Genomic DNA, 72,089 nt, shown 5'->3' with positions numbered 1-72,089 from the left:
GCGACCACTGATTCAGGCAATAAAGCTGCAGCATATTCTTAACTCAAATCGGCTTTGTGTTCTCTCTGCTTCTCGCTACTTAACATGGTGTCAGCGGGATTTCTCTCTTCGGAATAACCCATATACACTCAGTGGACACTTCCAACACATGATCGGCAAAACCTACGCAGTATAATACTCTAAACTCTAGTCTTACATACACCCTCGTCTCTGTACGAAAGAGACATCTATCGAACCACGTGGATTTAAACAAGCTTGGAATTTTGACAAAGCCTATTCATCAATAAACATGGCATATGCAATTCCGCCACCAGCAAAAATGGAAATGGATGGCGATTTGTGAGAAAACTGGGTGCTTTTCTAACTAACATGGGAGAACTACGCAGCCGCAACGGAAATTGGGAAAAAAACAGAAAATGTACAGGTAGGCACACTTCTTTCACTAATCGGCAAGGAATGTCTGCAAATATACAAAAACCTGTCAAAGTCGGCAGAGGAACAAGCAGACACAAAAAAATTTTGGAAAGACTGACAAGGTACTTTGAACCCAAACAGAACATCATATACCAACGGTATACATTTAATTCCTGTACACAAGAACAGGGCAAAAAATTTGACGCGTATTTGATCAAACTAAGACACTTAATCAAAACGTGCGACTACGTCGCCCTTGAGGATGAGCTACTGCGTGACCGAATAGTAACAGGCACCAGTAATAATTATGTTCAGGCCAGGCTCCTCAGTGAATATGGACTCACCCTAGATAGAGCGATAGATATTTGCAGGAGCACCAAACAGGCTGAACAACAGCTCGGCAAACTGAACAACCCAACAGAAACTATCCACTACACCAAGGGATATAAGAGAAAGCCACGAGAATTCATGAAGGACTGCAAATTCTGTGGACAGAGCCACGACAAAGAAAGTGTCAGGCTTATGGACTCACATGTGCTATCTGCTTAAAGCGCAACCATATTGCCAGAGTATGCCAATCACAGGCGCAACCCACCCCATCACAATGGCAAAATAAATCCTCAGCACAGCGAACTGCAAAGGTGCGCTACATGGAAACAGAGGCAGTCAGCAGTGACGAAAGCATTTATGCCCTGAGAAGTCTCACAGATTGCAAGCACTATCAGGCACACGTTTGCATATTCACCCCGGGAGACAGCACAAAAACCTTATGCAAATTCCAAATTGACACTGGGTCCAGCTGCAGTACCTTGGCCTTTGCTGACTACAAACGCTTTACTAAGGCACCGCTACAACTGTTTCTCACAAAGTTGAAGCTGTATGACAACTCTATACTTCAACCTTTAGGCTCAATAACACTCCACTGTGAAGTGAAGGGAATAAAAAAAGTCTCCTTCCAAGTTGTGGATAGCAACTCACCCTCATTACTTTCTGGATGGGCTAGCTCTGCACTGAAGCTCATAGCTTTTAAAACAGAATGTGTGCGACAGCTGAGCGAAGTAAAGGAGGCAAAACCAATGACAAAAGAAGAAACCTTCAGCAACTACAACGACATTTTCTCTGGACTGGGAAGGCTACCAGGTGAATATAAACTTGAAATTGACCCAAACATCAAGCCTATGCAAAATAGTCCTCGCCGAGTCCTTCTGCTACTTAAAGCGGAGTTAAAAAGAAAACTTGACGAAATGGTCAATGAGGGAATAATAGCCACAATGGTCACTGAGCCAACTTCATGGATCAACAGCCTAATAAAATGTGAATATGCATTGATCCATATCACCTGAATAAGGCGATCAGGTGCAACCATTACCCAATCCCAACAGTTGAGGAAATCGCAACAAAAATGAAGAACGCCAGACTCTTCTCAGTTGTAGATGCCAAAGATGGCTTCCTTCAGGTCGTTCTAGATGAGCCATCCTCATATTTAACGGCATGCTTTGGCAAGATACGGTGGCTTCGAATGTCATTTGGAATCAGCTCAGCCCCCAAAGAATGGCAGCGACGACTTGACTGTTGCTTCGAAGGACTCCATAACATACAAGTGATGGCAGACGATACTATACTCTACGGGTCCGTTGATAGCGATGCAGAAGCTGAAAAAAGCCATGACGCTACCCTTGTGGCACTTCTAGAAAGGAGTAAAACTCAACCCTAATAAGTTCAACTTCAAAAAAACCTGTTAGCTACATGGGACATACTTTCAGTGCACAAGGGTTGGCACCAGATCCGGATAAAGTCAAAGCAATATCAAAGATGCAACGCCCTACCGATATCCAAGGCATTCAGCGATTACGAGGAGTCGTAAACTACCTTGCCAAGTTTGCACCCAAACTCAGTACAGTATATGAACCACTGCGATGCTTACTGAACAAGGAATCTGTCTTTGACTGGCTGCCACAACACGAAACAGCATTTATTCAGATTAAATAGCTCATCACTGAAGCCCCTATTCTTCATTATTATGACCTCAATAAGGAGGTCTCACTTGAATGTGACAGCTCGGAAGTCGGTCTAGGGGCAGTCCTAACACAGGAAGGACATCCCATTGCATATGCATCCCGAGCACTCACAAAAACTGAGCGAAACTATGCCCAGATTGGTAAAGAGAAAATCAAAGTATTCTCCGATCATAAACCACTAGAGACAATACTCGCAAACCCCATTTATGTGAACTCAAAGAGACTCCAGTGCGGTTAAGGCTTCAAAAATACTCCTTAGACGTGAGATACAAGCCAGGACCCCAAATGTACATTAGCGATACCCTGTCTCGTGCGTCACTACCTACTCATGAAGTCACGACAGAAGATAACTGCACTATATTCCAACTGCCAGAACAGAAACTCATAAGAGACTTGGAAAACATCAATATGGAAAACAGCCTCTTTGTTACAGACCATCGCATCTTACAGATTCGAGAAGAGACCAGTCATGACACAACACTACAGACACTAATAAAGATTACAAAAAAGGGCCTGAGGAAAAAACGACACCCCACTAAACATTAGAGAATACTGGCCATACCACGACAAACTGTGTTCTGAAAATGGTCTAGCATACCGAGGCACATGGGTTATCATTCCAACCAAACTCAGACCCAAGATGATCACCAGAGCACACAGATCTAACCTAGGCATTCAGTACACACTGAACACAGCCCGCGACATAATGTTCTGGCCACAAATTCATGCAGAGATCACTGAGACAGTCCGAAGGTGTGAAACCTGTCACCTCACCCAACCTCAACAACAGCGACTACCTCTTTGAACTAAACGGTAAATATTTTGTGGTATTGGTTGACATATACTCTAATTTTGTGGAGGTCGGCCTGCTCCCAGACCTAAGTGGAAACTCCCTCGTCAAAGTGCTCAAATCCATCTTTGCTGCACATGGCGCACCAGCAGCAATGATAACTGACAATGCAACCAACTAAATGAGCAGTGATTTCCGTAGATTTTTGGAATCATGGGACATTTGATACATAACTTCTAGTCCTCACCACCATCAATCGAACGGACGGGCCGAAGCAGCAGTGAAATTGATGAAAGGCATTATAAAGAAATCGACAAAGGAAGGCACGGGCATGTGGAAAGCCATACTAGAATGGCGCAATGCTACAACGTCTGGTATGCACAGCTCACCAGCACAAAGATTCTTTTCCAGGCGCACTCGCTCCATGCTACCCTGCAAAACCACAGATTACACACCACAAGTGCAAGCAGAGGTACAAGATACCCTCATACAAAAAACGACAAACAGCGAAAACATATTATGATCGTCATACCAAGCCACTACCCAATCTCACCATAGGACAGCCTGTAAGGGTGAAATGCCACCCACAAATCCCTAACAGCAACTGGGAATTGGGCACAATCATTAGTAAAGTTGCTCCTCGCAGTTATGGGGTCAAAGTAAGCGGAAGATGTTATAGAAGAAACAGAATCCACATCCGCCAACCAACCACTCTCCCAACGGATATAGACTCCATACACAACATGCCTCCACACCACAGCATCTGAAACAAAGATTATCAGGCAAACCCAGGACTACAACGATCCCCAACATATGAGAAATAACTGCGTAGGTCTAAGCGGGTGATCAAACCCTCTGCACGATTGAGAGACTACACACTTTAGCACACACACACACACACACACACACACACACACACACACACACACACACACACACACACACACACACACACACCAACTATAATACACCACACATCTCGTTCAGTCAAACCAAGAACCAATGAGGAAGAAGGGGGATGTTATGGAGTACGTAGCTGTGTGGCATATAATAACGAATTAACTTGTTTTTTTTTTTAATTTTACAAAGTTGAAAAAACAAAGTTTTTTATGCTTCGTTAAATTACATTGAATGATGTCTTCGATGTTTTTTTATTAGGAATAAAAGGAGCTGAAATCTTCGAGTATCTGCAAAAGCCAACTGTTACATGATTATGTTAATTTTTTAAGAGTTCTCTGAAATTTTCATAGTTTTTCAAGAAAAATTGTGCTCGAATATTCTCTGAATTTTTTATGATTCCTAAAGAAATATTATTTGACTACCGAAAGAAATTTTCCTGAATTCTGTATGATTTTTAAGGAAGAATTATTCGAGCAAATTCTTTAGTTGAAGGTTTATTTAATTGGACCGTATGATAGGGGTCCCTGAAATATTGACTGAGGAGTATTTACGAAACATTGAATTAATTGTTGAGAAGAAGGAGGTTTCCTCAGTCTAGAAAGATCTCTCTTCCATTGAAACTTTAATTTTCTCAAGCTGTTAACTATACAGAACTGGTCGTTAACTAATGTAACTCCCAGGTGTGGCGGGAGTTTATTGATACGAAATAATCTTTGTGAGAGATTTTAGGAAGAGAGTTGCTTTTAAATAATAAACTAATTACTTTGAAAAAAAAGTTAATTAACATGAAAAGTTTCTGAATTCGAAATGACCTTGATAATGGTCTATAAGAAATGAGTTTTAAGAATCAATTAAATAACTTTAAATGTACACTGAATTTTAAAAATAATAATTACGAAATGAAAAACAAATTGGGATATCTCTGAATCTCATTGTGAAGGGTAAATTGATTCCAAACGAATTTTCTATGATCTTTTAGGAAGATTAATTTTAATAATGAACCAAATGTTTGGAATAATTTTTGGATTCCATTGTGAAAAATGGGTTGATTCGAAATTTATGATCTTTTGAGAAGATTGTTTTAAAATAATAAATGAATTACTTTGGAAAGAAGTTAACAAACATGAATTCGGAATTTTTAATGGTCTTTTGGGAAGGAAAAATGGATTTTAACGATGTACCAAAATACTTGAAATAATTTTTAAATTTTGGAATGAAATTTTAATGATCTTTTGTAAAGAAAGTTGTTTTGAAAAAAAAACATACTTTTTAAATGTACCCTGAAATTTGGGAAAAAGTTAATTATGAATGTAATAACTTGAAATGCGTTTGCATTGTGTAAACAAATTCTAATTGTGACTGAGGTGCTCTGAAATGATTTTTTAAGATGTTTTCTTATTTAAGAAAAAAATTGTTAACACCCTATTTCATTGATTCAATGTATACCAGGTTTCTGAATTGTTTATTTTGTTAATTTTTTTGCCCTAATTGAATATTCCAACTCATGAAGGCTGCATGCCCTTCTTTAATCAATTCTTTATATAATTAATAAATATTCCGTGGTGCATAGTTTTTATTGGTCGTTCGGCGGCAGACTCCTTGCTCTAACACAATTAAATGGGATTAGAACCTCTGAAGACCGAGGTTTAACTAAATCCATATAGGTCGGCATGATGGGGTCACGTAACCCCGACTTATTTAAAATACATTATACTGGTTGCTGAAGAGAGTGTAAGTCCAGTTACTGAAGAACTTGGAATACATATAGGTCAGCGTGGTGAGATCACATAACCCCGACTTATTTAAAATGCATTATACTGGTTGCTAAACAGAGCGTAAATCCAGTTACGGAAATAATGTTATGCAGACTAAATTAAAATATGTAAACTCATGTAGAATCCAGCTTAGCAAGTACGTATATGTCGGTGTGATAAACTCACGTAAAATCCAGCTTTGTTAAAAAATATTATACTGGTTGCTTAAGAGAGCATAAATCCAGTAACTGAAATCATGAGGTCACTGCCTCGATGGAGGGCGAGGATGATTACCCTCTCTGGTATTTGAAGTAGTATACCAGTCTACTAGGGGCCTGGCGGAAAGAAATAAATTGCTTCACTGAGTTCCTGACGGAATGTAGAGCATAGGGACATTGATCGCTGACGGCCAGTTGACGCACCATCTACGGAAAATTAGGGACTTCTGAATACTCATAAATTTCGGATTGCATAGGGAGGGATGTGGCACTATTTCTTTGTGCCACTGTTTCTAACACACTCTGCAGCATGGCCGAGTGGTTATTTGGCCATGAGCATAGAGATACAAAGAAACGTCTTCCAATAATTCCCTTTCCAAGAGCTTTCTGTCTCTTTCCTGCACGACCAACATGAAGTGAAGACGCATATTCTGTCTCTCCGTAAATGGAGGGGGAAGCACCCCCTTCCTCCCTCAAAACTAGTTTGAAAAGCTTATTGTCCAGTTTTAAATTGTAAAAGTTTTTTGTAATATATTGTATCTCTAATGTAAAATAAAATAGTTATGTTCCATATATATTACAATTGTGTCGCGTGTCGTCTTTCTTGTGTTTGCCATAAATGTCTTCATAAGTATCTTCAATGAAACAACGAAACGGTTCGGAAAATGAAGAAAATTCCAGTCAGAACGCAACCGGGGTGAAAAAAATCATCCAGAGAAAAAGGAGCCACAAAGCACATGCAATCCAACATCTCAAGTATGCTTTTCTTCTTATAGACCCTAATGACGGCCATCTTCATATCTTCCCGAGACCGCTTTAAGACATTTACTATAACACGTCTGTCGGTCACACCTCAGTGACCGGCGATTAGTGGTATAGCTGCGACTACAACCTCCTGCGAAACTGTGCGTATGAAAACACAACTAGCTCCGCGAGCCACCATTGATTCAGGCAATAAAGCTGCGGCATATTCTTAACTCAATACCCCCATTATCAACCCTGTTGTAATGGGATGTCTCCTAGCGGCTTCGGCTGCAGGGAGACAGGGTAGTACCAGTCAAGGATTCGTCACTTGACACTCAGCCCAACAGGTGAGGGGCCGGGAACCGGCCCAGCACCTGTTGGACTGAGGTACACCGCCTGGGTAATACCTAGGAGGTCCACCCTCCCAGGCCATGCCACCGGGCTTTCCGGTGGGGCAAGTTTATTGTTTGCTGCCTGAGGCGCCCCGACCGGGGAATGCCGACGGGGTTACTCAGGCAATTTTTAAAATTGCAGGAGTGCCCCTCCTTTAGGGGAGCCTGCGGGGTTCCCACTTTCCGGCCTTGTGCCACATTTTGCTGAGGTGGGCAGCAAATAAATATCTACCTTTTAAATACATGACGTCATTTTCACAGTCTTTCGACTGCCTGAAAATTTGGGCCTTCGTGATTTTCGTGTTTACAAAATTTTACTTTGTTGCGTTTTGTGAACGCCAGAATCACTAGGTTTTTGGCTAATTAATTCATGTTTTGTACAAACAAAGTGTTGTTTTTTAAATTTTATTCAATATCTTAGGACTTTACTAATTATCTTTGAAATAGACCCAGAAAACTAATATTTATCTTTTAAAGGATTTTTACAATGAATTTATTTAGCTTCAACATTTAGCTGAATTGGGTAGCTGGCCGTGAAAACATTTTCATAGCTTTTTTTTTTTTTTTTTTTCACGTGTACAAATATTTTTTTCCTTTTGGAAATTAAGTTTAGTCTCTAATCTTTCAAATACAATCCAAAGGTAGTTGGAAACCTACAGAAAAATTATGATAAATCGGCTTTCAAAACTAGGTCTCTCAGTTTTGTCTGTCCATTTTTGCCCGAACCTACTATTCAATTAGGCACCGCCAAAACTGGGGGGGGGGGCAGTTCAGTACTTTTTGACGGACCGTCTTTTTAAAAATCTACCAAAAATCAGGTAATTATCCGATCAATACGAAATTTTCAGCGATTATTAAGAGAAGAATAACAGTGTACTTATTTTTCATAAACGATATTTATATATATATTTTTTTGCTTACAGTGGGAACAAATATGCTTAAAATAATCATCTGAAACTGAACACAACATATTGTGTTGTTGTAAGGGACAAAATTATAGATTAAAAAAAAATTGTTTGCATACCTTATTTTGACGTCTGAATATCAGAACTTCGATTGTGTTTAATTATCCCGCTTTTGAGTTTTGAAGTGTGAAATTCGGTGAATATGTTAAGTAAAATAATTAATTTAAGTTAAGCAAAACAACAAAAAATTTTTTTTAAATATTTATACGAAAAAAGCCATTTTAAAATCTTTGATAAATAAATTAACAATTTTGTTTTAGCGAGCCGAATAATGCATGACCATTATTAAACAGGGCATGCTTTGAAGAATCGATACCAAAAAAAAAATCGATAAATATTGTACCCTTTGTGTTAAAAATAGCATCATTTTTTTCGATCCCGTTTGAAAACGTTTGCCGCCTTTCGACTACGGTGGACCAAACGCACTGAAATAATTTTTTTTTATTCTGCTTTAAATTGCCCCTCCCCCATTTTGGGGAGCCTGGCCCCCACACACATACACATTAAAAACCAAACTCATACAAATGGTCACCCATCTGGTACTGGCCAGCCTCAGCTTAATAATACATTGAAATTTTCGTCACTGAAAAATAAGTTTTTTTGGCCTGTTTGGTCTTCCATAGTTTGCTTCTTATCAAACGCAAACGTAAACAGTGTTGATCGACGCGAAATAACTGGTTACATATATGAATAAGTGGAATTATTTGAAATCCAGGTACTTATATTATAATATTTTTGCATATTCTCTTATAAAATCATCCTAAATCTTAGTTAGACAATAAATAAATAAATAAATTATTTCAAAAACCTTTTCTTTTTTTTTTTTTAAATATTTATGTACGTTTTTTGTGCAAGACAAAAAATGTCAATTGTTAACTTTTTGGGAAAATTTAACATTTAAAATTTAATTAAAAATAGTAGAAAAAGTTTTACATTATTCTGTTTTCTATATGATAAAATTCAGGATTTTATCTTTCTGGAAAAAAAAAAGTTACTCAAAAATAATGGATTTTAATAAATGTAATTTTGTTTTAAAAAACAACAACTTGATTTTGCGGCCATTTTTGGCGGTGCCTAACTATTCTGAAGTAAAAAAAGAAAAAAAGAAATGTAATTTTTTTCTCTGAATAATAGGGGTTACGATTTTTATGTGAATTTTTCCAAAATGTACACATGATGTGGTGACGTCATCAATTGATGTGCTTGATGCGAACCACGGCGAACGATTTTAAAAAAAAACCCTATTATTTACTACTGTAATTTAATAGGAATTTATTTTACATTCAAATAGTTTACTTAAAGATTAACTTATCATTATCGTTAGAAATAATTAAGTAAAATCTTTTTTCAGTGGGTGTAGAAAACATAACACAAAAATAAAATGTTACGTGACGTTTTTGTCATCTACGGAAGAGCAGAAGCGACAATAAAATACTTTGTTAGTTCACTATATATGTTATTTGTTTATTTAAGTATGAAGTGGTCAGAGGCACCAAACTGGTAAATGGGAAAATTATTACCAAGTAGCATTCAGGGGAGGGGGATGCTCTTTCGTATAAATAATTCAAATCGTTCCAAAGTATCGAAAACTTAAATAAACAAATAACATATATAGTGAACTACTAAAATAAAAGCAAACGTTTACGAAAAAAAGTTGAGATTTTAAAGTATCTAAAATTGGGGGGAAAAAGTTTTAAAAAAACTTTAAAATTAAACGTAAAACACAAGATAAAAGTTTATAAAAATAATTTAACAACTTTTAATAGATAATTTGGTTACTTTTTAGTAAACACTAACAGAATAATCGAGTTAAGCTGTGAAGTTTTAGAACGGCGAACGCAACTGCGGAAGTGAATGTTTTCCAATCAACCAGTTCATTTGGTTCAATCCCGGCTTCCGTATTTTATTTCATAAAACAAAACATACAAGAATATCGCAGTGCATGTACAAAAACTGGATTTTAACGCAATATTAATCTTGAATCCGTTTTAATCTGCCATAAAAAAGGTGGCAAGAGTCATGTTTATATTATAACTTTATATTTAAAAAAATCTTCACACAATAAATTAAAAATCTATGTTATAGAGGACATTTTGAAATAATGGAATTTTAATCTTTTAAATATCAGTTAATTTTTAAGAATTATTTTTCTTGACAATTCAACTGATTATAATATATATTAATTAGAAAAAAACGCTATTAAAAAAAAACATAATAATATTTAATTTACATATTTTTTTTAATTGTAACTACAAGGTAAGTTTTTGTTCAATACGTCTATTTAAACTTTAAAAAAATAAATATTTTTTACTTATTTGAACCCTTATGTTTCATAATAAATAGAAATTTCGATAGATTTTAATATATTTTGTTCAAATTTCGAAAAAATAAATAGGGGGGGGCCTAAAATAATATTTCCCCTCATATATTTTACAAAAACGTCATTTTATATGTAATTTCATTCTAAAATGGATAAGTATCGAAAATTTCACGAAAATCTGACCACTAGTTGATTTTTGGTAGATTTATTGAACACGAGTATGTTTTCACATTCAGAATGTCTACTACATGGGAACGTTATTTTAAAGCGTCAATTATGTAAACAAGATTTTCGTCTCGCAATTTCATTATTTTCTTTCGATGAAAAAAAAAAAAAAAAAAAAAAACTTATTACTAGTTTATGTTGAGCTTCTTTTGTTAAATGGTACAAAAGTTATATTGATAATATTAATTTATAATAAAGTTACATCATTTTACATATGGCGGGATAATTCTGAATAAGAAGTATAATATCTACCAACTAATTGGGCGACCTCCTGAAGGGATTATTGTAGACCAGATTATCAAAGTGTCGCTTTCTCATATACTTGTTGTTCAAGTATATCTCACTCAGTATGTCTGCACACACCCCTAAACAGTGATGCCTTGGAAATAATGAAACTATCTCTTCCTTTGAGGCATGGAGAAATAACCTTGTCTGTCTCTTGATAGTACCTATTTACAATGCCTCCCCACGGGACAGAGTTAGACACCAGGGTCGTTTTTTAGTGTGGAGAAAAGGTACAAAAATAAAAATTGTCTCAGTCGTGAAGGATTTCTCCTCCACTGAAAGAGAACAAGAAATGGAAGTGCCGCATCTGAAGAACAGATACTACACTTTAGTAACTACGCCTCATTTCTTGAAAGGAACTGGGAAAAAAAAAGTCATGCACTTATCCACACCAGGGCTTCACAAATGATAATATGGACATACCTGATGTCAACAAACTCACTGCTATCCAAAAAAATGATATTGATGATGTTGAGATAGGTGGCAAATTACTGCCCCAGCATATCACGGGGTGCCATTGTTAAGAACTCAACATCATTAACAGATGTTTGGCAAACCGTAAGACAACATTCTAGCTTCCAGACTAGTGGCTCTCACTTCCTGGACTTTGATTCCATAAAGCTTGAACCAGACGAATACCCAGAAGGTTTTTTTCAGAGACTTGCAGCTTTCATTGATGACTTCTTACTAAACACCATCCCATAGAAGACAAAGAAGTCGTCCTTACATTAGAGAATCGAATATTCCTCACTTGGTTGTACCTACTTCATTCAGCCTTCCCTAAATTAGTCAAGCAACGTTATGGGACAGAGTTGAGATCATACACATTGCCATCAATCAAGCCCAAGATCTCCCTGGCATTGGATCCTCTACTTGAGCAGTTAGGAAATGAGGCGTCTGTGAGCTGGACATTTTCTATTCCATTTTGATATACTAGGAAGCCACAACCGAAGAAGACTTGTCCACTGTGTAGTCAAACTAAGAGGTCCAACACAAACCATTTATTGAGTGAATGCATCTACCTTCCTGAATCAGACCGTAGATATATGACCAAGGCCTACCAGATCCTTCACATCTTCGACAATGAGGAACACGATTGTCCAGAAACCTTAAGCAATTTACATATAGACAATGAAAATATGACAACCTCACGGCGAGTGAAAACTGAATAATCCCCCTACATCCACATGTTTTCAAATCATTATCCGGTACGGATCGTTGTGGACAGTGGTGCCACCAGGAATATGATTCGACACTCAATAGTCAAGACGCTAAAATAGAAAAAAAATCTTCCCAGTCTGCCAAGCAGGCAGACAGATCCTCCCCCCCCCCTCAATGTGGTTGGAGAGACCAGACTTAGTCTTGAGAGGGGGGGAGGACAGAATGTGTTTCTTTGAAGGCCTAGTTATTGAGGATCTTGATACTGAGATACTTGGCGGTGTCCCATTGATGTGCAGTAATGATCTGTCAGTGAGATTGGCTAGGTTTGAGATATGAATTGGCGACACACAATTCAGGTATGGCTCCAGGCTCCACTACATCTCTTCTCGACACAAGATTGGTCAAGATGTCCAGCAAGAACTCCTCAAGTTGGACCCAACTGGTTCGCATTTACTTTAGTATATGGATCTTATAGAAGAGCAGCATCGTAGACACAAGGCCAACCATGTTTACAGTGAGAAGTCTAAAGCTCCCAACCGCTCATGTAGGCCTTATATGAAGGTGAATTTTGGAGAGATTGGCACCTTCACAAATGACGTATCAAAAAATAAAGGATGTGAGCGATACTTCTCCATCCCAGCAAGATGAGTGGATGTACATTCGAAAATTTGCCGCCTCCCAATTAAGGGCTTAAAGGTTCATAAAGATGACTGCTTCAGGGTTCCTTCTCATCCAGGTAACAGCCCAAGGATTAGTCTTGAATATCCAGATGACAATGACGCGGATGATAGCAACCTGGCCTTGCATACCAAGCCCGCTATCTCTGAAACAATTAGCAGTGTAGCCAGTGACAATGGGTTACTACTAAGCAGTCAACCAACCAGCCAACCTCCTATTATGATTAGGAGAAGATTTCAGTCAACTCCTCCCACAAGACAGACACAACACACTCCATCTCATTGACGGTCTACAGACAAAGGCATGCTCGTCCCCTCAGATGCAAAACCATCCTACCTATGTTACTAACCTTTTAAGAGTCCTTATCTCGAGAAAAGAGAACAGAAGAAAATTAAAAAAATGCGTAACGCCAATAATAAGTAAGGATCGCATATCAGTCAAGGGAGATAACTTGGCATGACAGGCAAATTTCCAAAAAAACACTTCTTTTTTTGTTTGTTTAATTTACAATATATTATTTATTGATCTTTTATCTTCAAAGACAAAATTTTAAAAAGATAACAGGTTTAATAGTAAATTATGCAATGCTTGTTTGTTTTTTAAAATCGGCTTTCTTTAAAAAAAGATTTGAAGAAAACCAACAAAGTTTTTCTTCCTTCGAGTATAAAAAATTGATATAAATTCAAAAAAATCACTAACCAACTATTTTTTTAATAGCATTTGCGGATGGGTCAAAAACTAAACCATTTACTGACAATTTCTCAGTATCTAGACTTTGATTACATTTATTTGTTAAAAATATTTGTAGAAGTGAGAAATTATCAGTAAATGGTTTAATTATTTTTTTCGTTTTTTACCCATCCGCAAATACTATTAAAAAAAAAAAAAAAAGTCGATAAAAGTCGTCATTTAAAAAGAAATTTAAAAACAAATGTCTGTAAATGTGAGACATTATTAATAAATGTTTAGTAACTTTTTTCTTTTAATATTCATAAAGAGTAAAACTTTTTTTCAAAATAAATAAATAAATAATGTGACAAAAAATCGTTTAGTTACTACGACAACGTCAGTAAATAAAAAAAATGTTACGTGCGCTTGCGTAGGTGTATCAGAATTTTTGCAGGAATTTTTGACACCCCTAACACGAAACTGCGAATAAAATATAAAAATCTCGTAATTTCTCTGTTAAAAGTGGGTTATTTATTTTCTTTATGGATTATATTTCCAAAATAAACTATTAAAGTTGTTTTAAAAGTAATAGAAATATTTTTTTTTAAAAACAGTAATGAATTTTCCGAACTCAATATTTTTCAATTTTTAAACTTTAAAAATCTATCAAAATTTTTCTATTTATTCTATTTTTACGATATTTTCAGGGTCAATGTGAAATTTTATGTTCTTTCCAATAAACCGAATATAATATTTTAGACAAACGTTTTTTTTTAATTCACGACCTCCACCCCCCATTTTCAAGTTTCTATTAAAAAGTAAATAATTAATTTACTCACCGAAAAGTAAATAATTAATTTACTCACAAATTGAAGAGAAAAAGTCAATAAATAATATATTCAAATTTAAAACAAAAAACAAGTAGTGTTTTTTAGAATTTTACCTGTAAAGTTTGAAGTTTAAAACTTTTTTTTAACCATGTTATTTGTTTTTTCTTTTGTTTTGTTTTTTAATGGAACCTTGGTCCTTGCTCCTTTAATTGAAAAAAAATTAGGGCTTGAATTACATTTTTCGAGTAGTTATAAGCTTGGAAAGACAGGGGGTCGAATAATTCACGCCTCTCATTTTGAAATGTCTATTAAAAAAGTAAATAATTAATTTATGTACCAAAGTCTTATATATCACAAATTGAAGAGAAAAGGCCAATAAATAATATATTCAAAAAACCTTTTTTTTTCAAAAAAACACGTTGTTTTTTTTTGTTTTGTTTTTTTAATGAAACCTTGGTCCTTGCTCCTTTAATTGAAAAATAAATAGGGCTTGAATTACATTTTTCGAGGAGTTATAAGCTTGGAAAGATGGGATGGAATTATTCACTATTTTCACGAAATTTCTGACACACCTCGCTTGCGTCAGGAAGGGAGCAACAGTCAACACTTGTTTTTTATGCTGGTCGCCATGGAACTCATCGCCCAAGGAGTACCTACGATCGTTTTATTAAATTCTATTTTTATTTTCTTTAATAAATAATTGTCTACCTTATCGATTTGCGTAATTTTTTTTAATATATAATCATCTTTAAAATACGAGGAATACGTAGATACCATTGTTTTCATCGGAAATTCAGTTTTACGATTTCCGAAATTTTGTCTTAATAGTGTAGAAGCGCCACTTTTTTTTTTTTTTTTTTACTTAATGAGACTGGTGAACTAAATTTAATGCAGATTATGCTTGTATTCTTCCTAAACCCATACTTAAAATCTTAAAATCTTAAAATCAATTAAATTAAAATAAGTTTGCTTTTTAATTCTCAATATCACTATTGTCGAAATTGCTCTTTTTTGTACTTTTTTAAAAGATTTCTGCGAAGCTGCTTTCTAGTCGCCATTTTGAAATTTGCCTGCAGAACATGTTTTGCTCCGCACAACGCAATATTCAAAAATCCTTCAACTGTGTGCTTATTTAAAAACAAAAACAAAAAAATAATGGATCAAAGTAAGTAAAATGATATTTGAATTGCTTTACGCTTTTGTAAATTTATTTTTATTAATTTTCCAAACATGCATTATTTTATTCCCTGTTCGATTTTACGAGAGAAATGTCCTAAATTTGAACATAAACAGCAAACGTAGACACAAAAAGGTTTGCATCTTTCATATAGAGCTTTATAAAATCCATCAATATTAAATGTCACTGTATTTTCACAGGATCTTTTATAGTGTATACGAATACCCTCAGCCATTTGAATACAAATTCAAACTCCATACTAGGGTTTTTATTACTAGATAGATTCGAATATATATATATATATATATATATATATATATATATATATATATATATATATATATATATAACAAATAAATGTTATCAAAGGCAAGTTAAGTTACTTTTCTACCTAACTGGATATATTTTTAGTGTTTTTTAAAATTTTATTTTACATGTTTATTCGTTTCGAGTACATGCAGTGTTTACCGATGTATTGGAAAATTTAAACTTGCGCCTCCTAGCTCTCTGCTGCTCTAGCAGTGTCAGAAATTTCGTGAAAATAGTGAATAATTCCACCCCATCTTTCCAAGCTTATAACTCCTCGAAAAATGTAATTCAAGCCCTAATTTTTTTTTTCAATTAAAGGAGTAAGGACCAAGGTTTTATTTAAAAACAAAACAAAACAATGTGTTTTTTTTTTTTTTAAAAGGTTTTAAACTTCGGACTTTACAGGTAAATTTCTAAAAAACTGATTTTTTTTTTGTTTTAAATTTGAATATATTATTTATTGACCTTTTCTCTTCAATTTGTGATATATAAACCTATTAAACATAAATTAATTATTTACTTTTTAATAGACATTTCAAAATGAGAGGCGTAAATTATTCGACCCCCTATCTTTCTAAGCTTATAACTCCTCGAAAAATGTAATTCAAGCCCTAATTTTTTTTTCAATTAAAGGAGCAAGGACCAAGGTTTCATTAAAAAAAAAAAAAAAAAGACAAAAAGAAAAAATGTGTTCTTATAAAATAAGGTTTTAAACTTCGGACTTTACAGGTAAATTTCTAAAAAACTGATTTTTTTTTTTGTTTTAAATTTGAATATATTATTTATTGACCTTTTCTCTTCAATTTGTGATATATAAACCTATTAAACATAAATTAATTATTTACTTTTTAATAGACATTTCAAAATGGGGGGGGGGCGTGAAAATGGGGGGGGCGTGAAAATGGGGGGGCGTGAATTTAAAAAAAACGTTTGTCTAAAATATTATATTCGGTTTATTGGAAAGAACATAAAATTTCACATTGACCCTGAAAATATCGTAAAAATAGAATCAATAGAAAAATTTTGATAGATTTTTAAAATTTAAAAATATTGAGTTTAAAAATTGAAAAATATTGAGTTCGGAAAATTCATTACTGTTTTAAAAAAAAATAAAAATATTTTTATTACTTTTAAAACAACTGTAATAGTTTATTTTGGAAGTATAATCCATAAAGAAAATAAATAACCCACTTTTAACAGAGAAATTACGAGATTTTTATATTGTATTCGCAGTTTCGTGTTAGGGGTGTCAAAAATTCCTACAAAAATTCTGATACTGCTACTGCTGCTCGCTGCTGAACACAGTAAGTTTGAGAAAATGAATTAAAAATAAAAAATATACAAAATACTGTTAGAAACTCGCTTAATATGTGTTACCGTGATATAGGCTGACATATATTCAGTGGGTTTTTACGGTTTTCTGTATGTTTTTTTTAACTCATGCTCAAGAGAGAGTCAGGCGCCATTTAAAATTTCAAAATATATCGGTAAACAGTGTATGTTTTTAGAGTTGAATAAACATGTTACATTGAATAAAAACACTTAAAAATATACAGTTAGGTGGAAAAGTAATTTATATTGCCTTTGGTAACATTTATTTGTTAGATATTTGTTTTTGACAACATTTTCGAATCTATGTGTATAGTAATACAAACCTCCACACGATAATACAGAATTTGCATCCAATATATATATATATATATATATATATATATATATATATATATATATATATATATATATATATATATATACATTCATGCAGAGGAGTTTACTAATCAAGGAGAAGTAAATACGAAAACAAAATATAAATATAGTAATTTATATTTTAATCCCAACCAAATGAAAAACTCAATACAGTCACTGAGGGTAGTAGAGCTTAAGATTAATAATAACAGCTTTGCAAAGTTTGTATAACTCTACTTTGCAAATCTGTTCTTATATAAATACTTTGATTATTTATATATATATATATATATATATATATATATACATACACTTTGATTATTTATATATATATATATATATAAATATACTTTGATTATTTATATATATAGTATTATATATATATATATATAGTTTGATTATATATATATACACTTTGATTATTTATAAATATATATATATAGTTTAATTATATATATACACTTTGATTATAAATATATATATATACTTTGATGATATATATATGTATACTTTGATGATATATATATATATATATATACTTTGATTATATATATATATACTTTGATTATTTATGTATATATATATACTTTAATTATTTATGTATATATATATACTTTGATTATATCTATACTTTGATTATTTATATATATACTTTGATTATATATATACTTTGATTATTTATATATATATACTTTGATTATTTATATATATATACTTTGATTATATATATATATATACTTTGATTATTTATATATATACTTTGATTATATATATATATACTTTGATTATTTATATATATATACTTTGATTATTTATATATATACTTTGATTATATATATATATACTTTGATTATTTATATATATATACTTTGATTATATATATATACTTTGATTATTTATATATATATATATACTTTGATTATTTATATATATACACTTTGATTATTTATATATATATATATACTTTGATTATATATATATATATATATACTTTGATTATATATATATATACTTTGATTATATATATATGCATATATACTTTGATTATATATATATACTTTGATTATATATATATATATACTTTGATTATATATATATGCATACATACTTTGATTATATATATATATATACTTTGATTATGTATATACTTTGATTATATATATATACTTTGATTATATATATATACTTTATATATATATATATACTTTGATTATATATATATACTTTGATTATATATATATATACTTTGATTTTATATATATAAATACTTTGATTATATATATATAATTTGTATATATACATTGATTATATATATAATTTGTATATATACTTTGATTATATATATACTTTGATTATATATATATATATTTATATATATATATATATATATATATAGTTTTTACATGGGGGTCACGACTTATAAAGGCCTGAAGGCCACTCAGGGATAAGGGTTATTGCACATACAGTAATCAATGAGATAGTATTGTAGTAATCATTAGTATTTGGGGTTTTGATAGAGTGTCTTACTTAAGGGGGCGGTTTGTCAGGAGTTTATGTCTGACTTGAAGACGTCCAAGTTATAATCAGGTGGGAAACAGGCAAGCGGCAGAGAGTTCCACTGGCATGCAGTTCTAAGAAAGAAGCTTTGCTCATGGAATCTACGTTTGGATTTAGACACAGGTAAAGAGTTGGGAAAATTGTTGACAGTAGTTTCAGCCAGACGGGTGTTTCTCATGAAAGATTGGTGAGGGGGGGACGAGGGATTGGAGCTCAGATGAGCACCTGCCATGGAAATAGCGATAAAACAAAGACCGGCTCGCAACATCTCTTCTGTGGGAGAGAGGTTGCAGGGAAGGGAAAAGGGCATCCACCACTAAACCACAAAGTCTATTTTGTACTCTGTCGAGGCAGGATAGGCTTTTTTTAGCAGCTCCTGCCCAGATGTGGCAGCAGTACTCCATCCTTGGACGTACTTGGCTTTTATACAGATAGAGAATTGCATCAGTAGTGAGATATCTTCTGGAGCGGTAGAAAGATCCCACCATTTTCCCAGCGTCCCTTGCAGCAGATTTGATGTGCGTGTTCCATTTCAGATCAAGAGTAAAGGTCAAAGCCAGAAGCTTGTCAAAACATAGAGCCTCTCCAAGATGAGAGCCATCTATTTTAATTGATGCCAGATGGGGATAAGAGTGTTGATGATGTAAAGATAGAAACTTGGTTTTGAATGCATTAAAAGTAACCAGCCATCTCTTCCCCCATTGTACCACATGCTCAAGATCAGAGGAGAGAGAATTAGAGAGAACTTTGTCATTTACGGCCTTTGATGTGTTGCCATGGTCGTGTCATCAGCATAGAAGTCAACGAATGATTTAAATATGTGTTTTGGGAGATCATTGATGTAGATCAGGAAGAGAGTTGGGCCCAGGTTTGACCCTTGGGGGACTCCAGCATTAATATTGTGGGTTTCTGATTTCTGCCCATCAACCACTACTCTTATGAACCTATCAGAGAGAAATGATTTAATGATTGAGAAAACATTTCCAGTAATACCATAGCTGGAAATCTTGTGAAGTAGGCCCTTATGCCATACCTTATCGAAGGCCTTTGATATGTCAAGAGCAATTGCCCTGGAAAGGAAGCCTTTGTCAAGAGATTCACTAATCCTATGTGATATAACCATTAGCACATCTGCTGCAGATCTTGCAGAGCGGAAACCATATTGCATGTCACTAAGAAGGTTGTTTCTGTTGAGGTGGTTGACTACTTCTTTATTTAATATGGATTCCAACAACTTACTCATGACACACAGGAGACTTATTGGTCTGTACTGAGATGGAGATGACTTTTCACCTGAATTCTTAAATACAGGGCATACTGATGAGGTTTTCTAGGGTGTTGGAAAGCACTTCTCCTTAAGGCAACACTTAAACAGCTTTGTAAGTATTGGGGCAAGTTCTGGTTGTAGCTTTTTCAGCACTATAACTGAAATGCCATCAAGACCAGTTGCTTTACTGGAATCAAGGATCATGATTAGCTTGGCGACCTCTCGCACAGATATTTGTATGTTGCATAGCGTGTTATCTGTTATAGGAGGAAATACAGGGAGTTGATTGTCATTGTTGCATAGGGTAGAATTAGCTACAAAGTTCTTGGCAAATAGTCTGGCCTTGTCTGATGCTGACGAGATGACCTCAGGTCCATTGATGGTAGTTAGGATAGAACGCACACTTCTGTTCAGGATCCTGTTTGCTATTTGCCAAAACTGGTGGGAACCAAGCTGCTGCTCAGCTACTTTGGATTTAACAGACTGAGCATATAGTTCTCTTGCATGTTTTATTAGTCTTTTACAGTGGTTGCTGGCAGTCCTGAAAGCAGCTTTAGTCTCAGTGCATCTATTATGTTGGTAGCTATGGAAAAAGTGATTTCTGTGTGCGATGGCAGCAGCACATTCAGGGGAGAACCATGGCTGGCTGTTAGGTTTTTGTTGGAATTTTTTCGATGGTATGAATCCGTCTATGCCTATAATTAACCATTCGGTCAGGTCTGATACTATAGAGGACATATCCTTTTTAAACATGGAATGCAGAGGTAGGTCAGATATGAATGTACGGAAGCTATCTCAGTCAGCTATAGAGTATCGATATACAGTACGGTGGAGAGGTACGTCTGAAGACTTATTACATTTCATTTTTATCTTAACTGCTACAACAGAGTGGTCTGAGGATCCCAGAGGAGATTGAATGGAACATGAACACAGCTCAGGGGAAGTTCTGAGGAAAAGGTCTAGAAGGCTTGCATATTGACCGGGTGTATCGGGCACACGGGTGGGTTTGTGAACAATCTGAGTGAGGTCATAGGCAATAGCAAAATCATGACAAAACCTCCCCATGTCATCGGTTTTATTTGAGTGGGTCAGCCATTCCACATTATGGACATTGAAGTCACCGCAAATGTGAATGTTAGCCAAAGGATGAGCAGACAGGATGTGGTCAATTTTCTCAGATATGCTCTTGAAGATAGTAACCCCACTGTTGTGGGGGCGATAGAGGGCAAATATAAATGCAGTGGTGTAAACTAGTGCAACCCAAAAGCACATATAAGGTAAATTAGGGTCTTCTCTGGAGATATCCCTACCATAGGGAAAGGCATCTTTGATGTAGGCGATCTTGGGGGTAAGATTTAGATGTTAAGTTGGAGTATCCTTTAATTATGAATTCTTCTAGAGAAGTGGCTGGCCCTATGCCAGTTTCACTTAGAAATAATATGTCCAGTTTCGTCTCCTGTAATTGGTTTCAACCTCTGGAAGGTTGGAACGTAGACCCCTGATGTTGGAGAAGGAGACTTGGTAGTACGGGTCAACGTTGGTGGATAGGGTTCTAGGTTTATTCGTGTATATATATATTTTGATTATATATATATATATATGTATATATATATATATACATTGATTATATATACATACATTGATTATATATACATACATTGATTATATATATATACATTGATTATATATATACATTGATTATATATATATACATTGATTATATATATACATTGATTATATATATATACATTGATTATATATATACATTGATTATATATATATATACATTGATTACATATATATATGCATTGATTATATATATATGCATTGATTATATATATATATACATTGATTATATATATATATATATATATATACATTGAATATATATATATATAAATATTTTGATTATATATATATATTTTGATTATATATATATTTATTTGATTATATATATGTTTTGAATATATATATATATTTTGATTATATATATATTTTGATTTTATATATATATTTTGATTATATATATATTTTGATTTTATATGTATATATATTGATTATATATATATATATATTGATTATATATATATATATATTGATTATATATATATATTGATTATATATATATGTATTTTGATTATGTATATATATTTTTTGATTATATGTATATATATTTTTTGATTATATATATATATTTTTTGATTATATATATATATATATTTTTTTTTTGATTATTTATATATATATATATATATATTTTGATTATGTATATATATATATTTTGATTATATATATATTTTGATTATATATATATATTTTGATTATATATATATATTTTGATTATATATATATATTTTGATTATATATATATATATTGATTATATATATATATTTTGATTATATATATATATTTTGATTATATATATATATATTGATTATATATATATATATATATTGATTATATATATATTTTGATTATATATATATACATATATATTTTGATTATAAATATATATTTTGATTATATATATATATATCTTGATTATATATATATATATTTTGATTATATATATATATATATTTTGATTATATATATATATTTTTATTATATATATATATATATTTTGATTATATATATATTTTTTTTATTATATATATATATATATATTTTGATTATATATATATATATATATTTTTATTATATATATATATATATTTTGATTATATATATATATATTTTGATTATATATATATATATTTTGATTATATATATATATATATTTTGATTATATATATATATATATATATATATTTTTATTATATATATATATATATATTTTTATTATATATATATATATTTTGATTATATATATATATATTTTGATTATATATATATATTTTGATTATATATATATATTTTGATTATATATATATATATATTTTGATTATATGTATATATATATTTTGATTATATATATATATTTTGATTATATATATATATATATATATATATATATATTTTGATTATATATATATATATATTTTGATTATATATATATATATATTTTGATTATATATATATATTTTGATTATATATATATATATATATATATATATATTTTGATTATATGTATATATATATATATATATTGATTATATATATATATATATTGATTATATATATATATATATTGATTATATATATATATATATATTGATTATATATATATATATATATTGATTATATATATATATATATATTGATTATATATATATATATTTTGATTATATATATATATTTTGATTATATATATATATATTTTGATTATATATATATATATTGATTATATATATATATATTGATTATATATATATATATATATATTTTTTTTTTGATTATATATATATATATATTGATTATATATATATAAATATATATATTTTGATTATATATATATATATATTGATTATATATATATAAATATATATTTTTTGATTATATATATATATATATTGATTATATATATATAAATATATTTTTTTTGATTATATATATATATATATATATTGATTATATATATATATATATATATTTTGATTATATATATATATATATTGATTATATATATATATATATATATATTGATTATATATATATATATTGATTATATATATATATATATATATATATATATATTTTGATTATATATATATATATATTGATTATATATATATATATATATATATATTGATTATATATATATATATTGATTATATATATATATATATATATATATATATATATATATTTTGATTATATATATATATATTTTGATTATATATATATATATATATATATATATTTGGATTATATATATATATTTTGATTATATATATATATATATATATATTTTGATTATATATATATATATATTTTGATTATATATATATATATATTTTGATTATATATATATATATATATATATATTTGGATTATATATATATATATATTTTGATTATATATATATATATATTTTGATTATATATATATATATATTTTGATTATATATATATATATATTTTGATTATATATATATATATATTTTGATTATATATATATATATATTTTGATTATATATATATATATATTTTGATTATATATATATATATATATTTTGATTATATATATATATATATATTTTGATTATATATATATATATATATTTTGATTATATATATATATATATTTTGATTATATATATATATATTGATTATATATATATATTTTGATTATATATATATATTTTGATTATATATATATATATTTTGATTATATATATATATTTTGATTATATATATATATTTTGATTATATATATATATTTTGATTATATATATATATTTCGATTATATATATATATTTCGATTATATATATATATTTTGATTATATATATATATATATTTTGATTATATATATATATTTTTTTCATTATATATATATATATATATATTTTGATTATATATATATATTTTTTTTTGATTATATATATATATATATATATTGATTATATATATCTATATTTTGATTATATATATATATATTTTGATTATATATATATATATATATATATATATATATTGATTATATATATATATATATATTTTGATTATATATATATATATTTTGATTATATATATATATATATATTTTGATTATATATATATATATTTTGATTATATATATATATATATTTTGATTATATATATATATATATATTTTGATTATATATATATATATTTTGATTATATATATATATATTTTGATTATATATATATATATTTTGATTATATATATATATATTTTGATTATATATATATATATTTTGATTATATATATATATATATTTTGATTATATATATATATATATATATATTTTGATTATATATATATATATATTTTGATTATATATATATATATTTTGATTATATATATATATATATTTTGATTATATATATATATATATTTTGATTATATATATATATATTTTGATTATATATATATATTTTGATTATATATATATATATATATATATATATATATATATTTTGATTATATATATATATATATTTTGATTAGCTATATATATTTTGATTATATATATATTTTGATTATATATATATATATATATATATATATATATTGATTATATATATATATATTGATTATATATATATATTTTGATTATATATATATATTTTGATTATATATATATATATTTTGATTATATATATATATATATATATTGATTATATATATATATATATATTGATTATATATATATATATATTGATTATATATATATATATTTTGATTATATATATATATATTGATTATATATATATATATATATATTATATATATAGATATTTTGATTATTTATATATATTTTGATTATATATATATATATATATATATATATATATTTTGATTATATATATATATTTTGATTATATATATATATATATTTTGATTATATATATATATTTTGATTATATATATATATATATATTTTGATTATATATATATATATATTTTGATTATATATATATATATATTTTGATTATATATATATATTTTGATTATATATATATATTTTGATTATATATATATATTTTGATTATATATATATATTTTGATTATATATATATATATTTTGATTATATATATATATATTTTGATTATATATAAATATATTTTGATTATATATATTTTTTGATTATATATATATATATTTTGATTATATATATATTTTGATTATATATATATATATTTTGATTATATATATATATATATATATTTTGATTATATATATATATTGATTATATATATATATATTTTGATTATATATATATATATTTTGATTATATATATATATATATTGATTATATATATATATATATTTTGATTATATATATATATATATATATATATTATGATTATATATATATATTTTGATTATATATATATATTTTGATTATATATATATATTTTGATTATATATATATATTTTGATTATATATATATATATATTTTGATTATATATATATATATATTGATTATATATATATATATATTGATTATATATATATATTTTGACTATATATATATATATATTTTGATTATTTATATATATATTTTGATTATAGATATATGATTATATATATATATGATTATATATATATGATTATATATATATGATTATATATATATGATTATATATGTATGAGTATATATATATATGATTATATATATATATATATATATATTTTTATTATATATATATGATTGTATATATATATGATGATATATATGATTATATATATATATGATTATTTATATATATATATGATTATATATATATATGATTTTATATATATGATTATATATATGATTATATATATATATATTATTATATATATATGATTACATATATAAATATATGATTATATATATTGATTATATATAAATATAGGATTATATATATTGATTATATATATATATATATATATATATTGATTATATATATATATATATATTGATTATATATATATATTGATTATATATATATATATATTGATTATATATATATATATTGATTATATATATATATATTGATTATATATATATATATATTGATTATATATATATATATTGATTATATATATATATATTGATTATATATATATATTGATTATATATATATATTGATTATATATATATATATATTGATTATATATATATATATTTTGATTATATATATATATATTTTTATTATATATATATATTTTTTTTGATTATATATTTTGGTTATATATATATATATATTTTAATTATATATATATTGATTATATATATACATATATATTTTGATTATATATATATACATATATATTTTGATTATATATATATACATATATATTTTGATTATATATCTACATATATATTTTGATTATATATCTACATATATATTTTGATTATATATATACAGATATATGTTGATTATATATATATATATATATATATATTTTGATTATATATATATATATTTTGATTATATATATATATTTTGATTATATATATATTTTGATTATATATATATATTTTGATTATATATATATATATTTTGATTATATATATATATTTAGATTATATATATATATATTTTGATTATATATATACATTTTGATTATATATATATTTTCATTATATATATATATTTTGATTTTATATATTTTTTTATTATATATATATACTTTGAGTATATATATACTTTGAGTATATATATATATATATATACTTTGATTATATATATATTTATATATATATATACTTTGATTATATATATATTTATATATATATACTTTGATTATATATATATTTATATATATATATACTTTGATTATATATATATTTATATATATATACTTTGATTATATGTATATTTATATATATATACTTTGATTATATGTATATTTATATATATATACTTTGATTATATATATATATACTTTGATTATATATATATATTTATATATATATACTTTGATTATATATTTATATATATATACTTTTATTATATATATATTTATATATATACTTCGATTATATATATATTTATATATATGCTTTGATTTATATATATATTTATATATATATACTTTGATTATATATATATATATATATATACTTTGATTATATATGTATATTTATATATATACTTTGATTATGTATATAATATATATATACTTTGATTATATATATTTATATATATATATACTTTGATTATATATATATTTATATATATATACTTTGATTATATATATATTTATATATATATACTTTGATGATATATATATATTTATATATATACTTTGATTATATATATATATTTATATATATATACTTTGTATTATATATATATATATATTTATATATATATACTTTGATTATATATATATATTTATATATATATCTACTTTGATTATATATATATATATATATACTTTGATTATATATATATATATACTTTGATTATATATATATATATACTTTGATTATATATATATATACTTTGATTATATATATATATACTTTGATTATATATATATACTTTGATTATACATATATACTTTGATTATATATATATACTTTGATTATATATATATATACTTTTATTATATATATATATACTTTGATTATATATATATACTTTCATTATATATATACTTTGATTATATATATATATATACTTTGATTATATATATACTTTTATTATATATACTTTGATTATATATATATACTTTTATTATATATATACTTTGATTATATATATACTTTGATTATATATATATACTTTGATTATATATATATATACTTTGATTATATATATATACTTTGATTATATATATATACTTTGATTATATATATATACTTTCATTATATATATACTTTGATTATATATATATATATACTTTGATTATATATATATACTGTGATTATATATATATATATATATATACTTTGAGTATATATATACTTTGAGTATATATATACTTTGATTATATGTATATGTACTTGTATTATATATATATATACTTTGATTATATATATATATACTTTGATTATATATATATATATATACTTTGATTGCATATATATATATACTTTGATTGCATATATATATATAGTTTGATTATATATATATATACATACTTTGTTTGATTATATATATATATAGACACACACACACACTGATTATATATATATACATATACACATACACGTTGATATATATGTATGTATATATATATATACATATATATTTATATCCTGTTTGATTTAATTTATATATATACTGTTTGTATTTTATATATATATACACACACACTTTGATTGTATTTTTATAAAGATATACTAGCAGTTCAGCCCGGCTTCGCTGAAGCGCTATATACTGTTTATGACTGGCCCTATACACTTTTTGTAAGATTTCAAATGTTTAGACCAAAATTTGGCTGAGTAATTTTGTAGAGACCGCAGAGGTCAATTTTTTAAAACTTTGACCCATTACCATTTAAATTTTTTCTCAAATCAAAATAAAATGTTTTATCCATGTCCAAGCTACCTACATATAAAATTTCAAGTCTTTAGACCTAAAATTGATGGAGGAATTTGGTAGAATCTGCAACCATCAGCTCTTTCAACTTGGACTTTTTAGTAACCAAATTTTTGCCCCAAAACTGATTAAAATGCTTGCAGCATATCTGAATGCCCCTAATGTAAAATTTCAAATGTGTAGACCCAAAATTGACTGAATAGTTTGCTAGAGACAGCAAAGGTAAAATCTTTTGAACTTCCACCGCTTGGCAGCTCAAGTTTTCGACCCAAGCTGATTAAAAAGTTTGCCCTATCTCGAATACCCTTTATGTAAAATTTCAAATGTTTAGAACAGAAATTGGCTGAGTAATTTTGAAGTTTGACCACAGAGGTCAAATTTTTAAAAACTTTGACACCAATTTTGACCCCTTAACGTTTATTTTTGGGGCTCAAATCAAATTTAAAAGTTTGGTGCATATCCAAGTAACCTACATTTAAAATATCAAGTGTGTAGACCCAAAATTGGTAGAGTTTTCAAAGGTCAAATCGTTGAACTTTGACCCCTTGACAGCCCAGTTTCTGGCGGAAAACCAATTAAAAAGATTTTCTCAAATCTCAATACTCCTTATGTCATATCTCGAGTCTCTAGCCCGAAAATTGACAGTTATTTATGAGAGGAATGTACACAGACTCACAGACAGTTTCGCTTTTATAGATATATAGATATATACTTTGTTTGATTGTATATTTATATATATAAACATGAAAATTAGAGAAAAGAAGACACCAAAGTTAAAGTGGAAAAATATTTAATACATGCCACTCACTACACTTACCGTTTTTTTATGCTTTTCGGAAAAAACTTGAAATAACAAGATTTAAGAACTTGGACAAACTATTGAATATTAAACAAGAGACTGTTATCTCCTGAAAACATTTTGAAATATATGCACTTAAGAAACTATAAACTGACGATTATACATAATTTCTTGACTGTAACTACCCAAAAAGATAAAAACCCTTCCCATGATCTGGCTTACCTCATATGAAATGAGGAATAATCAAGGTTGTTTCGGCTATTTCAACTGTATAGATGAACATATTAGTAAATACTGTTGTATATCTTTTGAACTTATAGAATTACTAGTCCTGCTAAATACTGTCAGAAAATCTCCAACACCAAAGATAGTGGATAAATCAGAGTTGGGTCTGGTACAAAAGTTGGAACATTTTCCAAGATCGCGACCCCCAGCTCTGTTAGGAGTCAAAAAAACACAAGACTATAAATCAAAACCCATGCATTTGAACTCCAGTATTGGTAACAAAATAATGTTCACTTGAAGTGTCCGTCATCAGAACTGGTAACTGTCATACATGTGCAATCATTTACATCAGCAGCAGTAGCAGCAGGTATAAGTTCAGATTATTATGTCAATATGTTTGCCAAGTTCAAAACGAATCCACCCCTCCTCAAGTCAAATAAGTTGTTTAACTTATTTTTCTCACAGTACTTAAAAAAAGTTATGAAGAAAATAAACACAATTCTGGTTTAGATAAATTTAAAGATAAAGACACAACATAGCAATTGCAAGATGTTTTTAATTTTAACAAAATCGAATTAGTCACCATTCAATTACATTTGCTTATTTGTTTGGTAAATATATTATAGGTTATAAAAGTATTTCTTGCAAATTATGAAAATACACTTTTAAAAAAATTAAATTTATTATTTATAATGATTTCGATATATAATTTTTAACTATTTTTTAATGTGCAAGAGAATATACATAGCATAAATAAATCTGAAATAATTTTTAGATTCAATTTAAATTACATTTTTATATTTTACTTTGTAAAGTTTATAAAAGTGCTCTTTGAAAAAAATATTCTGTTATCTAATATTGTCAATTTCAATATAGCATTTTATTTATAAAATGAAATCAAGTCACTATCCAATCAAGTGGCATTCTTACCATTGGTGTAACACGACTCATGTCCCATTTTTTTCCTCAAATTTTTGTTTCCTTAAACTGCAAGAGGGCCAGATAGTGGATAAATCAGAGTATAACGGTTGCAAAATTTTCCAAAATCGTGACCCTCTCCCAGCTCTGTTAGGAGTCAGAAAACACAAGACTATAAATCACAACCCGTGCGTTTGAATTCTAGCAAAATAATGTTCGTTTGAAGTGTCCTTCTTTAGAAAACTGCTGCCATAATGGAACAATTCCTTAAATAACCAGTAACTGTTATTCATATGCAATCATTTACATCAGCAGCAGCTGATATAAGTTTGAATTAAAACGTCACTAGGTTTGCACAGTCCAAAACGAATCCGACCGTCCTCCAACCTACTCAAATCAAGTGAGTTGTTTAATTTATTTTTGTCACAATACCTAGAATAATACATGTAAATTGGGTGACAAAAAAGTTACTGACATAATTATTGGTCTTTTTTTAATTAATTTTGTCAGCACACTTACATATGTATGTACTTTTGTGAGATATTTTAAGTGTGCAATTTAAAAGAAAAAATGATAGTACATTTCAATGTTGGATAGATAAAATTTTTAACCTTAAAATGTTTTAAATATTTGGTGTGTGTGATGATGATGATGTGTAAGTGATCTAGCAATAAAGGGTAAAATGTTTTTTTTTTTTTTTTTTACATTTTCACCCCAAACAAGGCACATTGCCACTTCGATGTAGGGGGCTACTATCAGCGACATAAGCTACAGGGGTACTATGTGGGGAGTTGGGCAGCAAGATATCGGTTCATGTTACACTTGAACTTCTGCATGTCAGTACAGTTGGGGAAGCAGGAACCCGGACGGAAATTCCAAAGTCTAGCGGTTGTGGGGAAGAAACTACTGGAGTAGAAGGCTCTCTTACATCTAGGGATCTCAACTGTGAAGGGGTGGGATTTTGCTGTTTGTCGGGGGTACAAGTACTTGCAGTTTGTCGGAACATTCACCGTTAAAGTACTTGTAGAACAGGCAGAGGGATGCTACATTTCGTCGATGGGACAGAAGCTTAAGCTTAGATGACAGTTCAGGACCTATCAGGTTGGTAACTCTCTTTTGAACCTTGTCTAGGAGTGAGAGACTAGTAGCAGATGCACCAGCCCAAATATGACAACAATACTCCATACATGGGCGAATGGTGGCCTTATAGAGGTACAGGATACTTTTGGGTGTTATTAGCTTTCTAACACGGTAGAGAGAACCTACCTTTTTCGCAGTGGTCCTGGCAATGTTCTCAATGTAATTGTTCCAACTCATGTTTCCTGGGAACGTTAAACTGAGGAGTTTAAACGATGTACTTTCAGATAAAGAGTCTTTGGCCATTGCTGTTGGTGGTAGAGGAGGTTTCTTGTAATTATTGAAGGAAACAAGTTTAGTCTTCGCAGCATTGAATGTGACCATCCATTTTTGTCCCCATTCCACTACAGATTGGAGGTCGTCCTTTAGTGTTTCTGCCATTTCTTTAGATATGTGTTCATTTGTTTTCCTGTCGTGTCTGTTATAGAGCGTAATGTCATCAGCATATATACCATCTCACAGAAAATTTTGTCAGGGAGGTCATTTATGAATATTAGCAATAATAGAGGTCCAAGGATAGACCCCTGAGGCACTCCTACATTTATACCATATTGTTTAGATGTACGACCATCAAGGACAACCTGGATTTTTCTCTTATCTAAGAAGGATTTAATTATGTCATGTACTCTTCCAGTGATACTGTGTGATCTGATTTTCCTGAGAAGACCTTCATGCCATACCCTGTCAAAAGCCTTAGATATATCTAGAGCTACCACTCTACTCTTCCCTGCTTTGTCAAGTGAATGGTATATATGCTCAGAGATTACAGTTAGGATGTCGGCCATGGAACGGGCTTGCTTAAATCCATATTGTTGGTCGGTCAGAAGTTTAGCATCTGTAAGGTGATGGACTAGAACTTGATTAATTATGGGCTCAAATATTTTGGCGAAAAGTGGGAGGAGGCTAATAGGGCAGTAATTTACTGGGTCAGTTATTTCACTAGAATTCTTGAAAACTGGTACCACAGAAGCAGTTTTCCAGCAGGCAGGAAAGCAAGATTCATTAAGACATTTGTTGCAAAATTTGGAGAGAACCAGAGCTACTTCAGTGGAGCACCTTTTTAATAGCACAGCTGGGATGAGATCAGGCCACATGCTTTTGAATTGTCAAGATTTTTTATGATAGCATGCACCTGAAAAAGGCTAATTTTCAGATCGTCTAGTGTGGCATCTGTCCGCAAAGGAAAGTCAGGGAGGGGGTGGTTGGCAGTGTCCAGTGTGCAGTTGGAGGAAAACCGACTGGCAAGCATGTTAGCCTTCTCGGTTGCTAAGCAAACAACCTCGTGATTGTTGGATAGTGGGGGAAATGTTGATTATTTACTACACTGTTGTAGATTTTCAAGAAGTTACGGGTTCCTAATTTCTCTGCTTTGATGCGTTTTTTTATGGTTTCAGTAAATTCTCTCTACCCTTATATGGGTGTGTTAGTACCTTTTAATATAAAGGATTTGTTATTGCATTGAAAATAATGTTAATTTTTATTAATAAATAAATACGGTTGGAATTTTTAAAGTACAGATATATCTATGCTGTAATAAAGTAGATATTGTTTTATTTATTTTATTTAATTATAGGGGTGTATAAGAAGATTCATGTGTTAAACGTGTATATGTGTGTGTATGTTTCTACACATGTAGATGTATAAATGGATGGAAGGTTTGTTATGTGTAGATATATATATATATATATGTATGTGGGTGTGTGTATGTTTTGGTGCTATTTTTTAGTAAAGCATTTTATATAAATTTCCCCGCAATATTCTAATATGTCCTCATTATATTTTTTTAACAACAAAAGTCTTAACTCTTATTACCCTCATGTATATATATATATAAAGTAGTCACTGTATTTCCTTGTTAAATATAATCTCCTAAACCTATTTAATCCCTCCCCCTCCTAATCCTGAAATGAATATTTGGTATAAAAGTTTTGTATCTTGAGCGTATTTTTCAAGTGATATCCTTGGCGATATCCATGATCTCGATTGAGAGAAAAGGTTTTTTCCTTTTTATAAAAGTAGAACCTGTAGACCTGTTATTCAAGATTCAAACTGCAATAACATTTAAACTTATTCATATTCCTGAAAAACAAATTTATTAAATGATTTTTTAGGGAATTCGAATTATTTAAGTATAACAAGATATAGAAATAATTGGATTAAGTAAACAATTTAAAAGAAATAAAAGTGCATTTATTTACCTTATTATTTACATAGGAACTTCAGCAAAAACGATTTGAATCAGTATTCGTGTTCAGTATAAAAAATAAGTCTGTTGTGCTTGAAAGAAGGTGAAATAAATATTTCTTTATTTTTTTCCTAGTGTATATTTTACTTCCTTTCTCATGAAAACATATATAATCACTCAGCAAATTTTAGGCACTGAAAAGCCTGCAGTTCATTTCACATCTTTTTGTTAAGTAGACATACTGGCATCTTCACTGGATTCAAAACAACTTACAGCGAGATGTGAAAATTGAACATTTTAGAATCAAAAGAGATAGCGCCAGTGTACCCAACTTTCCTTTTACAGTCTAGCATAGAAAAAATTATCCACATTTGATTTTAAATATATTTTTTATTTAATCATTGACCAAAAAATGGCATAGACTTTAAAAAAGAAATGTATTTTTAAATTATTAACAATAAAATTGTTTATTCATAAGCTTTTAAAGAAAATCTTGAAAATTTTTTATTCACGAATCTTGAAAAATCCGATTATTTAAAAATTAGGGAAATCTTTTTTTAAATTTCACAATGATTAAATTTCAAAAACTGTCAAATGTTAATAATAAATAATTTCTTATAAAACCTAAATAATTTTAATATAGTTTCCAATTTTTTTTTGGAAAAATTGTGAAAGATTGTATAAATAATAGATATTTTATTTCATCATTAAATTACATTTGAATTTGTAAAAAAAACAAAAACAAAGATGGCAATCCCTGCAAAAAAAAACTTCTGATAAGATCACATTGTGGGAAGGCAAAATATGTGAATTTTTCATATTATTTTATTTCAGTTTATATACGGATAAGATTTTTAAAATAAGTTTGTAAAAAAGTTAACAAAATTTATCAATTATCTGATTTTTGGGAGAATTTTAAAAATTGCATTGTTTTCATTGTTTATGTAAAAATATGTAGAAATAAAATTGGGTTCCATTTTTCACGTTTTTAACTTTGGGGGAATTTTTTGAAAGAGAGTAAAAACAAATGAGATCTTTTTATAGTTGATCGATTTGAATTTGTTTTATCCTTGGGAAAAATAATTCTATTAATGCATTTATTCCAAATATCTAATTCATTTTAAAATTTGTAAAATATTGTATCAATAAATGTAGGTACGTGCAAGTTAATGATGAAAATTGATAGGATCCATTGTTATGCAAACCAAAAACATATCTTTTAAATAAGTTTTCGATTATTTTTTGATTGTGTTTGAAAGATTAAAGTTTACTTTATCTCTAAAAGGAAAAATGCATTTTACACGTGATACAATAGTTATGTTTTCACAGCAGCTTCAAAAACTCAGCCAAATTTGAAAGTCAAATAAATTAATTGGGTAAATTTTTACTTTCTTTTCAAGCTCTTTCAACTTTAAAATGACAACTTCTTGGGTTTCTTGAAAACTAATATCACATTTAAGTCCAGTCAAGTAATTTTACATTGGTTTCTTTTTAATGTAAAACCAAATGAATTTTAATGGCTGTAAGTGCTATTTTGTTTTTGGCTGAGATTGTCATATGCCTTCCAAGCATCGGTATAAGATGATGGACCCTGGCAGAATAAATGTATTTGTTCTTGTGCATGTATGTTACCACACTGAGAAGTTGAATGCCTACCAGACACTATCCTACACTAATATGGTGTACAAGAACCTTAAGTGTCAGAACAACCTGGCATGTGGATACTTTTCCCTAAATCGGAACAAAAGAACTCCGTCATGTCCAATCATACGTGTTTGAATAATGACTTGCTGCCAATATATATATATATATATATATATATATATATATATATATATATATATTAAGTATAAATGGCAAATAATAAAAACCTGAAGAAATTGCTCAATACTGTTGTAGAGCGCAAATATGCGTTTTATTTTTTATTACCGTTTTTTTTTCTGTTTAGTTACATTATTGTTTCAGCTACGCGACTGTTTTTTGGCCGTTATGTAGCCTCCTTAGATTTTACAGAAAGGTTTCTGTAAAGTCTCAGGAGGCTACATAACGGCCAAAAAACGGTCGCGTAGCTGAAACAATAATGTAACTAAACAGAAAAAAAAACGGTAATAAAAAATATAACGCATATCAGATCATTTTCTTATTCGTAGGAGAAATCACATTTTGTATTCCCATATGAAAATCATTATGGAGAGGAAAATCATGTATCAATTTCTTTACTAACTCAGAGTTTGAGGAATAAAGAACTTTGATAGGTCATTTGAATGTCTATTTATCTCATATAGAGTTCGACTGTTAGCCCCTGGTAGTGGGCCCCTTGATTTCTGAGAACTTCGATTGAAATAAAACAAAATAATAATGTTATTATTTAGAAAGCCATTCTTAACATGAGGAAGGGAGGGTGTCTTGTAACTACTCTGTACTTCCACCTAACAATTTAATGAACAAAAATATCATAAATGACAACATATCATTTCATACCAAAAACAATGTTTTTATATCCAGAAAGCTATTTGTCTGTTCCAGGTTTATATGTGATATGCATTTTCAGTAGACTCAAAAACTTACAAATGCCGTCATTTTAAAAATGATTGTTTAGATGGAAATCAAGTAAAAAACAAAAAATACCATTACTTGTAAAAATTCCTTGAAATATAAATATTAGTTTCTTGGGATTATTTCAAAGGTAATAAGTCCAAAGATACTGATTTAAAAAAAAAAAAAAACTTTTTAATAAAAAAAAAATTACTTAATTATCCCTGCAAACGAAATTTTGTCAACAGAAAATGACCTTTGCTCCATCATAGCAAATGATAACTGATGTGCAGAATTTCTCAAACTATCAAAAATTCAATTTTATTTTTCAATTCATGGAGAAATTGAAACATTATTATATCTTAATTTCTGTATTTTTGAAGATTATAAAACGTATTCATTAATTTAAGTATTTCTATGTTGAAATAAAAAGAAGTGCTTGAGAGAATATTTTTCAATTAAGATTTTATTTTTATCTATCTATAATAACCATTATTTTTTATCTATCTATAATAACCATTATTTTTTATCTATCTATAATAAACATTATTTTTTATCTATCTATAATAAACATTATTTTTTATCTATCTATAATAACCATTATTTTTTATCTATCTATAATAACCATTATTTTTTATCTATCTATAATAAACATTTTTATCTATGTATAATAACCATTATTTTTATCTATGTATAATAACCATTATTTTTTATCTATCTATAATAAACATTATTTTTTATCTATAGTAAACATTTTTTATCTATCTATAATAAACATTATTTTTTATCTATCTATAATAAACATTATTTTTTATCTATCTATAATAAACATTATTTTTTATCTATCTATAATAACCATTATTTTTTTTATCTATCTATAATAAACATTATTTTTTATCTATCTATAATAAACATTATTTTTTATCTATAGTAAACATTTTTTATCTATCTATAATAACCATTATTTTTTATCTATCTATAATAACCATTATTTTTTATCTATCTATAATAACCATTATTTTTTATCTATCTATAATAAACATTATTTTTTATCTATCTATAATAAACATTATTTTTTATCTATCTATAATAAACATTATTTTTTATCTATAGTAAACATTTTTTATCTACCTATAATAACCATTATTTTTTATCTATCTATAATAACCATTATTTTTATCTATCTATGATAACCATTATTTTTTATCTATCTATAATAAACATTATTTTTTATCTATCTATAATAAACATTATTTTTTATCTATCTATAATAAACATTATTTTTTATCTATCTATAATAACCATTATTTTTTATCTATCTATAATAACCATTATTTTTTATCTATCTATAATAACCATTATTTTTTATCTATATATAATAAACATTATTTTTATCTATCTATAATAAACATTATTTTTTATCTATCTATAATAAACATTATTTTTTATCTATCTATAATAAACATTATTTTTTATCTATCTATAATAAACATTATTTTTTATCTATCTATAATAAACATTATTTTTTATCTATATATAATAAACATTTTTATCTATGTATAATAACCATTATTTTTATCTATGTATAATAACCATTATTTTTATCTATGTATAATAAACATTATTTTTATCTATGTATAATAAACATTTTTATCTATGTATAATGAACATTATTTTTATCTATCTATAATAAACATTATTTTTATCTGATGACTTGATGTATTCTTAAAGGTGTTGTAATGAGAAATTGAATTCAAAAAAGATAAAATTGCATTTTTAATGTTAAAAAACTTATAAAAAATTTATTAGATGCACGTGATAAACAAATCTACTTCTCTCCTACTAACACTGCCACACCCCAATGTTATGGGTTTTTTTTTTGGCTTCTGCGGATGGATATGCTGACAACAATTGTCACTGTTAAATTTGGGGGAATTATTCCCCCCCCCCAAACAAAAAGAAGTTTTCTACTCCAAAAACTGTTCTTTACATGGGGATGTTGGAAGTGCCTATTCTGAACGCCACTTAACATAAGGAGTTTGGGATGTCTATTCTGAATGCCGTTCTTAACACGGCAATACTTAAAGAAGTAAATTGAAGTGAAAAAAGTCGTAATTGTTTTGTTTTACAAGTTAAAAAATAACAACATAAAACTGGAATTTACTTTAATAATTTATTCATTAATAATTTATTCACTAAAAAACAATAATGTAAAAATTATTTATTACATAGAAATTCTGTCTGTTTTTGTTTTTTTTTACAATGTTGTCCATCGACACATCGTCGAATTAATCATTAATAGAAATTATTCCATTTTTAAAAATTATTTTTTCTTATTGATCCTCATTCTATCTACTCCACAAAATCGTGCTAACAACTCGGTAGAACTCTGGGTCGCAGTAACCTATTACCAGTTCAATCATCTCTGTTCGATCATAACAATAGCCTTGGGCTTAAAGAATAGATTAGAGATAATTGCAGTAACAGTTTTGTCAGCTGATACTTTGTAAGTAAAAGACCAGTTGTTAACTGATGTCTGAATGTCAGGCGAGTAATCTTGTTTGCCCCCACCAGTTCTTTACGATCTTAATACATCGTTCTTCCATAGCAAGGAGAGGAGAACAAGAGGATTTAAGTTCTAATTTTGATAATCTTTAAGAAGAGAGAAACAGCTGAAAAGCTTTCCACTTCCTATAAATGTTTTTGAATTATTGCTATAGAGGGTTCTTGTACACCATATTAGTGTAGTGTTCACATACTTGAAGAGACTTTAAGCTATAGTGAGACTCCAACTCCAGGTTCATCTGCAGAATATCTTTGATCCTCTGTTTTGCAAAAATGTTTTTGCTATCCATGTTCTGCGATAGAAACTGGGATAACAGAATCTTGGCGTAAGTGGCTACACGCAAGTTCATAGGAACAGATCCTTCACAATTGTTGAGGATTGTGAGGAGACACTTAAACATCCGTCTATTTCAAAACAGCACAAAGTACACAGCAAACCTATATGCCTCGTTGGAAATATCACAAAAAAGTACATATCCCCTGTCACAAGAGCCCTTTTAAAGAAAACAGAGGTCATTCAATCTTGAGAGATCCCTGGCAAGCTCTTTCCAATCGCAGACTGGAGAGGATTGTCCCAACCTGAACCATTCTTCCATATGGATCTGATTAACACACGGCTGGGAATAATAACTGGCAGAGAGAGAGAGACATAGGATCAAAAATTTTAGCTGCCTTTGAAAGAATACTTTTTTTTTTGATACATCAAGATGACACTTTACAGGGATGCGTACAACTCTTCTAAATGTGGGGAGTACTTTTTTGGATTCCTCCTCATGCACACTCAGGGTACCATACTTCTTCATCCTGGTGCAGAGCATCAAACAGTGGGAGTTGCATAACTGAGTGACAAAGCTCCCTTCCAGAAGCGTTCTCTAACAAGGGAATATAAATTGGTGAGTTCAGTTGGGTCTGCCACGGATGCTGCATGTTGTCCACATGAAAGTGGTCCTCCATCCTCTGCCATTCTGCGGCAAGCATCCTGCAGGCATTTAACCACATGCAATTTTAAGATGCATCCCAAGACAAATGGGTTACAGGTAAACTCAAATATCAGAGTGGTATACCAGAAGCAGAATAAACAATCTCCTTGCCCTAGAAAGAAGTAAATCCGGTTTCTGTCTGCCTTCAGCTTAAGCTGAATAATGAGAAAGGCTTGAGAAGTGTCTGCTAGCAACATGTAGTTGTTGGCATTTAGTGCCAACAGTAATTTTAAAATGAAAAAATGTCTCACAAAAAATTAACCCCAAAATATGCCACGTCATTTCGTGACAACCCACATCTTCAAACTATACTTGAAGATTTTAGGCTGATGTTAGTTGTCACAGTTAGGTCCCACTTAAAAATTGGTGAATGTAGTATCTCTACACATCAAACTACATGTCAAACTACATGTCAAACTACATGTCAAACTTCTGAAAGGAGAAAAAATATCTTCAATTATACTATCCTCATGTTTTTGATGAAACACCTTTAAATATTCATGTATATATAAAAGGCAAATGCATTTTTGTTTGTCCAAGAAGGCTTTTTTCACTGGGGTTCTTTGGGGGGGTTATTATATCCTAGAACTGTTTATATATCCCCGAGATCATAATATGTATGATTTGTGAAATGACGTCGTGTCTAGATTTATTTTGATCAACTTTTATAAAAGTCGTGCTATTTCACTGTGTTGCGTGTTTGTTTGGCTTTTTAGTATAAGAAAGTGAAACTAAATTGAAACGAGGCACTCCCTTGGCTTTCCCGCTGGGGACGTCCAGAAAGCAAATCAATGCGGTGAAAACCGTCATATCAGACAATTGCTTCTCATTTGGCCACCACCATTTTTTATGGAGAGCTGGTTTTTCCCTACCCAACATCCTGAGGAAACAAAACCCAAAAAACTGCCTCGCAGCCAAACTTAATTGCGGGATTGATGTTTGACCTCATTAAAATTTCACTTTTTAATCATTAAATTTCGTCCATTCTCAATCCCCTACCTTTGTGGTGTTGAGGTAAATCATCATGCTTTTTTTTTTTCGCTTTCGCCTCAAGGATTCGGGTTCAAGCCTACCTCCTTCCACAAAAGTTTTTTTTTTAAATACCAGGTCAATGCCATTTTAACATCGTTCATTTTTTGTTTTCATCACGTTTGCTGTTTTTTGTTTTGTTTTGATTTTTCTGATTCTTTTAGAAGTTCTAACATTGCTTTTTTTAATATTTAACCAGGGTTATTACTTCACTTTGTTGTGATTTACCCCACCCCACACACCCACACACAACTCTAAATACCCGGGCAATGCTGTGCACCCTCACTAGTTATATATATTTTTAAGTCAAGTTCTCCATCACTCCATCCAAAACACACAAAAAAGTTGCAGGGTTAGGTGAAACTCATGCTAATCTTATGTGATGTAAAGCACTTCATTTGGTCCTGATCATAATCGGAAAATATATCCTAGTTGGATATCCCCAGAGCCTCCAAGAAAAACATCTGTTCTAGTCCTTTTTGTACAGAACTGTCAGAAAAGCACTTTGCCAAGAGATCAAGTTATGTCAATTGGGCTTTCAGAACGAAACATAACTAGAAGACATCAACCTGGGGAGTATGTTCCTTCTCAGAATTAAACCAGTGGTGAGTAACTTCATAGGGGGGGGGGGCTTATCCTCTGGAAAATAGGAGTCTACTGCTCCAAACGGGACTAACTCAGATCAGATCAGAAAAGCCCAACTCTTAAAACATGGGATCAGCTTTAATGAGCTCAACTGTTAGATCAAGTCTAATTCAATAATGCTCTTGATCCATATCAAGCTGACCAGCCAAAAAACATTAGAAGCACCCAACAAAGACTTTACGTTGGGCAATCGAACCAACAAATCTACACCATCTGCTACCAATACAAGAGATGTTAAAGTCTTTCGTGAATGCAAGTCAATTCTGAATCCATGATTACACTCACCAAGAAAGGTTGAGACTTCAAACATTTTATACCAATGGTATCAATTGAACACAAGCCTCTCCGTATGTCTACTGACAAGTATGACCAGCCACTACAAGTGTCTAATAGGCAATTAACAGACATAGTTCTTGTTTCACAGAAGGTTATCAATAAGATGGGAGGCAAAGTGCTTGAATAACTGGTTGAAGTTAAATTGTTCACATTTACAGGAAAGAAATCATTACTGCAATCCTACAAACAGATTTTTTGCCTTTGTTGAACGTGGGTGTAGCAGAGATACTGCTCTTAATTTCTAATCTCTTGTTTCACCAGGAGTATATATATATATATATATATATATATATATATATATATATAAATCAATAGTTTTACCTGCTTATTCATTTATGCCTGTTCAATTATTGGGGAAATTTCCTGAAGAGAATCTTTGCCATTGTACGATTTACAGAAAAGTCGCAGGAGAAAGAATTTCCGAGTTCCTCCAACAGCGATGCTGCCCTGGAAACAAAGCCCCCCAAATTTTTTCTTTCTTTGGACATAGGTATTACGTATTATTTTTATGAGGCTTAATTATTTTAGTATTTATGTCATGTGGTGAAGCAACAACTCTGAGGATAACAGTCCACAAAAAATGTAATAATCAAGGATAACAATCCACAAAAAAATTAATAATCAAGGATATCCTTAAATATTTGGTCAAAGATTTTATCAAGGTTCAAATACTCTCTCTATAATATAGACATGTGTGCTGATAATTGCAATTTGTACAAGCTAGATGGTTTTATTAGTCTCATGGCTCTGTTTGAGAGGAAACACTTTGAGAAGTTCAACCTCTCAACAGCATGATGAAGTGTATCTTGCTGATTCTACTTCATTATCATTGGTCAAACGTATAAGATGTAGAATCCAAATCTTTATCTTTTCCATGTCATACTTTTGAAATTTAAATTTCAACCTTGGATCTAGCAAAGTAGACACAAGTTTTTAGCATTTAGAAATCTTGTTTCATTCATTGATTCATTGAATTGTTCAACAGTCGTAAGGATTCCACTAAAGTCAGAAATATGAGAATTAGATTGGACAGCTTTTGAAAGAAATAACTCAAAATCTATAATTGTAGGTATTATCATCGATATGGTTGAAGTTCTGTGACTTACATCTTTAGTGATTTCTTCAAATGTACTCAATAACTTGACAATTTTTTGAACAAGTCCCCGATTGGTAAGTTGTTAAGGTAGAACGCAAGTCAATTCTGAATCCATGATTACACTCACCAAGAAAGGCTGAGAGTTCAAACATTTTATACCAATGGTATCAATTGAACACAAGCCTCTCAGTATGTCTACTGACAAGTATGACCAGCCACTACAAGTGTCTAATAGGCAATTAACAGACATAGTTCTTGTTTCACAGAAGGTTATCAATAAGATGGGAGGCTAAGTGCGTGAATAACTGGTTGAAGTTAAATTGTTCGCGTTCATATGAAAGAACTGAGTAAATCTCTTCTAAAAAAATTCTGGTGCGAATCATTTATGGAATATATGCGAATCATTTATGGAATATATGCGAATCATTTATGGAATATATGCGAATCATTTATGGAATATATGCGAATCATTTATGGAATATATGCAAATCATGGAATATATGCGAATCATTTATGGAATATATGCGAATCATTTATGGAATTATGGAATATATGCGAATCATTTATGGAATATATGCGAATCATTTATGGAATATATGTGAATCATTTATGGAATATATGCGAATCATTCTGCTTCACATATATTCCATAAAACGTTGTTTCTAATTAATGTTTACCAGGTAAAAAAATATTCTGTTATTCTGAAAAACAGCTGGTTATTTGCTTATTTTAAAACTCAAAAACATTGATCAGAAGGAAGTTTTTCTGGGCATTAAACATAAAGCAGAACAGTTTGCATAAACCAGAAATAAATCATTTGTAAACAATCACAGCATTACCTTTAACAAAGCCAATACAAAAATAAAATAATGATGTTAAAAGAATAAAAAAACAATATTATTTATGTAGTGAACTTTTTGGAAACCCATTTCTTAACATGTGACGGAGAAGGTATTTTTCTAACTAATCTGAACTTTCACCTAAACAATACAAAACGTGATTTGTGCCTCAAGCATTGAAGAACAACTGAAGTTTTTCTCTGTGTTTGACTGGGGAAGGAGGTGAGAGAACCACCTCACATGGAAGAATGTGATCAGTGTCAAGCAAATAATTCAACAGAATCGCAAAGAAATACCAATTGCATAAATAACTCTATCGTTGATACATGCAGCTCTCATTTTTATTAAAGTTAAATTAATGTTGAACATGTAGGTTTAATTAATTACATCGCCATAATAAAAAAGTGAAAAACACTGCATAAAATTATAACATTTTTTTTAGGATACTATTTAAGAAGTACATGGCATAGCATTCTACTATGCATGCAATATTCTAGGTCTGTATATTTTAACAGTTTTTGTGATGTGTGATTTTGACATTAGTATATGTTTGACATTTGGTACTTTATTTCCGACACCAAAATTGAACATATCATTTTTATCGACTTATAATGAAGTAAGTTACAGTTGGAATTGTTAAAAAAAAAGTAGACATAATCATTATGTATAGAATTATATTGAATGTACATATGTACTGTCATTTAATTCAGATTTATTTGATGAAACTTAAAAAATTGTCTATCAATGCAATTTTTATAAATGATGCAAGGCTCAGTTTACATAGCTCAGAAATGAAAGCCGAAATTTAATTAGAAATAATTGTACTTTTACTTCTTATTGTTTTTGTATGTAAAATTAGTAACAAACAATAGGAAGGTAAAAGGTTGGCTCAGCATGTAATTTCCACTTTTTTTGTGCTTCTTCACCCTCAGCATATTAGTGTATCCTGCTAATTCTGCTTCATTATCGGTGGAAAGTAGATGTAGTATCCAATTCTAAATATATTTTTTTTGTCAATCTTTTAAATTTAATATTTGAATCATGGGTCTAGGAAAGTAGACATACACAAGTTTTTATCATTTAGATGAAATGAAAATCTTGTTTTGATTGATAAATTGAATTTTTCAACAATGGTAAGAATGGTTTCCACTAAAGTCAGAAATACTAGAAGTAAATTAGACAGTTTTTGACAGAAATAACCTCAGAGCTAAATTTGTATCATTAATATGGTTGATGTTCTGTGACTTGTTTATATCATTAATATGGTTGATGTTCTGTGACTTGTTTATATCATTAATATGGTTGATGTTCTGTGACTTGTTTATATCATTAATATGGTTGATGTTCTGTGACTTGTTTATATCATTAATATGGTTGATGTTCTGTGACTTGTTTCTGGTTATTTTTTTAAGTAGGCTCAGGACCTGAATATTTTTTGAACAAGACCCTATTTGTGAGTTGTTAAGGTAGAAATCTTATGAACAGCGCACATTACAAGAGCTTTACATTGTTCTTAATTTATTTTCAGCATATATGTTGAATTCCACCATATGGTCACATCTTGAATGAGTTCATTTTTTTTTTAATTATAGGCAGCGATTAATGAGAGAAACTGTATTTTTGTTAGATGTATGTATATATGTGTAACGGTTGTCTTCACAGCCTGAGTTACAATGTATGATAGTTATTCTAAATCACATTCCATTACAACAGCAACCATATTTGTTCCTGAGTCCCACCAGAGTAAGAAAATTTTATTTAAGATTTTATACTCATCCAAAACATTGTGCAATCCTTCACTTACTATTGCACCTGTGTATGTACCAGGGAATCGAAACACTCTAAGCACAGCTCTGCACTGTTCAAAGGCAAATATTCAAAGGGAACATTATTTGTTGTAGCCAAATATCCATGAATATCAATGAAATGCTGGCAATTTCAGCAAGAGACAGTTGAATTTTTTTATTTGCTTTTAGAAATATATCGGAAATTATTTTGTAGTAAAGTATTTTTTAATGGAATGCTGTAATTTGAACAAAGTTTACAATGAAACTATTAAATCCAATGTCAGATGTTACCGAATATGGTTCAATATCAACAGCATTTCTCTCATCAGATAACCTGTGGTCACTAATATCTTAAACTTCTTTTTGACCAATATTGATTCTATAGTAGTTTCCTGTTTTACTAGAGGCTCGTAGTTGTTGCCACTTGTTCTTGGAATGTCTGCTCCTGAATATTCATCATACTTCCTTTTCTTAACTGCAACTTTTGTTTATTAGTAATTTATTTTTTAATTCCATTTTCACCCCAAGCAAGGCACAGTGCGACTTTGATATAGAGGGTTGCTATCAGGGCTATAAGTTGCAGGGTTACTATGTAGGGAGTTGAGCGGGAAGATGTCTGTTCACATTACATTAGCATTACAAGCGTATGCTGTATTTTCGCGGACATTGGCAATATTACATACTAATGTGCTTCAACAAGTCATATCTTTTTTATTTGTGGGTCAATTTTTTAAAGAATTACATTGATGGAAAAAGAATAAAATAAGCATTCTAATTAGTTTAATTTTTTTTCTTTTATGCGTTCAATATTTTTATGCTCCAAGTTAAAAATGAAAAAACGGTAAAAAATGATGGCAGCAAAAAGGGAAACTGTTTTTTCAATGTTTACATTTCATACGTTACGTTTGGATACATATGCGTGGGGTCAAATTTAATTGGATATGGCTGAAATTTTGCAGGCTATATTAGCATAGAAGTCCATCTCTATTGGACTTTTATTTAAATTTTTATGATCGCAGGAAGCAAAGTTACAACTGAGCAAAGTTGACGAAGAATGTTTCAAAATTGATAAGATAAATCGGTATATATCATCCATTTTCATATAGATAATAGTTTCAGAATTATTTTCATGTATAATATGTAAATATTTGATAATTAATAATTGTGCGGAAATTTCTTTAAAATGTTATCTTTTATAGAAATTCAAATCTGCTTGGGGAAAATGGTTTGCTATGCGCTCAGATAACTAAAGAATAATACAAACTTTTTTCTGTTTCAAAACTAAAACAGAAAAATCAGTTTCATTTTTTTATTCTGAATTTGTCAATTTAAAAAAATTATTTTCAAGTTTTTCAAATTTGATTTCCAAACAATACTATTTTGTTGTTTTTAACGCTTTTAGTACACATGTACTAAGAGTGTTAAAAACAACAAAATGTACTATGCGTTTCTGTTATTGTATTTATAACTTCTTGTTCTTAAGGTAGAATTGTGTGTTTTAGTGGTAAAAAAACAAATATATAACAAATAAAAGGTACTTATGCACTTATGCTACCATGCTGAAATAATAACATTATTTAGAAATCCATTCTTAGCATGGGGAAGAATGGGTGTTTTGTTAACTATTCTGTACTTTCACCTAACAATTAAATAAAATATATCATGAAACTTCAATTTATCTTTAACTCATTGTCAAGACCATTTTTTCGAATCTGTAAGACAAACCTGTTTTTTATAACTGAGGATATCAAATAATAATAATAATAATAATAATTAGGTGGTTCAATAAAGAATTTCATTGTGATGCATTTTGTAAATTTTTACCTTGTTTCCACCGTAACATTTATCTTTAAAATGACAACCTTTTAAGGTGTTCGAGTATGCTGAAAACGAATATCGCATTTAAATTTCCGCAAATAAGTAGCTTTCTGAATATTAAGCAATGCCATTTCTTATGTTATTGCTGGTGGCCATCTTAGTATGTGCATTTGCGCATAGTTTCTCAGGGTTATGTTTGCACACTCACACGTACCAAAATGGTCACCAGCGATAACATAAGAAATGATATTGCTTAATATCCAGAAAACTACTTATTTGCAGAAAATTTAAATGCGATATTCGTTTTCAGCATGCCCTAAAACCTATAAAAGTAATCATTTTAAATGTTAAGTTGGAAACAAGGTAAAAAAATTAGTTTTATTTCTTTGTTTCCATAGTTGAATTTTCAGTAAAACAACAGAATAGAAATGACAAAAATTACCATCAACTAGTGAATATATAGTTGTTGCTTATCAGGATTCCTGGTATCCTGGTACTGTGAAAGCTACATCAAGGATTCATATAGAGTACGATTTATGGTTGCATCTCAGAAAATAAGGGCATATTTTGGGCCAGATAGAGAGAATTTACAAAAATGAAAATTAGACTGGTCCCAAAATGTATAAGTTCTGGTCGACTATGGGAATTTTCATCTTTTACAGAAATCCAAAATCTATATGAAAAATTTTCTTCGATTTATTTCTGAGATTAATTCATATCAACTCAATTTTTTTTTATTTTGAGGGAAGTAATAAATACCGACTATGAATGCTTTTTAGACATTTAATGACTACACTCCAGACTTAGCTCTCCTTTGGTGAGGAGGCAGGAAAATGCCTATTCTCATTAAAGCTGTATTCAAACACCACTATGATACTTAATTCTGTTCATGAATAGACACCCACTGTATGATACCATGGGCCAGTTTTAAAAAAATTGAAATTTGTACATCTTAATTTATAATTCATGGCTTACAGTAAAGAGATACATCAGATTTGACTGCATAATTAGAAAGAGCACACAATTTTATATAAGAATGCCAAGTTTCATGAGAATAGCATGAAAAATAAATAAATGGTGGCAAAATTACCGAATTTCTTGAAATGTTGAAGACTGTAATTTAGCTCACTTTTTCTAAAGAAAAATGTCACTGGAAAAGCATAAATTTTGGCACTTAAAATTCTCATAACTTTTGAACTACTGATGGTATTTGCATTTTTTTACATAGCTCTTTTCATACAAGTTGAAAAAAAAATAACAATTATCTAAAAATAAAAAAAATCAACTTGTAATGCTAATTACACCTGAACTTCTGCATGTCAGTACAATTGGGAAAGTAGGAACCCGGAAGGAAGTTCTAAAATCTAGCAGTTCTGGGGAAGAAACTATTAGAGTAGAAGGGCTTATTACATCTAGATATCTCCACTGGGTAGGGGTGAGATTTTGCTGCTTGTCGGGTTTGTCTAGGGTATTAATGTTGAGAGGGGTACAAGGGCTTATAATTTGTCGGAGCATCCACCATTAAAATACTTATAAAACAGGCAGAGAGATACAACATTTTGTCGATGGGTCAGAAGCTGAAGCTTAGATGCCAGTTCAGAACCTATCAGGTTGATGACTCTTTTGAACCCTGTCCAGGAGTGAAAAACTAGTAGCAAATGCACCAGCTCAAATGTGACGACAATACTCCATACATGGGTGAATAGTGCCCTTGTGAAGATATAGGATACTTTCAAATGTAAGTAACTTTCTAGCACAGTAGAAAGAGCACACTTTCCTCACAGCAGCCCTGGCAATGCTCTCAATGTATCTGTTCCAGGTTATGTTCCCTGTAGACGTTAAGCCAAGGAGTTTGAAAGATTGGAGGTCTTCCTCTAATGCTTCTGACATTCCCTTAGATATGTGTTCATTCGTTTTCTCTTTATACCTGTTATAGAGTGTGGTGTCATCAGCAAATATACCCATCTCACAGACAATTTTATCAGTGAAGTCATTAATACTAGGAATAATAAAGATCCAAGGATCGACCCCTGAAGTATACCTTTATTAATATCATATTGTGTATGTAAAACAACCTGGATTCTTTTATTTAAGAAGGATTTAATTATGTTAGATATTCATCCAGTAATACCGTATGATCTAATTTTCCTGAGAAAACCATTGTGTCAAACCCTGCCAAAAGCCTTAGATATATCTAGGGCTACCACTCTACCTTCCCCTGCTTTGCCCAACGTATGGTCATATACATTAAGAGATTACAGTTATGATATCACAGTATTAATGCTGGCATCCTTACTTTTAAGATACCTCTGCCATATTGGCACTCAGTAGAGCTTTGCGCTGCTGGGCGGAATGATCTTTTTTTTTTCAGCCATCCTGAACATGCACTTCACTTGTCACTGGTATTTAACAATGTGAACTCAGGAGAGGTGTGGTTGGAGTTTGCGTGCCCACTGCCACAAAAATTTTGCATGCTGGCACCCCTTCATGGGTATCTAGTCTGTCAAAGACTAAAGGCCCCCACCCCCTTTCAGGGGTCCATCCTGGGCCCAACTCTCTTCCTGATCTACATTAATGATCTTCCAAATCACATCCTTACTTCATTCGTAGACATTTATGCTGATGACACTCCCATCTATGGTAGAACATCAAAGACCATAAATGACCAAGTTCTCTTGGATTCTCTCTCCTCTGATCTTGAGCAAGTGAAACAATGGGGAAAGAGGTAGCTAGTTACTTTTAATGTATCTAAAACCAAGCTTTTATCTTGACATCATCAACACTCCAGTCCTCATCTGGCATCAATTTAAATGAAGGCTCTCGTCTTGGGAAGGCCTCATGTTTTGACAAGCTTCTGGGCTTGACCTTTACTCTTGATCTAAAATGGAACACATACATCAAATCCGTTCCCAAGGCAGCTGGAAAAATGGTGGGATTCTTCTATCGATTTAGTAGATATTTCACTGCTAATGCAACTCTCTATCTATATTAGAGCCAGATACGTCCAAGGATGGTGTACTGTTGCCATATCTGGGCAGGAGCTGCTAGAAAGGACTTGTCCTGCCTTGGAAGATTTCAAAATAGGCTTCATAGATGTTTTCTCTTTCCTGCAACCTCTTTCTCACAGAAGAGATGTTGCAAGTTTGTCTTTGCTTTCTCATTATTTTCATGGCAAGTGCTCGACTGAGCTCCAATCTATGGTTCCTTCTCGCCAAACTTTAACAGGAAATACTCATTCAATTTCAAGACCTGACAGTACGTTAAAATTCATTTTATTGTAAAATTACAATCGATTGTCCTGAGAGTATTACATTTTAGTTTAGTGTCATATATCAATATGTATAAAGTCGCCTAAAATATTTACATAATAAAAGCCTATTTTAATTAAAATATTAGCATAATCAAAGCCTAATTTAATTAAAATATTAGCATAATAAAAGCTTAATTTAAAATATTAGCCTAATAAAAGCCTAATTTACTCATGAAAATATTAGCATAATAATATAATATAATGATAAAAGCCTAATTTAATTAAAATATTAGCATGATAAAAGCTTAATTTAAAATATTAGCCTAATAGAAGCCTAATTTACTCATGAAAATATTAGCATAATAATATAATATAATAATAAAAGCCTAACTTAATTAAAATATTAGCATAATAAAAGCCTAATTTATTAAAATATTAGCATAATAATAAAAGCCTAATTTAATTAAAATATTAGCATAATAAAAGCCTAATTTAATTGAAATATTAGCATAATAAAAGCCTAATTTAATTAAAATATTAGCATAATAAAAGCCTAATTTAATTAAGATATTAGCCTAATAAAAGCCTAATTTACTCATGAAAATATTAGCATAATAATATAATATAATAATAAAAGCCTAATTTACTCATGAAAAAACTGCTATTGTCTATTGGAGCCAGTTTCACACTAATAAAATAAAAATTACAATGTTTAAATATTTAAACAAAATAGCAATATTTTCGTCGATATAGATTGTTTTCTTGACTAATATATCTTATTTTTTTACAGGATAAACACCAATGGATTTTATAATTTATACGAAATAAGAATGCTGTTTTGGTAAATGAAAATAAAATGACATTTCAGAAAATGTAACTGTACAATAATATTAATGAAATGAACTCAACATATGAAGCTTTCAATTATGGGGTGTATGCAAACACTCACATACAGAAAAGTTAAAAACCTAATGTCTGTGAAGTCTGTGGTTAAGCTGTTACAAAAGTTACAATTTCAAAGTCATAATACACACAGACTTGAAGTGTGCATCTCAGGATTTCCTCAATTAAAAAATCACGAGCAGACATAAAAAAACTTGGCTAATTGTGTAGATGAACGTTTTCAGGAAACTCGTTTAAAAATCAACATGGAGGAACACCCTGATCAAAAACCTCTTGTGTGTGAGACGTGTGGCTCTGCCTTTTCGTATAATCCGTATTTAAAAACTTTTGCTTGTCAGTTGTGTAGCTCCACACTTTCACAAAACTTCCAAGTAAAAACCAGCATGCAGAAGCATGCCGGAGAAAAACCTCATGTGTGTGAAGTGTGTGGTTCAGCATTTTCAAATAGTTCTGATCTAAAACGACACATGCGAAAACACACTGGTGAAAAGCCATATACTTGTGAAGTGTGTAGCTCAGCGTTTTCAAATAGTTCTAATTTGAAAACTCACCTACGCACACACACAGGTGAAAAGCCTTATTCCTGTGAAGTGTGTGGCTCATCATTTTCACAAATCTCTCATCTAAAACACCATATACGCACACACACTGGCGAGAAACCTTTTACTTGTGATGTATGTAGTTCAGCATTTACCAAAAGTTATGATCTAAAGAACCACATGCGCAAACACACTGGTGAAAAACCTTATGTTTGTGAATTATGTGACGCAGCATTTTCAAGAAAATATCAGTTAAAAATGCATATGCAAAACCACACTGGTGACAAACCTCATGTGTGTGAATTTTGTGGCTCAGCATTTTCATATAGTTCTAATCTAAAAACTCACCTGCGCACACACACTGATGAAAAACCTTTTAGTTGTGAAGTATGTGGCTCAACATTTACTCAAAATTCTCAGTTAAAAATTCACATGCAAAAACACACAGGTGAAAAACCCTATGCTTGTTCACAATGTAGCTCAGCATTTTCGACTAGTTATGATTTAAAAATCCACATGCGCACACACACTGGTGAAAAACCTTATCCATGTGAATTATGTGACGCAGCATTTTCAAGAAAATATCAGTTAAAAATCCACTTGCAAAATCACACTGGTGAAAAACCTTATCTATGTGAAATTTGTAATGCATCATTTTCATATAGTTCAAATTTAAAAACCCACCTGCGAACACACACCGGTGAAAAACCACATGTGTGTGAAGTTTGTGGCTCAGCATTTTCACAAAAATCTAAACTAAAAATCCACATGCAAAAACACACTGGTAAAAAACCTTTTAATTGTGAAGTGTGTGGTGCAGCCTTTTCATATAATTCTGATTTAAAAAGGCACATGCCGCGACATACTGTCGACAATGTTTATGTCTGATATATGCGTTGCAAAGTACATTAAAAAATATGTTGAATTTTATACATCTCTATGGAGGCACACTGATAAAAACGTTGCAAGAAATTACAATATGTTTTGACTTCAATATTGCACTGAAGGCACAACTTTAAAAAGTGTGTCTCGGATATGAAATTTGAAACATTACTCGTTTTCACAATTTTATGACGAATCTTGTGCTGATTTGTGTTTATTTGTATTATGATAAAACACATTTTAAAACAATATTAAATAAAGAAAATTGAAAAACTGTTTCTGAAGTGTGCAGCACCACATTTTTACAACATTCTCAACTCCTGGTTTACATGTGGACTCATGCTGCCAAATATTGTCTGCTTGTAAAGTGTGTGTGTGTGTAGATCCACATTTCTCCAATGTTTTAAAAATGTACACTGAGTTAGGGTTCTATATATCTCATAGAGAAACCGTGTATTAGTCCTATTTTTACTTCTGACAACTTCTATAGCAAAATGTAAAAGTAAAACCCTTATATTCATGTAGTGTTTGGTTCAACGTTTTCACAAAAATCTTTACTATACACATGCGGCTACATACTGAATGACAACAAATGCAGGTTCTGCCATACAGAATTGGAAAGTGTGAGTCATCTGGTATCAAGTTGCAAAGTTCTTTTGGGTTACAGCTACTATACAGCGAGACATTATGGGGTATGTCCTGTAAAAAATTAAACATCCAGTATAGTAGCAAGTCCTGGGAACATCAATCTGAAAGAACTTGTGTAAGCACTTGTGGCCGTCGATGTAAATACCCCCGACAAACCTGACAAGCAGCAAAATCCCACTCCTTTACAGTTGAGATCCCTAGATGTAAAGAGAGCCTTTTACTCCAGTAGTTTCTTCCCCAGAACCGCTGGACTTTGGAATTGCTTTCTGGGTCCCTACTTCTCCAACTCTACTGACATGCAAAAGTTCAAGTGTAACGTGAACTGACATCTTGCTGCCCAACTCCCTACACAGTACCCCTGATGCTTATGTACCTGATAGTAGCCCCCTACAACAAAGTGGCAATGTGCCTTGTTTGGGGTGAAAATGCAATAAAAAAAGAACAGTTGGAAATGTACCATATATTACAACCATTTAATCCCTACAGCCACCTACCTTAAAAATGCTGCTGTCAAACCTGATATAGTTATATGGAACAAGTCGGAGAGAGTGGCAACCTTGGTTGAGTGTCCCTAATGATGGAAGGCTGAACACAGCTGAAAGGGAGAAACAGACCAAATATCAAAGTCTCATGTATGATATAAAAGGTAACTGGAATCGAAGGAAGATATCAATCATATCATTATAGGTGCCACATGGCTTATGAAGAAGAACCTTAAGTCCTACCTAACTGATATTCCTGGTGAACCAAGTATAAAAGAGATCCAGACAATTGCACCAAGCGAACAACGAGGATACTAAAAGAGCTCTTGGTTGGTTTCAGTAAAAAGCAGGGGAATGTTGGCAGCTGGTTTGACTGCCCCTCAAAGTTACAACCTTCAAAATACGAAAATTAAAAAAAAAATGAATGGCTACTGGAGAGATCTTGAATGCCTACTAAACACTGTCCCTGAGTTTCTGAAGTCTCTCTGTACAAGGATTTGTGGGAACAACCCTGCATGAGTATACTTTTCATTACAAGTAAACTCTGACTAAATATTCCAAATCACAAAGTATTAGCAGACCAAATAAGAACTCCTCAGTATGGCTAACCTAAGTATGGCTTATATGAATAAATGGAACATTTTCAAGTTATGTTGAACTACTAAGCTGGATAATTTGCCAGGCTTGATGTATTCTTGCTCTGGAATCAAATATGTTGGAAAGACTCAAATAACGTTATATTATAACATATTTAATTAGTCAATTGAAGAGAGGAAAATTAATATTAACCTTTTGTACTAACTTAACTTTTGATATGTAAAGTAGATTAAATGGAATGCATTTTAGAGATCATGCGTTGATTTTTGCAAACTTTGAAATAAAATGAAACAAAATATAATTAAATAATGATGTAGAATTAAATAATCACAGGAAGAACAAGAGTCATGAAAAGGCATTTCAAAAATGAACTGGCAAATATACCCGGTGAGTCAAGTGTAAGAAAGATTCCCACATTTGCATTCAAAGAGACTGTTAGAATCTTAAAAAAATTCTCTAGATTGGAATATAGGAAACAGCAGATGAATGTCTGACATCCGGTAGGATGCTCCACCTCCAGCTTGAACAAACTGATATGAAAATCAAAAAACTTATGTTTTTGAAGTATTTCGCCAATTTTTACAAAAATACATTTACAGATACACCTGTGTACACATACTCTTTTGTCACAAAAATCTCAAAAGGAACACAATTTACTTTTAATCAAGTAACGTGTATTATTGTTAATCTGACCATCTTCACCATTATGAATGGTGCAAGATAGTTAATAATTAAAGGTAAAAGAAGACCTCGGGAATACGATTAAAGAATTGAAGCCTGTTCACCTCAAGGATAGGAAACAACTCTAGATGATTAAAGACTATTGAAACATGAAGGTCTCAATATATGAAAATCGGTTACTCATCTCCATATTCTCACAGACCTCAATTATGTAACATATATGGCTGGATTATTTGTGGAAATAAACATTTCTGTTATCAAAAATACATCAAAATAAAATAAAATCGATATTTCCAAGAATTACATGTGCATATATGTTTGTGGTAGTCAACATTTATAGAAAAAGCTTATATTTATTATAACGTGACCTGTTGCTGGGAAGAGTAATTTGGTTTTGCATATTCTAGGGACATACATGCAGGGCATAGCAACCAGCTCCCCAGAAAAATAAAGTGTAGAGACATGATATTATATCCCTTAGATAAAGGGATCAATAGAAAGATAAAATATTGGATGTCATCTTCATGGGTCTTGTCTACAGGTTCTTGTCATTAATGAAAGGGACCATTCTACTAGAATTGAACGTTTTATGAATTAGCTAGTGATAGAAAAAATGAAATATTTTTATTAAAAAGCATGTTTTTAATAAAAATATAATTTCATTTTATCAATTGTGGGGGCATCTTAGAATGCAAGAGTTGGCACCCATGTTTCATTGCCATCAAGGGTCAATTTTCAACTGCCTTTTATGTTTGCCATGGATAGAGTCCAAGTTTCAATTGAATTATCTTTTCTTCATAAAAAAGCGACATGGAGAGAAATAGAGGTGAGAGAGAAAAGAGAGAAAAACCGAGATACATGAATATACATTTTGTTGTTATCAGCATTAATCTAACCATTTTGAACTATATATTATTTTAATTGAAATTATTGAGATGAGTATTATTTATTTATTGCGGACTATTATCCTCTTCTTTCATAGTTGTTTCACAACGTTTCGGCCAACTATTCCCTGGCCTTCGTTTGGTGGTAACCATGATGGGATAGGAACTTTGAATCTCCTAACTGCATTCTCAGCAATGACTGCCTTCCATAGTTGTTGTCGCCTCACCACGTTTTGGCCAAGTAAGCTTCTGGCCAGGATAGGATTGAAACCGCTATCTTTAGACAATTCTCACCTAGAACCAAAGAGATTCAATGTCTCTATTGACTGTGCCATGGGCCACAAAGGCTTACTTGGCTTAAATGTGTTGAGATGACAACAGAGAAGGCAATAATTGTTAAGGATGCAGAAGATTCGGAGTTCCTATTCCATTGCAGTTACCACCTGATGAAGGCCACAGGGATAGTTGGCCGAAACGTCATGAAACAACAACTAAGAAAGATGAGGATAATAGTCTGCAATACGAAAATTCATCAGCATTAAAATCAGTGACCATTTTCACTTTGTTTTTTTTTCTCAACAAACTGTCAACTTGAGTTAAGTGAAGAATTGCTGTATTTGTCATCTTTATAATACATTTTGAAACATTCTTGTCTACGGGTATACAAGGAATATTTGGTACAAGACTAACAAATATGGAAAGCTGGGATCTTCCAAAATGAATCTTTATCATTGTGCTACATTCGTCCCACGTTTAGTGACATTAGGTCATGTGATCCGTTTTCATGGCACAATGTTCAGATTATTTTTTTTTTCCTTATTGCTTTCTATTGATAGTGCGCTTTAATTACAATTGGCTGATTTTCTTTAAAAACATTTGGTCATTGTTATTTTAACTAAAACGCTTATGAATGATTTTCTCTGGTTTATGATATTAATTATATCGATTTTATAATATTTTTTATGAGACTTTAATGTGTGTGTTCAGTTTATGTATAAAAAAACCTAAATATCAGATTTTGGTTTAGTGTCATGTGTCAAGATGTATTAAGTCGACTAAAATATTAGCATAATAAAAGCATAATGTACTCATGGAAATGCTGTTATTGTCTATTGGAGCAAATATCACACTAATAAAATTCATGATAATGTTTCAAATATGTAAAGAAATTTGTTATATTTTTGTCGATATAAAATGGTTTGTTTACTAATATATCTTATTTTTTTACAGGATTAAAACCAATGGATTTTATAATTTATACGAAATAAGAATGCTGTTTTGGTAAAGAAAATAAAATGACATTTCAGAAAATGTAACTGTACAATAATAATGAAACAAACTCAACGCATTACAATTTCAAAACACTGATACACACATGCACCGAGTGTGTAAATTAAAGTGATCAACTGAATGTGTAATAGTTTGAATTAGGGTTTTTGCTATTTCACTCTACAAGTAAACCCTCACTAAATATAGATTTGAAATCCAAATAAGATCAGTAGACTTGGCGAAACACTAGCTTCTAGTTCTTTTCTAAATATTCTACCAAAGCAAATAAACAAAAATTATGAAACAAAAAGCAAATCTGCAAGAGTGTCCTTTACTGATTTGCTAAATTAGTGTTTGAGAATCAAAGAATTTCTTGATAGAACATTATTACATCATAATCCTCATAGAGAAATAAGTGTTGATCTCAGAAAATGGTCGCTGCATCTATAAGAACTGAAGAAAAAAACTATGCAAATGAAGTTTGTTTCAACTTATTCATAAACCTTGTATGAATCGTGTTGAAAAAACATTTTCGGTAAACTCAGTAAAAATCAATATGGAGGAACACCCTGATGAAAAACCTCTTGTGTGTGAGGCATGTGGCTCTGCCTTTTCGTACAATCCGTATTTAAAAACTTCTGCTTGTCAATTGTGTAGCTCAACACTTTCACCAAATTCACAAGATGAAATCAACACGCAGAAGCATTCCAAAGAAAAACCTCATGTGTGTGAAGTGTGTGGTTCAGCATTTACAAAGAGGTCTGATCTGAAACGACACATGCGAAAACACACTGGTGAAAAGCCATATGCTTGTAAAGTGTGTAGCTCAGCGTTTTCGAATAGTTCTAACTTAAAAACTCACCTACGCACACACACAGGTGAAAAGCCTTATCCCTGTGAAGTGTGTGGCTCATCATTTTCACAAATCTCTCATCTAAAAAACCATGTACGCATACACACTGGTGAGAAACCTTTTATTTGTGAACTATGTAGTTCAGCATTTACTACAAGTTATGATCTAAAAAACCACATGCGCAAACACACTGGTGAAAAACCTTATGTTTGTGAATTATGTGACGCAGCATTTTCAAAAAAATATCAGTTTAACATGCATGTGCAAAACCACACTGGTGACAAACCTTATGTGTGTGAATATTGTAGCTCTGCATTTACATATAATTCTAGTCTAAAAACTCACCTGCGCATACACACTGATGAAAAACCTTTTACTTGTGAAGTGTGTGGCTCAACATTTACACAAACTTCTCAGTTAAAAATTCACATACAAAAACACACAGGTGAAAAACCCTATGCTTGTTCACAATGTAGCTCAGCATTTTCGACTAGTTATGATTTAAAAATCCACATACGCAAACACACTGGTGAAAAACCTTATCCATGTGAATTATGTGATGCAGCATTTTCAAGAAAATATCAGTTGAAAGTCCACATGCACAACCACGCTGGTGAAAAACCTTATGTGTGCAAAATTTGTAACGCATCATTTTCGTATAGTTCAAATTTAAAAACTCACCTGCGAACACACACCGGTGAAAAACCACATGTGTGTGAAGTTTGTGGCTCGGCATTTTCACAAAATGCTAAACTAAAAATCCACATGCAGAAACACACTGATAAAAATAACTTATAATTGTGAAGTGTGTGGTGCAGCTTTTTTATATAATTCTGATTTAAAAAGGCACATGCCGCGACATACCGTCGACAATGCTTATATCTGATGTATATGTGTCAAAGTACATTAAAGAATATGTTGAATTGAAAACTTCTCTGTGAAGGCACACTGATAAAAACGTTGCTAGGGATAGTCAAGTGTCTTGAATTCAAGCACAATCGTAAAAAACTAGCTGATCTTTTAAAATTAAAATTACCTGTGTTGACAGTGTTATAAAGAATCTTGTGCTGATTTGTGTCCCTTAGTATTATGATAAAACGCATTTTAAAACAATATTAAATTAAAGAAAATTGAAAAACTTTGTTTCTGAAGTGTGCAGCACTTTTACAACATTCTCATCTTATGTTTTACTTATGGACGCACATTGTTAAAAATCGTATGCTTGTAAAGTGTGTGTGGATCTATATTTCAGCAATTTTAAAAATGTACAGTGAGTTATGGTTCTATTTTTTCTTCTGAGAACTTCTGTAGAAAATGTCTAAGTTAAACCCCTATATATATATATATATATATATATATATATATATATATATATATATTCTAGCAGTGTTTAGTTCAGCCTGTTCACAAAAATCTTTACTATGCACATGCAGAAGTAAAATAAAACAAAAAAATGAATGCAAAATCCAGCAGAAGTGCATAACTCCATATCAGGAACCCAAATACCTACAGGATCCTCTCCACCACCTCACTGTCACTATAAAGCAGATTACACATCTCCATCCCCATCAACATGTGAAATAACTTCCTCACCAAGAAAAACTCCATCTTGTGTTTTGCTTTAAGAACCAGATGATGAGCAATTGGAAATAGAAAATGTAACACAATAGAAAAAGTCAACAATATGAGCATGGAAGAAAGGCCTAGGTTACCTAAAATACAAGCCTGAAGATTCTTTAAATCATTGATCATCAAAGTAAATACTGCACTTATAAGGCTTGTTCCAGAATAAATAGACCTTAGGCAGCTAAATAACGTCACACCTGCAGCTGGACTGTACATTAGCAACAAAATACTTCCTCTGGATAAACACCAAAATAGAAACAAAGAACCTAATGTAACCAAAGCAATATAAACATGAAGACCTCACAGACCTCAATTATGTAACATATGTACATATGTAACATATCTACATATGTTACATATGTAGCTGAAATAAACATTCCTGTTATTAAAAATACATAAAAATAAAATAAAATCCAGATTTCTGAGAATTACACGTGAATAAAAGCTCAAACTGAAAAAGCAACCCATACAACTACAAAAGCAAACAAATATACCCAGAACTGAGCCGAATAGGTTTTTGCAGCTCACAAAAAATGTTTTTTTTTAAAGCTCTATCAGCCAACTAAAACATTAGAGCATTATTAATAGACTATGAAATACTACCAGCCAGTTTAAAGCCAAATTCCACTGATTAAGTCGATTAATGACTGCGTAGCAGCAAAAAAATCCTTCAAAATTCAAAACATTAATTTCCAAACAAATGAAAGGATATTTTGTTGGCCAATTACAACGTAATAATTAACTGTAAGAGATCTCATGACAAGCAAGATCTGAAGAAGTATTATTTATCAAGAAGTAATAATCTTTATTTATCAAGAAAAATGGGTAGGAACATGGAGGACAAATGACATTTTGTCAAATATTACATGCTTAGTAATTATTGGCAGATATTCTAGATGGACAAAGTCACACCGGCATGAGGTGTACATATTGATTTTAGTATATATTTTTACATGACCAGAACACTCCATAACTGGATATTTACTAAAAACCACAGGCTTTATTGAATCTGCAAAATTTTGACATGTGGCATATGCTGATACGGTACCAGCCATTTTTCACTCAAAAATGTTAAAAATGTCAAATGTCTTTTAGTTTAGCATGTTTGGATAATGTCCATTCGTCTTTGCTTGATTCTGTATGACTGGTAACAGTGTTTATCTCAGCAACTGAAGAGGAAGCAACCATCTTAGATATTGGATCTGCTGTTGGAGAATTGGGAGCTGGCATTATTTGGGCCCCTGAAGAACTTGGAGATAGAGACTTGCTGTCAGAGGGCACATCTCGAGCAGCTATACATATTCCCATTTTCTGTCGTTGTAGAGAACAAGGTGAAAGTACTTTTGTTTTGGAAATTTAAACTTACAACTTTCAAAGCTTTCTAGACATTACCTTCAAGTGTTTTCATTTTTTTTTTTTTTCAGGATTGTTCTTTCTCTTAAAAATTAATCTGCCCAACTGTACAAATATGGGACATATACCAAAATGTACTTTCGGTATATGTCCCTGTTGTATTATTTACATGTGCTGATGATTAGTGATTAACTAGAATGCTGAGAGACTGGAATGAAACGCGTTTATTTTCTAGTCTTACAAACCGGAACTGCTTGGCGGTGAGCCCGAAACCGGAAGTAGGGTTATGGGAGAGGAGTGGGAGGAAGACTGGATGGGGGTATTACTATTGGTTCTACAACATCTCCCTTTCTATTGAAGGAGAAGTTATTGGGTTGTGATGGTCTGGGGACGGTCAGTGGGGAGGGGGTAATAGATCGTTTGTTATGTGTCACAGGTCGAGTCTCTGTATAGGTTTGCTCGGCCTGCTTGATCTGCGTGGTTTGGCAGGCGTCGATGGAACTGATGGATGTGTCCTTGGGATGGTTGATAGGTGACCATAAGTTTGCCTTGGGTTTTGTGCTGGAATAGCGTTGTGAAGATAAGGAACTCTGTGTGTTCCGCAACAAGTTTTCAGTTGGTGCTGACACTTCATATTGGCTGCCTTGCCCTTTGTTGGCCTTAATGACTGTCTGTTTCTACGATGTATTACACCACTTGCAAGTTTCACCTGGTATGACCTTGGCTCATCAGCAATCTGTACAATCTTTCCGGGTTCCCAGAGTCTGGTTCTTTTGTCTTGAACATAAACCTGTTGACTGGTCTGTAACTCTGTGTGTTGGTGGCTATTCTTTCGGTCGTACCATTTTTTTGTTTCTTCTTTGTTTTTCTCAAGCTCTACCTTTGTTTGTTCATCTCCTAGTTGTTGTTTCGATATCAGTGGGGTCCTCATGGGTCTCCCATTCAGTAACTCTGCTGGGGATTTGATTTGAGCTGATAGCGGTGTGGCCCTGTAAGCCATCATTGCTAAGTGGCTTCTGTGTTTGTCTCTCGAGCTTTCAACAATAGCTTTTTACAGATACCCACCATCCTCTCTGCGAATCCATTTGACCGGGGGTGGTGTTGTGACGAGGTAGTGTGCTTGAAGTTGTAGGATTTGGCAAAATCTGCAAACTCTGTACTGGAATACTGTGGCCCATTGTCACTGTATACCACCTCTGTGACACCACGTTCTTCAAACAGGAGTTTCATTTGTCGAATTATTGCGGCTGATGTGGTGGAGTGGAGACGCCGTATGAATGGGCTGCAGCTGTAATGGTCTCCCATTAGAAAGAATTCCTTATCTTCCATATCAAAGATGTCTGTACTGATATACTGCCATGGGTTAGAAAGGGTTTCATGCTGGTGTAGTGTTTCTGATGGGATACTGGGTTGGTACTTCTGACATGTAGAACAGTCTCTAATTAGTTCTTCTATGTCCTTGTTGATACCGACCCAGAAAACTGCTGTTCGAGCCAGTAAACGTGTTTTCTCTATCCCTTGGTGAGACGAATGTAGTTGTTGTAGGATGTCTAATTGAAGTGAGGGAGGTATAATTATTTTATTGCCTTTAAGGAGTATCCCAGCCTGGAGTCCAATTTCGTCCCTATAGTTCCAGAAAGCTTGTATATGAGGGTGGCAGTTGGATCTATTTGCTGGCCATCCCGACGTAACGGTGTTGGTGAGCTCTTGTAGTACTGGGTCCTTGAATGTTTCTGCCTTGATATCTTGCAGGCGAGTTGGAGATGCATTGAGGTGTGCGTTAAGTAGATGTATGTTGATGTCTACATCTCTGATTGGTTCCCCTGGTCTTGGTGATACCCTGGACATGCAGTCGGCTATTGGGATAGACTTTCCTGGATTGTATTTAACTGTGAAGTCATAGCCCTGGATTTTGAGTAACATTCTTGCTAGCCTTGGTGGTGCATTAGCCAGATTCTTTAAGGCTATTGATTCTAGTGGTTTGTGGTCTGTTTGTATTGTCACTGCTTGGCTCCATACATAGTGATGAAATTTCTTCAATCCAAAGACCACTGCTAGCATTTCACGTTCTATGTTGGAGTATCTTGTTTCTGGCCCTGACAGGGTTTTGCTTGCTAGAGCGACTGGTATTCCATTTTGAATGAGGGCTGCGCCCAGTCCAGCTGATGATGCGTCTACTTGGGTCAAAATATTTGAGCACAATTGCTTTTCCTATTTCCTCTTTTATGTTGTTGAATGCCATCTGTTACTGTTCTGTCCAGATGAACTGCGTTTTTGTCGACAGAAGGTCTCGGAGCGGCTTGGTCAGCATTGCCAGATGTGGTGAAAATTTGTTCAAGTAATTTGCTAGCCCAAGAAAGCTTGTTAGTTGTTTTTCATCTTTTGGTGGTTTCATCTGAACGATCGCGTCTATCTTCTTTGGGTCTGGTTTCACTCCATCCCTTGATATGACATGTCCAAAAAAAGAAATTTCTTGTGCGCGGACCACTAATTTGTCTGGGTTGAACTTGCAGTTCTTAGACCGAGCTCTTTCTAGTAGTTCCTTGAGCGCTTTGTCATGATCGCTGCCATCCTCCTCAAATTTGACAATAACAGTGTCATCTGATATTGAGAGAACATTCTTGATGTCTCCAAAGGCATCAAACATAGCTCGCTGAAATTCGTCTTGTGCGCTCTTAACTCCCATTGGGAAGCGCTTGAACATATAGCGTCCTTCAAGGGTGATGAAAGTGGTTAGTTCTCTTGATTTCTTATCCAGTTTCATGTTCCAGTAGCCAGATTTCACGTCGACTATTGAGAACCATTTTGCTCCATGGAGTCTGGAGATGATTTCCTCAAATGTCGGTGTGACAAAATGTGGTTGCAACACCGCCTTGTTTAGATCTTTAGGATCCAGGCATAGCCTGACAGATCCATTGGGTTTTGTGACACACACAAAGGAGTTGACGAAGGATGTCGGTTTTGTTACGGGAGTTATTATATCCTGGGCTACAAGGGAATCTAGCTCTGCTTTGAATTTCTCTTTTAAAGCAATTGGCACCCGCCGGGGTGAGTGTCTTACTGGAGGTATTGACGGGTCAATCTTAATGCTGTACTCCCCTGGCAGGCACCCGATGCCCTTGAACACGTCAGAAAACTCTCTCAGTATGCGCTTTCTTTCTTTCATGTCTCCTTCTGGTTTTGCATGTGTTGCTGCACTGCAGTTGAATCGGTGTGGTCATGCTCCACTGTATTGGTCCCTATTGTAAAATTAAGGGTAACTAGTCCCAGTTTTCTAGAAGTCTAGAGGCCAAGTAGTGCGGGTCCCCTGCTTTTTACCACGTGGAAGTTGGCACTCATAAATTTGTCGCCATATCTGACTCCTAGGTGACATATACCCACTTGGTCGATTGGGACACCACCGAAGGCAAATAGTTTGATTGGAGTGTTTAGAAGTTGCACATGTTTGAGTTGTTTGTAACACTCCCATGGGATAAGGTTGCTCATGGCTCCTGTGTCCACCTTCGCATTTATTTTTATTTGTGATTTTTTGTTCCCTATTCTCAAGTCTGCATATGCCTCTCTAGCATCTGCTGGGACATGGGATTTTGTTATTTTTGGCCCTGATATGGTATGGAAATATACCTCTGTTGGTGAGTGGTCATCTTCCTCATCGCTCTGCATTGTAATATTATGGGCGTTTCTGTTTCTTGGGTTTCTTGTTGCTCTTGGGGGCCTGTCTTGTTTCCAAGTTGAATCTTTTGTGTCTCTGGTGTGGCAAGCGACTGCAAAATTTCCCGTCTTCCTGCACTTCCCACAAGTTTTCCCTTTTGCTGGGCATTCGCCTCTGTAATGGCTTTTCCCACAAAAATAGCATTTGTTATAATATTCTTTCCCAGCCTTTATTGCATGGGCATCTTGTTTATAAGGAATTAGCACCCGAAGAAATAAGAATTTTTTTTTTTATTCATAAAAGTGTCTGATTGGCGTACGGTATTTGTTTGCTTTTATAAAAAATAATAACAATATCGAATCGCCTACCTTGTGTCGTGTCTTGTCTTTATTTGTGTTTTTTTTCTATTACTTTTATTCCTCAGTCTGTGACTTCGTTTATTTCCTTGTTGTTGAGTTATTCAGTTGACGCGTGTATTTCGTTAGTTCACTTTACACCGTGATGACACAACGTTTTTGAGTTCCTGTGTCGCGTTCGCACGTGGACTGATGGGTCGATTGGTTTTCGTTTTTTTTCTTCTCTTTTTTGTTTAAATTTTTTTTTCCTCTACTATAACCGTAGATATCTAGTTACATGTAACCACTTCTAACACCATGTTGTATTATTTACATGTGCTGATGATTAGTGATTAACTAGAACACTGAGAGACTGGAATGAAACGCGTTTATTTTCTAGTCTTACAAACCGGAACTGCTTGGCGGTGAGCCCGAAACCGGAAGTAGGGTTATGGGAGAGGAGTGGGAGGAAGACTGGATGGGGGTATTACTATTGGTTCTACAACAGTCCCAGCATGGAAAGATCCCATTTGCAGTGCAGTGGTCATATACAAGAAGTACAACTTCTCTTGATTATGCTATCAAAAGTAATAACAGCTGGATAATATATCTGGCCAAAGCAAAGACTCAAAAAAAAAAGTATGGATTTGTTTGTTTGAGAGGATAATTATTTTCTGCTGTCTATTATAATTGATAATTTTGGGGACGTCACCAAAATCCATTTTCCATGGTAACAAAATGAAAGAAAAAAAGAGAAGGGAAAAACACAATCAGTTTCTTCTGTTGGTTTTTTCCAGTTGTAAGACCGTGTCGCCTTTTTATAACTGGGAATGAAATTACATTGAAACTATCAATAGAGGTTTTCCAGTTGGTAAGGCCTTGTCTGAAAAGGAAAATACTATTTTTCCCTAAAGGAGAAAAATACAAATGGAATTATTTAACATCAAAAACTTTTTTTTTCTTGACAGAGTTGCGAAGCCTTGCAACTTGTCAGATGCCATTCAAATACGAACTAACGAAAATGGGCAAAGGTTCTTTCTTCCTCCCTTTCTCACTCCCACCCCTCCAGAGGGGCAAGAGGAGGTGACTGCTGGGAGGGAATTATGACAATGATGGAGATGAGGGAAGGAGGTGGCGACCTTAGAAAGGCTGGTCAAAGAGTGCGTCCCTTTCACTAAATGCCAAGATATTGAATGTGTGTGTGTATATAAAAAATAAATAAAAATTATTTCTTTATTAAAATTTCAACAAAAAGGTTTCAATGAGAATTGCCATTATTTATATGTTCGTTTTGAAATATGTTTTATTGATTGGAATTCTTAGATGTGTATTGATGAGTTGTGTTATTTGGATTGTTCTTATATTGGATGTTCTTTGCAAAATGTTTCGGCCGATTGAACTCCTGATCTTCTTCAGGTGTCACTTGTCAGATTCAGGATTAGAAAGTGCAAAATCCAGTGACATAACGGAAAAAATTATGAGTAATAAATTCTAAGTAAAACTTTGTTGGAAGTGTGATGCTCAGTGGAGATTATACTAAGAATAAAATTACTATCTTTTATGACATCTCGATCATGGTTGATTGGTTGGTTGGTTGGTTGGTTTTACGGCATATCAACTATTTTCAGGTTATTTAATGTCGAATCCAGTGATTTTGAAGAACAATTTTTTAATAGAATATATTTGTTTTTTTCGAGTCACTTTTTATTTAACACATAGTTGGGACCCTAACAGGTACTACCACTCCGGGTCAGATTAGACCTGGGAGCAATGGCAATTAAAGGGTGGCTCCACACTCCCCAAAGCCCACAAACTGGGGTCTCACCATCGGATTTAATTTAAGGTCATATCCAAGAAAAATGGTTGCTGGAACAAAAGTCAGCTACCTCTAGTGATTAAATAAAGAATTGAGTCCGAAATTTAATATCTATTCCTGATTTAGGAATGAAGGTCAGAGGTTGTATTGGCTGCAATGTTGAGAAAATGACATAAGAGATGAAAACAGTATTTTGAATAATCCAATAATACCACTTCCATAAAAGAAAATAGATTACTAAAAACGCAAATCACTTCCTAATACTCTGCGGGTACAGTGGTAGTGGGTCCATACTATCACATCTTTTTCCAAAAATTTTATTCTTGATTATAGAATACTAAGTACTACAAACCATGCTACACTCTTGAATGTGTTGCTACTATTGCACAGAGAAATCATTATTAAAATTGATTACGTCAGCATATAACAAAGCCAAACTCTTTGTCAAAAATTTCACATTAAACCCCACCCACAATGATCAAACTCGTTTACCCCCTGATTTTTCTCTTAGGACTGAAAAGATCAAAATGTAGTATCTGTTCTTCAGATGCTGCACTTCCATTTCTTGTTCTCTTTCGGTGGAGGAGAAATCCTTCACGACTGAGACAATTTTTATTTTTGTACCTTTTCTCCACGTTAAAAAACGACCCTGGTGTCTAACTCTGTCCCGTGGGGGGGCATAGTAAATAGGTACATCCATATCTCTGTCTGAAACGTTGATTCCAGCAAAGCAACTTGTCTTGACAACATTCCAATCATAGCGATCAAATAGCTGCAACCGAAACTGGCTCCTATGCTAACCAAGTTATTTAAACGCTGCCTTGTGAAGAGATGCTTCTCAGCTGTTTGGAACACAGGAACAACCTGCCCAGTATTTAAAAGTATGCTTCTCAGTACAGATCAATCAATCTCCATCATGAGTAAGTTACTTGAGTTAGTGATAAATAGAAAAATTTTCAACCACCTCAAAAACGTTAACTTATCCAGAGACATGCAGTAGGATTTCATTCTGAGATCAACAATTCATGTGCTGTAGGTAATATTTGTCATATTTTCTAGTAGCATGTACACAAGAGAAACTGGTTAGTATAAGAGAGTTCAGTATTCGTGCGTAAAGATAGAATTAATACATTGCCAGCTTGTTGAGGAGAGAATACTTCCGTTTACATGTGTTTATAGTAAGTAGTCGTCGGGACATAGGAAGTTGGTTAAAGGAGAAAGAAAGAGAAAGTTGTTCAGTGTAATAGGTGTGTGTGTGTGTAGGTGTATCGATGGGAGTAGTTTTGTAGCATGATAAAGAATGTTCATTTGGTTACCGCATGTGGAAATAAATGTGTGAGCTTGTACTCATGGTCGACCTTAGGCGAAGTTTGCTGCCAGCTGGAGCCAGTGAGAAAGAGGAAAAAGGTTTGTGATTTCGCCTTTTATGTACTCAGTCACGTGATTGAGAGTTGGCTTGTGATTGGACAAACCAGGAAGAAAATGGATTTCAAATCTCAAGCCACGAGAATTTGTTCCTGTCCTGTGATTGTAGTGAGTTTCGGCTACTACAGTGGCTTTGTTATTAGAGCAATAGCTCTTGACATATTCAAGGTATTTGATAGGGTTTGGCATAAATGCATACTTCACAAGATTTTCAGTTATGGTATTGCTGTAAACCCTCAATTTTGTTCTCTCCAATAGATTTATTAAAATAGTTGTTAATAGGCAAAAATCTGAAGCTCATGCATATCTCAGGAATCAATCCTGGACCCATCCCCCCCCCCTGATCTTCATCACTGATCTCCCCAATCACATTCTGAGATTTTTCGTTGACGTCTAAGCAGATAATAATACCATCTATGGTAACACTTCAAAGGGCGGCAATGACCAGAATCTTTTTGATTCTAACTCTTCTAACGTTGATTCTGTTATACAATAGAGTAAAAATTGGTAGTTTTAATACATTCAAAACAAAATGTTTATATTTTCACAACCAACGCTCAAATTCCGATTTGCCCTTTGAGGAAGCACCTTGCTTTGACAAACTTCTTGGACTGATCTTCACTGGCCTGAAATTGAAGCTCTACATCAGATCCTTTGTCAGAATCAGTGGAAAAAATGGTAGAATAATTTTACCGTTCTAAAAAGTATCTCACTCGATGCCATGCTCTGACCCAGGATGGAATACTGCTCTGAGATCTGGGGAGGGGGAGCTCTTAAGAGTACCATCTCCTGCCTAGACAGAGTTCCAAACCGTGATGTGACGAGAGGGGGGAGGGGGTATGCAAATGAGATGTGGTTGGGTCTCTCTAGAAAAGCCGTCTTCTTTATTTTGGGCGTCAGTGTGGAAAGTGCAGAGAAGAAGGGAACAGTTGGATTTGAGTTTGAGACTTTTGATCTGAGGTTGAGTTCAAATTTAATGTCAAGCTATTTCGGCACAGTGATAAAAATGAGTTACCGAGTAAGATTGAGCAGCGATATCCTGAGCCCATTTACTGGAGAAGGTGACGTGGTTGTGTGGCTTAACAAGTTGAAGTTGGTGGCAAGGCTGCAGGAGATCGAGGATGTAGCCACGTTTATACCAATGTATTTGGAAGGAAGTGCTCTAGCGGTCTATCTAGAAATGGGAGAGACGGATCAGGCCATTGTTGAGAGCATTGAAAATCGGTTAAAGACCGCATTTTCCGAGAGTGCGTTTGAGGCTTACAACAAGCTCAAAAGAGTCACCTGAACTGAGGAGTCTCTGGACATGTACGTGGCAGAGATAAGGCGACTAGCAGGATTGGCTGGATATGGGGGATGCAGCCTTGAGAAGACTGTAAAGCTGGCGCTTGTGACTGGTTTCCCTAATCGCATCTCCATGGAACTGCAACGACTTACTGATATTGAAACCATGGAGGTGGAGGAGATTCTAAGGCATGCTAGAATTTTAGCGAAACAGTCCTGTGAGCTGGGGGCGGTCGCGACTGCTGTGGTAAGAAGAAAGGAGCAACCAGTGATGAAGCAAGGCCGTGGATTTACTGGTAAATGCTTTCGATGTCAAGGATCACACCTGATGAGAGACTGTAGGGAGCCACGGCCAGACATTATCTGTTTTCGGTATTGCCAAGTAGAGCACATTAGCAGGAATTGCCCTTCGCTTCCGAGAAACGGTTAAAGGGGTGCTATTGTGCCAGTAGTCACCCTTTTTATACTGAACAGGCATATGAGAGTTTGTTGCCACAGTTAGTGATCACAATCAATGGAAAGAGGGCTAGAGCTCTTGTTGATACTGGATGTACAACAACACTTATTACTACAAGCGTCGCCAACTCTTGAAATGGAACCAGCAACGTTAGAGCAGTAGATGGCAGAGAAGTGGAATGCTGTGGAGAGGACGATGCGGAGATTGTAGTAAGGAATATGCCATTGCGACTAAGAGTGATCGTGCTTGATAGACTGTTTGCAGGAATTGATGTGGTGCTTGGCCTGGACGCGATAGACTGACTGGGAGGAGCTACTATTGCTAAAAGCCAGGTGAAGTTTGGCAATCACAGTGCACCGGGAATAACAGGAAGTGTAACCAGGAGTGATACCAACCAACCATCGAAATCCCGACCATGTCTGATTGAGGATGATTACTTTCGAGCCTGCTTCGATGGCGAAAAGTGGATGGTAGAATGGCGAGGGACCGCGGAGCCACCCATATTGACGAATTGGGTCAGCTGCTACAAAAGCACACTGAAAGGAGCTGCGGAGCCGCAGTTTGAAAAAGAAGTTGAGAGATGAATAGATGAAGGAATATTAATGGCGTGGTCAGAGAAAGTTGAAGGAATTTTGCCACTCATGGCTGTGGTCCAACCTATTAAGAAGAAAGTTAGGCCAGTGTTGGATTTCCGTGAGCTGTTAGCTACATGGGACATACTTTCAGT

At 31.5% G+C, this 72,089-nt stretch overlaps 1 protein-coding gene across 2 annotated transcripts; it reads left to right on the top strand.

Moving 5' to 3' along the window:
* Nucleotides 1-15,252: 15,252 nt before the first annotated feature.
* On the top strand, nucleotides 15,253-60,683 carry LOC145269345 (uncharacterized). 2 transcript variants are annotated; one of them, XM_080125046.1, is made up of 2 exons: nucleotides 15,253-15,528; nucleotides 58,523-60,683. In XM_080125046.1, the coding sequence occupies exon 2, from the start codon at nucleotides 59,070-59,072 to the stop codon at nucleotides 60,210-60,212; it is 1,143 nt and encodes a 380-aa protein (XP_079981172.1). In that variant the 5' UTR covers nucleotides 15,253-15,528; nucleotides 58,523-59,069; the 3' UTR covers nucleotides 60,213-60,683. The 2 variants fall into 2 exon arrangements, with proteins under 2 accessions (XP_079981172.1, XP_079981171.1); XM_080125045.1 differs by lacking the exon at nucleotides 58,523-60,683 and adding an exon at nucleotides 52,467-58,451.
* Nucleotides 60,684-72,089: the final 11,406 nt, after the last annotated feature.

This window comes from Euprymna scolopes, chromosome 45, assembly GCF_053919585.1.
Source record: "Euprymna scolopes isolate OS-2025 chromosome 45, ASM5391958v1, whole genome shotgun sequence".
Lineage (NCBI taxonomy): Eukaryota > Metazoa > Mollusca > Cephalopoda > Sepiida > Sepiolidae > Euprymna > Euprymna scolopes.
This window is presented reverse-complemented; position numbering and strand designations above follow the sequence as displayed.

Excerpts from the sequence above, each read along its gene's own strand:
- LOC145269345 (XM_080125045.1), top strand. The coding sequence starts at position 52,825 with ATGGAGGAACACCCTGATCAAAAACCTCTTGTGTGTGAGACGTGTGGC.